At 41.4% G+C, this 72,089-nt stretch overlaps 3 protein-coding genes across 6 annotated transcripts in view; 2 read left to right on the top strand and 1 right to left on the bottom strand.

The window, feature by feature from the left end:
* Positions 1-4,446, top strand: part of LOC306940058 (extracellular sulfatase Sulf-2-like) — a 36,493-nt gene extending 32,047 nt beyond the window's left edge. For 2 of the 3 annotated variants that reach the window (XM_079524999.1, XM_079525000.1), the window contains 6 exons: positions 362-531; positions 1,178-1,320; positions 1,961-2,069; positions 2,402-2,450; positions 2,553-2,609; positions 4,061-4,446. In XM_079524999.1, coding sequence (XP_079381125.1) covers positions 362-531; positions 1,178-1,320; positions 1,961-2,069; positions 2,402-2,450; positions 2,553-2,609; positions 4,061-4,091 — 559 coding nt within the window. In that variant the 3' untranslated portion in view covers positions 4,092-4,446. Of the gene's footprint in view, positions 1-361; positions 532-1,177; positions 1,321-1,960; positions 2,070-2,401; positions 2,451-2,552; positions 2,610-4,060 lie in introns of those variants that run through there. The other variant, XR_013791968.1, reaches the window with a different exon arrangement.
* A 37,960-nt stretch (positions 4,447-42,406) lies between these two features.
* LOC306936126 (replication factor C subunit 2-like) lies at positions 42,407-47,645 on the bottom strand. The gene is made up of 6 exons (XM_079519587.1): positions 47,344-47,645; positions 45,494-45,599; positions 45,209-45,310; positions 44,528-44,786; positions 43,521-43,781; positions 42,407-42,922 (listed from the first exon to the last, which is right to left on the bottom strand). Exons 1-6 carry the CDS (start codon positions 47,510-47,512, stop codon positions 42,809-42,811), a joined length of 1,011 nt encoding a protein of 336 aa, XP_079375713.1. The 5' UTR covers positions 47,513-47,645; the 3' UTR covers positions 42,407-42,808.
* Positions 47,646-47,779: 134 nt separating this feature from the next.
* On the top strand, positions 47,780-68,354 carry usp11 (ubiquitin specific peptidase 11). Of its 2 annotated transcripts, XM_079519564.1 has the most exons (21): positions 47,780-48,464; positions 51,688-51,797; positions 53,165-53,295; positions 54,310-54,427; positions 54,509-54,654; positions 55,084-55,145; positions 55,773-55,872; positions 57,624-57,797; positions 58,282-58,440; positions 58,939-59,163; positions 59,846-59,929; positions 60,157-60,251; positions 60,404-60,589; positions 60,875-60,984; positions 61,855-62,661; positions 63,027-63,097; positions 63,403-63,515; positions 64,066-64,215; positions 64,627-64,742; positions 65,420-65,508; positions 66,118-68,354. In XM_079519564.1, the coding sequence occupies exons 1-21, from the start codon at positions 48,358-48,360 to the stop codon at positions 66,283-66,285; spliced, it is 3,321 nt and encodes a 1,106-aa protein (XP_079375690.1). In that variant the 5' UTR covers positions 47,780-48,357; the 3' UTR covers positions 66,286-68,354. The 2 variants fall into 2 exon arrangements, with proteins under 2 accessions (XP_079375690.1, XP_079375691.1); XM_079519565.1 differs by lacking the exons at positions 47,780-48,464; positions 51,688-51,797; positions 53,165-53,295 and adding an exon at positions 53,457-53,493.
* The last annotated feature ends 3,735 nt before the right edge of the window (positions 68,355-72,089 follow it).

The raw sequence follows: 72,089 nt of genomic DNA, 5'->3' as shown, positions 1-72,089 counted from the left end.
TTGGCTGCCAATCTACAAGCTCACAAGATTGTAAATCAGCTATTTTTGGCACTCCGCTAAGTATAAATTAGACATTGCAACGGCGTTGCAAGCAACACGTTGAACAGACAGTCAGTCAGTGTCCTTGACACATATTAGCAAACACTTAACTTGTTTAACTCCCACCGTCCCACGCGGGACAGCAGTGTCGTAAATCATTCCAATGAATATCAAACATACGTATTACGTAATAACTGCTAGCACTACAGGATAATCTCGCTTAGGTTAATCGCTCCCGATCAGTCTGGGGCGAGGAATCACCGCGATTATCCTGTTGTATGAGCACAGCTTAACTCAACTAATGGAGTGTGTGCGCGTGCAGGAAGGGGGACGTCCGGGACAAGAAGTTGTGGCTGCTGAAGGAGCAGAAGAAGCGTAAGAAGGTGAGGAAGCTGATTAAGAGGATGAAGAACAACGACACCTGCAGCATGCCGGGACTCACCTGCTTCACACACGACAACCAGCACTGGAACACCCCCCCCTACTGGACATGTATGTTATATAATACTATCATTTACAGCTCTCCCTCCTGTTTTTGGTTATGATGATCCAAACAAGGTTACAAGCCTAGACTGTAAGACAATATGGACAAAGGGAGCTGTCACGTGACCCATTTGTGTGTACAGACCCGGTTTGAATCCACTTTGACCAGTCATTTTAGCCCTGCCTAAAACTTAAACTAGGATAGTAGCCTGATTATCAGACTCTTGAGAGCCTACTCAGTGGAGTGGGCTATGGGTCTATGGGCTGGAAACCAGGCTACTAGGATAGAACACTTAAACCCTACCTCACTGACCAGTATTGATACTGTGAGAGAGTACATTAACACATTCAGACCGTAGGACGTGTACAAACGTCATATCTAATCCAACCGTTGGTTCCAGTGGACGTGTGCAGACGTCATAGCGCTTTTTTTAATTGATATCAAACAAAAAATAAGTGTGTGTGTGTGTGTGTGTGTGTGTGTGTGTGTGTGTGTGTGTGTGTGTGTGTGTGTGTGTGTGTGTGTGTGTGTGTGTGTGTGTGTGTGTGTGTGTGTGTGTGTGTGTGTGTGTGTGTGTGTGTGTGTGTGTGTGTGTGTGTGTGTGTGTGTGTGTGTGTGTGTGTGTGTGTGTGTGTGTGTGTCTCTCTCTCTCAGTGGGTTCATTCTGTGCGTGCACCAGTGCCAACAACAACACATACTGGTGCCTGAGGACCATCAACGACACGCACAACTTCCTGTTCTGTGAGTTCGCTACAGGCTTCCTGGAATACTTTGACCTGAACTCTGACCCGTATCAGGTAGGTACACGCACGCACACACATTGTAACAATATTTTGCTAGATTTTCTCACTTTAGCTCTTTCACTCATTCTTTTTTATTTATCTTGCTTTCTCTGTCAACGTTCAATATGTACTGTATCTATTTATATTGTATATTGTCTATATTGCCAACTAGAGGTTAATACGCAATCAACGATCTGAAAAATAAATACATCTTTTTGTTCTTTGCAAAACATTTTGAGGAAAGTCTGTTAATAATTTCACAATGTTGTGTATATTGTTATATTTTTTTCTTCTCTGTTTAAATGGCTAGAAATCTTTCTAAACGCATGTTATTTTTAATGTACCCTCCCTTCATGGGGAAGACCCTCCCTTCGTGGGGTACAAAACGGGGTCGCAGCCTATACATGGCTCCTATAATCTTAGGCTTTTATAACGTTTTCCGTATTTCTTAAGAAGCCCAAAGTGTGCCACACATAATGTGTGTTCGGTGGTGCATTTTAAATGATGACAAAACAGCAGAGAAACAAGAAGTGAGTTTTGTTTGATGGAAGCACAAGAGAAACACAGATTGTGCGATTTATTTTCATTCTCACGGAACTTGTGTGTGTGTGTGTGTGTGTGTGTGTGTGTGTGGTGTGCGCGTGCGTGTGCGCAGCTGTTGAATGCGGTCAGCTCTTTGGATCGTTTGGTTTTAAATCAGCTTCATGTTCAGCTGATGGAGCTGAGAGGCTGCAGAGGACAGAGGCAGTGTAACAACCACATAGGTGACACACACACACACACACACATGTATATATAAACCACATTAACCCTGGTGTCCCTACATCCTACTTGATTTACCTACAGTAGTCAACTAGTCATGCGACAAATTGCGAGAATAGGCAATCTACAAGCTCACAATGCTTTGCATACAGATGCATTGTGAGTTTGTCGATCTGCTATTCCCCCTATTTCAAGTATGTATTCATATTAAAAAAGAATTTTGTTCGCCTATAATAACATGCCCCACATTCTGAAGCCTGGTTTAAAGTGGTTAAATGAGGTGTAAGTGATATTTTTAGTTTGTTCAGTAACAGGGGTCTGAATACATTTTCAGGTCGGGATACTCCAGGAGGACAGAAACAAGACAGCTATGAAGACTACAGGTACACACACACACACACACACACACACACACACACACACACACACACACACACACACACACACACACACACACAGTGTGTAACAGTTTGTTTGTGTATCAGGCTGTCTGAAAAGAGGAAGTGGCTGCGAGCGAAGAAGACTTCATCATCTAGAAACCTGTGAGTCATCCTTCCTCGTGTGTGTGTGTGTGTGTGTGTGTGTGTGTGTGTGTGTGTGTGTGTGTGTGTGTGTGTGTGTGTGTGTGTGTGTGTGTGTGTGCGTGTGCGTGTGCGTGTGTTCTTTCTCCTGTCTCTTTGTCTGAGTTCACTTCCAGATACTTAATTCATTGCAGATCTATATGTCATTAAGACATGCTTGAAGTTTAGTTAACTGGTTGGTTTATTCTGGCTTCACTGAATAATTTCCTGATCATACCAGAAACACATACTATAGGAAGGTGTTTGTTTCCATTTCAAATCCGCTGCTGAGCCAATCAAATGAAGCTGAGAAGATGAGAAACTGACCCGAACAGGAAATGTTTATACCGCCTTCTGGAATTGAGAGATTATGAAGTTATACAGTCCTGAAGGAAGCATACAGTAGTTTATAGATGATTAGTATTGGTCCAAGCACAGGACCTTGTGGGACCCCGTGTGCACACAGGGAGGATTCATAATGAATGTGTACGAACTGAAACATATCTGATAAATTGATCTAGTTGGTAGCCAAGGATTAAACTTCATGAAAACTGAGATAATTCAGATAGAAATGGGTACCTTCAAGGAGGAGCAATATAATACCAAGCAGAATTGACTAACTATCTCCATGTTTGAAAGACTAAGAACATTTCAAATGAGTTATGATTAAGTTTAGGTCTAGTATATTGTGTATTTATCTTTGTTTATGTGCATTTTCTTAATACCTTCAGTTGTGATGTGTACAGAGATGCACCATAAATAAATATAACTGAAGTGAATGAGTAACGGGAGAGGATGCATTTAGTCTAAGATCTCCCCAGACATGTTTCAGTAAGACATAATATGATTAGACGTTGTTTTATAATACAGCATTAGGATGACAGAGGTGTAATGTTTTTAACGACCACACTTAATGATCCTATTGTTTTACTATTGCAGTGGTGGTGTTAATTTCTAATAGGTTTGTATATAATCTCTTCCATTTTACTTTTGATTCAGTTGATTTAACAACTTAATACTTGCTTGACTGGAGTCGTCCATGGCTCTATATTAGAACGCCTCCTGTTTTCCATCTATACTAACTATCTTTGACGAAAATAGCTGGTCTACAATCTTGTATATCTGGTATTTTCGCTGATGGTCGCCCTCAGAATCGGGACGAGGGGGTTGTTGGTGGAGGGGGAAGGTGTTGGGCTGTTCATTTTAACCTTTATGCCTGTCTGTTGGATCGGCTACCTGTTTGTCTCATATGCATTGGAATACCTGTCTATAACGCACGCACGCACGCACGCACCATCCAGTAAAGACTGGTGTACATTTTTAACTGTTAGTGTTAATCGTGTGTGTGTGTCTGTGTGTGTGTGTGTGTGTGTGTGTGTGTGTGTGTGTGTGTGTGTGTGTGTGTCCGTGTCCGTGTCCGTGTCCGTGTCCAGAGGTCAGATCTGGGATGGCTGGGAAGGTTAGATCGCCTGACTCCGCCCCAGACTGTGACGCTAAAGGCAACCATCGCCAGGGCGCTCACACCCCCATGTCTTCAGGAAGCCAACCAGATTTGTCTTTGTTTTGTGACATCATTAGCTCCACCCACCCTGCTGCTCAGGGACATGACTCCTCCTCCTATCATCATTATACCACGCCCCCTCTGAGGAGGAAGACCACGATGATGATTATGATGAAGACACAGCCTCCTCTCCACTCCACTCTCCATCTGACTCCACTCTACGCCACCTCACTCCACTCTACTCCACCTCACTCCACTCTACTCCACCTCACTCCACTCTACTCCACCTCACTCCACTCTACTCCACCTCACTCCACTCTACTCCACCTCACTCCACTCTACTCCACCTCACTCCACTCCACTCTACTCCACCTCACTCCACTCTACTCCACCTGACTCCACTCTACGCCACCTCACTCCACTCCACTCCCCCTCACTCCACTCTACTCCACCTCACTCCACTCTACTCCACCTCACTCCACTCTACTCCACCTCACTCCACTCTACGCCACCTCACTCCACTCTACTCCACCTCACTCCACTCTACTCCACCTCACTCCACTCTACTCCACCTCACTCCACTCTACTCCACCTCACTCCACTCTACTCCACCTCACTCCACTCTACGCCACCTCACTCCACTCTACTCCACCTCACTCCACTCCACTCCCCCTCACTCCACTCTAATCCACCTCACTCCACTCTACGCCACCTCACTCCACTCTACTCCACCTCACTCCACTCTACTCCACCTCACTCCACTCTACTCCACCTCACTCCACTCTACTCCACCTCACTCCACTCTACTCCACCTCACTCCACTCTACTCCACCTCACTCCACTCTATTCCACCTCACTCCACTCTACTCCACCTCACTCCACTCTACTCCACCTCACTCCACTCTACTCCACCTCACTCCACTCTACTCCACCTCACTCTACTCCACTCCATCTCACTCCACTCTACTCCACCTCACTCCATTCTACTCCACCTCACTCCACTCTACTCCACTCCACCTCACTCCACTCTACTCCACCTCACTCCACTCTCCTCCACCTCACTCCACTCTACTCCACCTCACTCCACTCTACTCCACCTCACTCTACTCTACTCCACCTCACTCCACTCTACTCCACCTCACTCCACTCTACTCCACCTCACTCTACTCTACTCCACTCCATCTCACTCCACTCTACTCTACTCCACCTCACTCCACTCTACTCCACCTCACTCTACTCCACTCCACCTCACTCTACTCTACTCCACTCCATCTCACTCCACTCTACTCCACCTCACTCTACTCTACTCCACTCCATCTCACTCCACTCTACTCCACCTCACTCCATTCTACTCCACCTCACTCCACTCTACTCCACTCCACCTCACTCCACTCCACCTCACTCCACTCCACCTTGCTCATCTCTACTCCACCTCACTCCACTCCACCTCGCTCCTCTCTACTCCTCTCCTCGTTTCTCTTCTCTCCTCATCTCTCCTCTCCACTACCAGAGGCCATACTGTTTAAAGTTAGTGTGTTTCTAATCTTTGTAAAAGTTCTTATTGTTACTAAAGAGGAACAGACATTGTGACATCACTTCCTCCGTTGCTGTGATGTAATTGTTGTTTCTCAAACTAACTGTGAACGGCTCCTTTACTGACAATGATACTACAGTGTTTATGTATGACAACAACACTGTTACTATGACAACCATGCTGAAGGTTACAGTGCAATGGTGACCAGCGCTCTGGTAAGAGGACACGCTCTTCATGGACATATTTTGTCAGTGGACCTCAACTCTAACACTAACCTTTTTACATTCAAGGACCCCCAGCAGTTTGATATGGATTAAACCAGTGGTTCTCAAACTATTCAGGCAGTGACCCTTAAAACAATCATATCTGAACCGGGGACCCCCCACCCTGACAAGCACTTGGAATTGTAGGAGTTGAGGCATTCAATTTCGTTTGACACAGATCAATATTGTTAGAATAGCCACGGGAGGCGTTGTTAGTTTGTTGATTACTTTTGATGTAGTAATGGTCTTATTATTATTTAGATATTAAAAAGGTCTTAAAGACCCTTAAATTGTCACTTTAGAAATGTGCAGATACTCTGTATACACTTGTACTTTTATTGTTGTATGTATGTTTGTTTACTGTTGAGTGAGAAAACAATGTTGCACATTAAGCAAATGATTTGGGGACCCTGGAGGTCCAGAGCCCCAGTTTGAGAACCACTAGTTCTCAAACATTTTCATGTGAAGGACCCCAAATGAATATGCATTTGGCCGTGCGAGCTTGTAGAACGGCTATTTTTTTAATAACCAATGTATATGTGGTTGAACTGATTTTCATGCTATAGGCTATACATTTTTGCTGGGGACCTACTGGAACCCCCTCAATGACCTCTGGGTGTCCCCGGGCCAAACTTTGAGAACCACTGTTCTAGGGATTGTACATGTTACTAAAGCAACTAAACCAGGGTTTATTTCTTTTTTTCTATTCTTTTTTTTTCAAGACAGGGCAAAATGACATCTATAATACTTTGTTTTACCACAAGATCTACAACCTCACAAAGCGTGTCGTGAGCTTGTAGATCTATTGGAGCTTATTTTGTCATTAAACAAATTGAAAGATTTTGACTCATTTGGGCAAAATGTGAAAATGCCCACAGCGGGCCACATCAGGGTTGATGTGGTTTAGATACATTTTTAATTAGATTGTTAAAATAGTGATATAATCAAACAGACAGTGTACATTTTATAAAAGGTAAATGCATGTATGTAATTAATTCTGTTCAGAAGCAGGAATAAAACATATACTCCACCCGACATAGAAATGAATGACCAGAGAACCCCTCCCCCCACCCATCGCCCCTAGTAAATGCAACACTGAACTAAAGCATTCATCCTGTTTGTTTCATATGAACCACTAAAAGCACCATTGTTCTGTATTGTTGCAGGACTCATCACTAGCATGCTGCTACACCACACCACACTGGCTTAGAGTCCATTCACAAGCTTTATAGACAGACAGACAGAGTTGCTTTCCATGGTGCTTAAGGGCAGATTCACACTGAGTCTGTTTGATTCAAACTGTTCCCAAATACGACTGCCTGGTCCCCACTGCTCATGAGTCACATTGGCCTTGATTCTTCTGCACCCATGTACACTTTCATTCAACTGTATTCAATGCTTTCACATTGCATCGATCCGTGTCCGAGTACACTTCAATCGGTCCCGAGACTACACAGCAGTCGCACTACAACATCTGCCAAGTGGTCCCGAGTGTGCACTCGGGACCATAGTGTGAATCTGCCCTAAGACAGTCGCCAGGAGTTACAACAATACAAAGCAGCTTTGCCTTTTTTAAATGTTTTTGTAACTGACTAATTTACTAGTCTAAAATGAAGGAAACGCAGCACATTTTCATCTAAGGCATCAAGATCATCAAGAAAAAAAGATGATATAAGTATTTTTAAATTATTAATATATTTAAATGAATGTTATTTTAAATGTGGTGAAGAAAGGCAAGCTGTCATCTTCACTTATGCTTGCATAATGCATGGACGCAAGCGCATTTAAAATACAAATGTTGCTATTTTGAAAATTATATTTGCCATTCTAAACAACTTTTAAATACCTCAATGGTTTTCCTGATGAGGTTGGATGCTATAGCCTACCGTAGATCACATGTTGGGCTGGGATCACAGCAGTGGGGGGCAGTAAACACAGAACAATCCAGTTTCTGCATTAAACTCGGCATCTCCCTTTCATGTTCAAATCATTTGTTGAATTCTTTGCACTTAACTGTCATACCTGTCATAATCTCCCACATCACACGTTTCACAACACTGACAGACAGATCACACACCAAAGATGACAGACAGGAGACCTCACCTCTGAGCTCAAATGGTTAAACCAGTAAACACAACTAAATATGACGGACATCAAATGAAACAAATTCAAAATTTCGGATTCTTAACTGCTATTCTTATACAGGATATAAGATTACATTTTGGGCCCTTTTAGCTGAGGGCCCCCAGGGTAGCCAATGCATAAAGTCTGCAGCACGTACACTACATTATTATGAAGCCCAACTTTTTTCGGCTTCGGTGAGGGCTTACCGAACCGAACAAAGTTCTTAAAGGGCAAAACATTTTATACTTGCTACAGAGTTCTGAACGGTAGACTCGGCCTACTCAGTAGTCTGCCTAGCCACACTGAACGGTAGACTCGGCCTACTCAGTAGTCTGCCTAGCCACACTGAACGGTAGACTCGGCCTACTCAGTAGTCTGCCTAGCCACACTGAACGGTAGACTCGGCCTACTCAGTAGTCTGCCTAGCCACACTGAACGGTAGACTCGGCCTACTCAGTAGTCTGCCTAGCCACACTGAACGGTAGACTCGGCCTACTCAGTAGTCTGCCTAGCCACACTGAACGGTAGACTCGGCCTACTCAGTAGTCTGCCTAGCCACACTGAACGGTAGACTCAGCCTACTCAGTAGTCTGCCTAGCATACCCTCTATTCGAGCAATCCGCAGGATTGCTCGAATAGAGGGTATGCGCAATTGCGCATGCATAAAGAGAATGGCAAAGTGAGTTTAACGTTGTTAAATGCAATCAGATAGGACTTTTCTGTTTGGATGTAATGAATTGCATTTTATTTTAAATGAATTGCATTTTATTTTAAATTAATTGCATTTTATTTTAAATTAATTGCATTTTATTTTAAATTAATTGCATTTTATTTTAAATTAATTGCATTTTATTTTAAATGAATTGCATTTTTATAGCGCTTTTCCAAGTGCTCAAAGCGCTTTACAATGGTTCATTCATTATACATTGGGGACATGTATGGGCTGTCAAGGACAGAAAGTAGTTTTTTGCCACTCCGTAGGAGTTCCTGCATAACTTCCTGGTATGAGGATGATGTCACACGCATACCCTCTATGTACAGCACTGAAGTGTTTTTTACCACCTAGGTCTCCACTTGTTTTCTTCATCACCCTCCGACGTGCTTTGGCACATTAGTCACAGAGTTTTTATTTTCCATTTCTTGCGACATGTTGAGTTTATGGTCACTCAGAGAGGTGTTTGTACCTCCTATCCTCCTCAAGCAACCTCTCCTCAAAACTATCTATCTAGAAAATATATCTAGAGCAGTGGGTCTCAACCTGGGGGGCCGGGGCCCATGTGGGCCGTGTGTATATTGCAAGTGGGCCCCCAACTGATTTGCAAAACACTACGATTTTAATGATAACATTTATATTATTATTATTATTCTTTTGTAATATCAAAGAACCCCTTAAACCCCCAGAGTTATCAAACCCATAATGGTCCATTTGGAACCTCCTAAATTAAGGGATCCCAAGGGTCTTTTTGAGACTTTGAGAAAAAACATTGGTTGCTTTTTAACAATAATTATATGGAAATCATTTAAAATGAGAAAAGTTCTCCATGACTGTTCAGCAGGAGTTGAAGAATCATGGCCATCATAAGTGGAGGAAGTTGCTAGTTGTACAATGTTACATATGTAAAACATGTTGTTAAACATGTACATAGTACATGTTTCATTGTATCTGTACTTACTGTACTTAAATATCGGCCTATAAATGTACATTGTAAATGTCTAGCATTCACAAACAATTATACTTGCAATGCTCTGGAACCCTTTGTATACTGTTAACTGTGAAATTAAATGTATATTGATGATACAGTAAGTGTTCCTGCATTTATTTATATGGAGTTTGGGAGAGTTTATTATAGTGAGCTGTAAAGAAGTTACCAGTAACTGAAGTGTCTAAAGCCCAAACCACATGATTTGCCATGCAACTCCTTGACCATGATGTAAGGAGTTTCATTGTTGTGGTTTGTTTTGTTGCAAGGAAGTGTGTATGTGTGCGCGTGCAGGTTTCAGTTTTGTTCTTCCTTGTTGCTAAAGCATTGTACAACCAGCGCCACACAGAGACATGGGGACACTTTGATAACTCAGTATTTTTCCATTTAACTATACATTATGTAGTTATTTTTTTACATAGGCTAGTTCATCAAGACAGGAGAGGCATATACAAGCCTCCAAGATGTCTACAGATATTTATGCCACAGTGAGACAGAGAGATGGAGACACAGGAGAGAGGAGGGGCAGTGAGGACAGTGGACAGTTGGAGGGGGACAGGGAGGAGATGGTGGTGGACATCTACGAGAGCGTGGACCATTATAGAAGCAGTGATGTCGCTGGCCCACAGGAGGACATGAGGGACAATGCAGGATGTCTCACTCGGGGTGAGTTTGACAACACTGAATCGTCGAGGCGAGTTCTCTGTTTCAAAGGAAGTTTGAGAGAATTGTACAAAAACAAGCTTTCTTTCCTGCAGCAAGAAAATGAGATTTTATTCAGATTTACTGTAATTACAACATTAAGCCTAAGTGTACGTATCCTTCAGTATCATTCCTTTATGAATAAAATTGTCGCTGATAAGCTTGTAGGCTCTTAGTCTTGTTTTGTTTTATCTCTCGTGGCTGTATAGTTATATTTGCGTCATGCACAGCTATGTTAGCTGTGCATTCCATTGCAGAACAGTGCTCTAAAACAGCAAGAAGGCCTTTCAGAGCGGTTGCTGTGTGTCTGTGGATGCTTTGTGTTATCCTGCTGGGTGGGATCATAGTCCTGGCCGTGTACTGTGAGTATTCCACCATTTCACAAAACTTCACTCACTCTGGCATTCTGTTGCCTGAATCTGTAGAAAACCACAAAGGTCAGCACAGCATTAACCCAAACCTTGATGCCACTTAATTCTGTTTTCTTCTCAAAGACATTTTTTCCACACAGATACTTAATTTCATCATTTGTGTTTAATCATGACTATTTTTGTGCTTTGCGGATCATTCAGCTAATAACCAGTTAAAGAACAACTACGAAAACAAAACCCAGCTAGAGAACACACTGACCATGGAGAGAGACCAGCTGGAGGCCAGTTATAAGAACATGACCATGGAGAAAGACCAGCTGGAGGCCAGATATAAGTACATGACCATGGAGAGAGACCAGCTGGAGGCCAGTTATAAGAACATGACCCTAGAAAGAGACCAGCTAAAAGCTGTAAACCAGTTACATAAAGAGACGACAGGTGAGAGTTTAGACTTTTTGAGGGAATATAGACGACGTACCATCAGTACCGTTTAGAGAGTTGTGACAACTCTGTTCACTTGATGGGGTCAGTCCAATGGTGTCTCTTCTACATTCTATTGGCGAAGAGCATGGCAAAGAGTGAAAAGTCCTGGACCAGAATGCACTGGACTCAGGCAACTGAGTCCAATTTTAGATCGTTTTTAGTAATAGTGCAACATAAACATTACAGAGACTATAGTTGTTACTGTACAATACTTTAAAACAGTTGTCATGTTGCACACATGCCTACAATTACTGATATTTACGCCGCCCTCATTGAAAACAATGTAGGCCTACAGGCTGCATGAACAGCACTCGAGTTCTGTTTTCTGCCCCCTCAATGACGCCACTGTCCTAGTCTACACCACTCTGGTTGTCATAATACTAGTAGTCCAGACTATGACATCAGTGATAGTTCTGTAATATAAGTAGACGTCACACACTTCAATCAATCAGCAAACCGAGTGAAGAACACACGCACACACGCGCGCACGCACGCACAAAGACACGGATTCTAGGAATTATATGCCCGAAGACATGCCCTAACCGAGGGCAAAACACAGAAATCACACCCGTGTGAAGTGAGGGGCGCTCTTATCATTGTACATCATCATACATCATCTCATTCCGGCCAATCAGAATTTGCGTCCTCAATATTTGTGTCACGCAATGTTTGTGTTTACACTAACACTCAAAGTTGTACATTCATTGTCAATGGTATTTAATGTTTGTGTTAGGACAAATTTTGTGTTTACACACACACACCAAATGCTGGACATAGGAGGCCCCTCAAAAAGATGCGATATGATATTCTTTGTAATAGGAACAAAAAAATATCACACTTGTGTGAAGTTGGGGGGGAAGTATTTATATCAGCCAGATGACGTCTTATGTTGTAATTTATTGCCCTAAAGCAGTGGCGCCGTCCCATGTTCATTTTAATGCGACAGTGCCCCCCCCCCCCCCCCCCCCTCATCCCCTCCCCAACACCCTTTGATGTCTATAGTCATGCCGTGTTCCAGTGGATCATGGAAGAAGTTTGGATGCAGCTTTTATTGCAGAACTACTGGAAGGACAACCTGGCAGGAAAGCAGAGACCAATGTCTGAAGATAGGAGCAGATCTGGTGGTCATTGACAATACTGAAGAACAGGTTAGTGCGTGCACATTCCCAATTGTCCTGCAGATGCATGTGATATATTTCCATGATTATAGCAAAATCCTGAATGTAGATACAATTAATTAATCATTGTTCAATCATTGACAAATCAGCAGGAATTAATTGGAGGATGGAGCCATGGATATACAGGATCATGGATTGGTTTGAAAAAGACTAGCGGCATATGGACGTGGGTGGATGGAACACCACTGACAACACAGTGAGACATTTTACATGTGTTTCTATTCTATAATAATTCTATCAAAATCACTGTATGAGAGTGACTGAGTGGATGTGGTTAAACTTACAGCATGTTGTTTACTCTGCAGGTACTGGGCCAGGGGACAGCCTGGTAACTATCTTAACTGGGACTGTGCATACTACAAGTATGGAGGATGGCATAATAAATTATGTTCTTTATCAGATATATATACAACCAACGCAATCTGTGAGAAGTGAAATGTAACTTCATTGATTTAACTCCAGCTTAGTGTTCTGCTTTTAATTTAATTAAACCTAGCAACTAATGTAAATCGCTCTGGATTAAGACCGTCTGCTAAATGCCTAAATTGTAACTAGTAAACTCTTGTACCCTTAATCAAATTAACATAATATCCACATGTGTGAGCAGAACAGACAGATTCTAAAGTGACCTGTGCCGGTGTCCCTGATGTTGTTTATCACACATGATTCTTTTTCTAGCAGTCTATTGTTTGTCAGTGGCCATGTAGCCACTTCCATGTGTCATCATCTCAAATACTATTGAAAATGAGATTAGATTTGAACTGGGTTATCTAGGTGTGAACAGGAAACGAGACAAAAGCCATGTGTATAATAATTGTGTACAATACCACAGTGTCACCAGTATTAACTTTATTAAGTGCCTTCTTAACTGTTAATGCTTATTACAAGGATGTTGGAATAAAGTGTTGCCTACAGGACTATACCACTACCAGGGCGCATGACTCTGACAATGATATTGATCATGTTCTAAAAAATGGTTAACCTTGGAATATGTGAGGGAGAGAGAGTGCTGTAAAATGTTTTGTACAGATCCAGCAACTTTTTTCACTGTCTGTAAGAGCCTGGCGTTGCATCTAATACTTGCAATGTTGGATTAACTGTGACATGGTTTATCGAAATCTAGTTCCACTTAACACAGCATATAATACACATAATATAAGAATACATAATATACATATATACATAATATAATATATAATACATAATATAATACATGTGTCCTTGTTTGTCTTTTTCATCTCATTACATAATGTATGTCAGACAGTCGTGTCTTTAACCAGAATAAAATATCCTGGGAGCTGCAAAACAGTGTGTGGACTGCATTATTTTTCCCTGTAGGCCTACGTATCATTTTGTTCAGCATTCTAATTTTATTTATTTTTTGTGCGTACTTCCGTTTTGGATTCTATTTCAGACAGACTATGATGGCCATCTTTTAATGCAAGTGTACAGTATAATACAGTATATTTAGATTAATTCATGTCAGTTCATCCTCATCGATTTAGTCCCTATTACTACACTATTTAGGTTTATTTTTCTGTGTGCGTGTGTTCATATGTCTGTGTACCCCCTCCAACTGTATACTTTCCCCATTTTCAACAGTTTTTATTCCATTTTGAGTTTGACACTTTTGACAGCTCCTTTGATGTGTGTGTGTGTGTGTGTGTGTGTGTGTGTGTGTGTGTGTGTGTGTGTGTGTGTGTGTGTGTGTGAGAGAGAGACTACAAAGGAGTCATGCACTGCACACTATGCACTGTAGTGTTTTTTTGTTTTGTTTCCTGTCTCTCTCTAGGCACATATAGCCCCTTACAGCTTACTGCTTTAGTGAGTGTGAATCATCACTCATCTCATCAGGATGTGGTGGTTAACTTGTCTTTCAACATGGTGTCTCTATTTTTTGCCATGTCAAAAAAAACAAAGAAAGAAAGAAAAGGTTGTTTGTGGGTTTCTGTGTTCTTCCTTATTGCTAAAGCATTTGTACATTGTACACATTTTTACAACTCTGTAAAGTAATATTTTGATATAGCTATAATGCAAGATACAAGAGGGGGACTCCTTCCTGGGGCCTTTTATGGTGGTTGTTTGGTGTCATAATCACTGCAATACTGCCATCTACTGGATTGTGATATGTTCACAGTGCAACTAGGCCGAACAAGGGCCCGGCCCCTCTCATTCAGCCTGACACACTATACCAGTGGGGTCCGGTGAACCCCAGGGGTCTCCAGCCAAATTAGTTAATATAGCTAGTCTAGAACCCTTCTCCTTTTGTTGTTGGTGTATGAATGAGCATTCCTTTTGTCATCTTGATATAAGCCAGTTTAAATCTAGTCTCATTTCCAATAGTGTTTCAGATGATGCCACATGTTAAGTGGCTACACAGCCATAAGGCCACGGACAATAGACTGTTAGAAAAAGAAGCATGTGCGATAAACATCAGGAACACTGGCACAGGTCACTTTAGAATCTGTCTGCTCTGCTCACAAATGCAGATATTATTTGTGTATACTGTAGGTATGATTAATTTACAATTTATGTTGAAAATCTAGGAGTGAAGGCTGAGTCAACCATGTTTCTTCCCATCTGAAAACGTCAGGTGCTTTCCTATTAGTAACACTTCCAAAAGAGTGAGTTGAAAATATTGGCAGTGTTGGGCAATATTACTCAGTCAAGAGAGTAATGTTACTTATTACATATTACTCCTTTAAAAAGTAATAATATATTATATATATATATATTAATTGGAATCAAGACTAATATATTACATATTATATAGCCTAATATTACTTTTGCCCCCCCCCCCCAACCCGCAAAAAAGGATGTACAACACAATCCCTTTAGTCAGCTTATTTTAGAACTGAATCCAATCCAATTGTTTTGATATTAAGAAGTCACAAATCAGCCAAAAAGGCTATAAAATAAAGCGGCAAGCAGCAATCTGTTTTCAAATGGCAGCCAACAAAACAACAACATATGTGCTATTTTTACAAAGTAATATGGTATAATATTACTGTTTTGGCAGAGTAATACCTTACTCTTTACTGGATAAAGTAATGTTACAGTAATATATTACTCGCAAGTAGATAAAAACACCACAAAAAGCTTTGGTGGACATACTGTCATAAGAACTTCAGAGAGCGCCTTCAGGCACCTTAAGCACCGACTAGGACAATGGTAAAAACTGCTCTTCTCCTCTTTTGTCAATGATATTGTGCACATTTCCCTTTTTTGTATTACAATTTCTAATGAATGATGCTACAATGTCAGAGTAGTCAAACAAAAAATACATCTTAAGGCCTTTTCAGACGGGCAGCGACTGACACGTCTGAAAGGACCCTTACTCTTTACACAAGCAGTGACAATAAAGAACCTAGAAGACATACAACATGCTACTTAAAGTATAATGACATTTTGAATTTTTTGCCTTATATTGGTTGATAATGGTACCCCAACTTTCAGCAGCTGTCACAAAGTTTCCCAAGGGAGTTGTGTTGGAACAAATTATTCTGTGATAGTAGACACCTTTATGAACACATCTGTGAAGAAGCTAGTGGTAAGCATTTTTTTTGCAGATTTTCCACAACTTAAGCTAACTTTACTAGTTCAGTTGTATGTGTCCTTCTCTGACCACAAACAGTTTTCACATCCTGTTTCAGAAGTAAAGACAACAGGAAAGAGACAAAGCAGAGAATACTTTTGCATGTCCGTGCACAGGGGTGTGTGTGTGTGTGTGTGTGTGTGTGTGTGTGTGTGTGTGTGTGTGTGTGTGTGTGTGTGTGTGTGTGTGTGTGTGTGTGTGTGTGTGTGTGTGTGTGTGTGTGTGTGTGTGTGTGTGTGTGTGTGTGTGTTTTTTGATTGCTTGAGAAATGTATTAACAGTTTGCAGAATTACAGTACATTTCAAGCACAAACTCAATACAAAGGCTGTTAACTGTGAGTGGACGACCCAATTAAGCATTACACTTGTTTACAACAGGGTCCACCAACCATGTTCAATTCATCAAAACGTGTGTGTGTGTGTGTGTGTGTGTGTGTGTGTGTGTGTGTGTGTGTGTGTGTGTGTGTGTGTGTGTGTGTGTGTGTGTGTGTGTGTGTGTGTGTGTGTGTGTGTGTGTGTGTGTGTGGGGGTGTGTGGTGGGGTAGAGTATTAAAGTCAGACTTGATCAGACAGCAACTCAGAGTGCAGTGAAGGCCAATGTAGGACAACACAGATATTGAACAATGTGAGTATACAAATTTAAAAATGCAGTATTTATACATAGTACATCATATAATAGTTATAAACATTTATAAGCAATGACAAAAAAATAGTTTGTTTACATTTGTGAATTATTTTTCAACCATTTATAACATTATGGTAATATAAAACGAAGCCTGGGTGATTTTCACCCGGACAATTATGTTTTTGTGATTTTCATAATGTTGCTGATGTCTGAGGTGGTCTTTCAGTACCTTCATGCTCATGGTAGGTTTGTCCATACCATTCACCACAATGGTCTTTATTGTTGTTGTTGTTGTTATTGTTGTTGTTTTTTTTCCTTCACTGGACCATTTTCACATGTCCCAGGAATGGGTAAACAAAGGAGAATATTTTTAAAAGAATACCCCAATTTTCCACCGATGTTGGTCTTCTTCTCAGGGAGAAGAAGACCACCTAGGTCGAAACGTTGGATTCTTGTCAATAAATATACAGCATCGTGGCTACGAGTGTGCAGCCTTTTTCTCATTTTTACTCATTTACTGCCTTAGGCCAGCACCTCACCAACACTGGTGTGCGCCCTTTCCTGTTTTGTCTACATATTACAGGATAGTACCTCAAGTTGCCATTGCTGTACTTTTTTATGGAATATATTACATTGGGTAAAATATACCCAGGTTTAGTGATGTTTAGTGATGATCATAGGGTTATATAAACATGTATCAGCTATTAAGTAGTATTAAGTATTCATAAGCCATTTGTATACATTTGTAAATGATTATTAAATTATTTGTAACTAAAGTTAAAAATCTTTCAGAACGATGAGGGCACCGGAAGAGAATGTCACATTCATTTTTCCATAGACGTTTCAGAAAGTATTTATTTAAAGACCTTTAAAGCCAACTCGGCTCCTGACAATTTGTTTGTGTTTTTCAACACTGTGTAGACCTACACATTTTTTCTTCTTTCTAAGTACTGTATTTGTTTGGCCTATAATTATTGTCATGATCTGTCTCCCAACGGTCTACATGTTCACAAACTTGTGCTATAAGTGGACTGCAATTGGGAGGATTGTAAAGGACAAATGCAATAAAAAATAAGCTTATCAGCTATCAGAGACTTTGGGCAGTATTATGCGTGTCTTAAGTACCAGGTCTTATTACATAACTTAAGACCTAGAGGCGTGGTCAATGCTGTTTGGCCACTCAGAATAGCCAAATGGCATTGATCACGCCTCCAGGTCTTAAGTTAAGTAATAAGACCTGGTACTTAAGACACGCATAATACTGCCCAATATGTCTACTCTGGAAAGCAAAGCAAAGCAAAGTTACTATATTTACCCAGGGTAACTGGACTAAGCATCAGATACTTGTTTACAGCCAGGCCCTGCTCATAGAACATTTCATGGTAGTGGTTCAATGCCTTGCTCAAGGGCACTTCAGCGGTGGTAATTTTAACGTGCCGGTCCGGGGATACGAACTGGCGACCTTCCGGTATCAAGACCGCTCCGCAAACCATTCGGCCACCGCTGAAGAGGATGTTTATATCCTTGAGAGTAGTAAAACATTTTCTGGTCTGTTACTTTCTGTGATATGTTAATTGATCAATGTGTTTTTAGTTTTTGGGTAGTTTTGGGGGAAAAGTAGTTTCATGAGGGGTTACTAGGAAGTACTTGATATAAACAAAAAATGTTGCTATGGACCAGAGCTACTTGCAGCCCTATACCTCACTTTCATGTTACTAATCTGCTGTACATTTTAAACTGAACATATACTTTGTTTACTGTCCTCCAATGATTAGCATACTTTTACTGATTAATGTCCATTGTCCATAAAAATTTTTTGTCCTTTTGTCCTTATTTTGTTTTAATATCATTATGCTGTTCTTTTCCATGTTTGTGGTGATCCAGTCGGATCAAAGAGGGCTCAGTAGGATGGAGGAGTCAGGGAGGAGAGGCAGGAGGAGGAAGGAGGTGAACGTTGTGATGTCAGACAGTCTCCCAGAAGACCAAGGCACTGCTGGCGCACAGGAGGCTACAGGAGATCAAGGTACACATGAACATTTTTGGACCAATAACAATCAAAAGAAACATTATGATTTGGAACCGGTTCCTTCTTATGTTTCTTTTCTTCTCTCATGATCTTCCACACACAGGCCTGGGGCCTGTGTGTTTTCACCACTGTCACTGTTTGTGTCCATGTGTGGCCGTCTGTGTAGAGCTAATAGCCTATCGCAGGGGTTCTCAATGTTCTTGGCTGGGGACCCCCGGAAATGCTTTGGCCATGTCTCGCGACCCCCGCCCTGGCCCCCCTCCCCACCCCCAATACAAACTGACTGCAAACAACCATAACATTAGAGAAAATATATCATCAAATTAATGCTGAAACTAGATATAATCATTAAGGAAAGTGTATGCATGTACTATGTGTACTGTGTCAACTCTTCATTTCCATTTTCAAGCCATTCAGTTGCAAAAAAAAGGGGTTGAGAACCCCTGGCCTATTGGACACCACTGAATCGATCGGCCATACAATTTGTGTGCGAGGCCACGTTACATTCTGGCCTATACTGTTGACTTGAACTGTCGTATAATCAAAATGTTCCCATGGATTGCTTGGATCATGGTGCAACTCACAGCTTTGGCCATGCCAATCTCCAATATTACAAATATATATGTTACAGTACAAGCGAGAAACCAGTACAAGTGAGAAAAACTGGTGCACCAAATCACTTATAATTACATCATATTCACTGTTTTCTTTGAAAGTAAACATTGAAGCTGATCAATATGAACGTTGAACTGTATTGTTCTGTATCGTATACAACTGTATCCTCCAGTTGCCCAGAGAGAACAGAGAATCCAGAGAAAACTCACCATCGAGAGAGACATCGTCAGAGGGTGTGCAGTGATTCTTACTATGCTGTGTGTTCTAATAGCAATGAGAACCACAGAGATGGCCCTGCAATGTGAGTACCACTATTTGACAAAGGTCACTTCCTCACTTTTTATAGCTTATAAACCAACCCCTATTTGCACAGTTAAAGTTTACATTATACATTATACTCAGTATATTTTTAATGTCGAGGTGTGTATGAATGGAACCAAAATAACCCTTATGGGCCCATATTCCCAATTGTACACACTCAAAGTTAAGACATGAGGATTGTACACTACCATTTAGCTGGGGGTCCCCTGGAACTTTTCCACACAGATACTTAATTTCATAATTTGTGTTTATCATGACTATTTTTGTGCTTTGCAGATCATTCAGCTAATAACCAGTTAAAGAACAAAAACAAAAACCAGCTAGAGAACACACTGACCATGGAGAGAGACCAGCTGGAGGCCAGTTATAAGAACATGACCATGGAGAGAGACCAGCTGGAGGCCAGATATAAGAACATGACCATGGAGAAAGACCAGCTGGAGGCCAGATATAAGAACATGACGCTAGAAAGAGACCAGCTAAAAGCTGTAAACCAGTTTAATAAAGAGACGACAGGTGAGAGTTTATACTTTTTGAGGGAATATAGACGACAGTACCATCAGTACCGTTTAGAGAGTTGTGACAACTCTGTTCACTTGATGGGGTCAGTCCAATGGTGTCTCTTCTACATAGACTTCTATTGGCGAAGAGCATGGCGAAGAGTGAAAAGTCCTGGACCAGAATGCACTGGACTCAGGCAACAGCCCAGCTTTAATGATCTTAAATCCCTTTATTTTAGATCGTTTTTAGTAATAGTGCAAACATTACAGAGACTATAGTTGTTACTGTACAATACTTTAAAACAGTTGTCATGTTGCACACATGCCTAAAATTACTGATATTTACGCCGCCCTCATTGAAAACAATGTAGGCCTACACTCCTCCAGGGCTGCATGAACAGCGCTCGAGTTCTGTTTTCTGCCCCCTCAATGACGCCACTGTCCTAGTCTACACCACTCTGGTTGTCATAATACTAGTAGTCCAGACTATGACATCAGTGATAGTTCTGTAATATAAGTAGACGTCACACACTTTGTCACACAATCAATCAGCAAACCGAGTGAAGAACACGCACGCACGCACGCACAAAGACACGGATTCTAGGAATTATATGCCCGAAGACATGCCCTAACCGAGGGCAAAACACATAGTATGTGCTACACTGAGAGAACTATTCTAGTAAAAAACATTAAAAGTCCATAGCCTATCTGACGTCACATACAAAAGTCAGATAGATGTTGGAGGGGCTAGTGCCCTCCAAGATGTACAGTATTTATATTGGTCATATGACGATATACATCGCCATTTACTGCCCTAAACAAACATTAAACTCCATAGATTTGGCTGGCAAACAATTTACGTCTTAAGTGCTCTAAACAAACATTCAAAATCCCATAGACTTGGCTGCCATATGACAATCTTCAAAAGCCATGTATTGGAGGGGCTAGCACCTCTCAAACATTGACATACTGCACATGAAATGTGCTATTTCATAACTCATGATGCTACTAATAAGAAATCACACCCGTGTGAAGTGAGGGGCGCTCTTATCATCATACATCATCTCATTCCGGCCAATCAGAATTTGCGTCCTCAATATTTGTGTCACGCAATGTTTGTGTTTACACTAAAACTCAAAATTGTACATTCATTGTCAATGGTATTTAATGTTTGTGTTAGGACAAATGTTGTGTTTACACACACACACCAAATGCTGGACATAGGAGGCCCCTCAAAAAGATGCGATATGATATTCTTTGTAATAGGAACAAAAAATATCACACTTGTGTGAAGTTGGGGGGAAGTATTTATATCAGCCAGATGACGTCTTATGTTGTCATTTATTGCCCTAAAGCAGTGGTGTCGTCCCATGTTCATTTTAATGTGACAGTGCCCCCCCCCCCTCCCCCACACCCTTTGATGTCTATAGTCATGCCGTGTTCCAGTGGATCATGGAAGAAGTTTGGATGCAGCTTTTATTGCAAAACTACTGCAAGGACAACCTGGCAGGAAAGCAGAGACCAATGTCTGAAGATAGGAGCAGATCTGGTGGTCGTTGACAATACTGAAGAACAGGTTAGTGCGTGCACATGCCCAATTGTCCTGCAGATGCATGTGATATATTTCCATGATTATAGCAAAATCCTGAATGTAGATACAATTAATTAATCATTGTTCAATCATTGACAAATCATCAGGAATTCATTGCAGGATTGACCCATGTATATACAAGATCATGGATTGGTTTGAAAAGGACTGGCGGCATATGGACGTGGGTGGATGGAACACCACTGACGACAACAACACAGTGGTCTTACATGTGTTTCTATTCTATAATAATTCTATCAAAATCACTGTATGAGAGTGACTGAGTGGATGTGGTTAAACTTACAGCATGTTGTTTACTCTGCAGGTACATGGGCCAGGGGACAGACTGGTAACTATCTTAACTGGGACTGTGCATACTACAAGCATGGAGGATGGCATAATAAATTATGTTCTGAATCAGATATTAAAATAATAAGCAACACAATCTGTGAGAAGTGAAATTTAACTTCATTGATTTAACTCCAGCTTAGTGTTCTGCTTTTAATTTAATTAAACCTAGCAACTAATGTAAATAGCTCTGGATTAAGAGCGTCTGCTAAATGCCTAAATTGTAACTAGTAAACTCTTGTACCCTTAATCAAATTAACATAATATCCACATGTGTGAGCAGAGCAGACAGATTCTAAAGTGACCTGTGCCGGTGTCCCTGATGTTGTTTATCACACATGATTCTTTTTCTAGCAGTCTATTGTTTGTCAGTGGCCATGTAGCCACTTCCATGTGTCATCATCTCAAATACTATTGAAAATTAGATTAGATTTGAACTGGCTTATCTAGGTGTGAACAGGAAACGAGACAAAAGCCATGTGTGTATAATAATTGTGTACAATACCACAGTGTCGCCAGTATTAACTTTATTAAGTGCCTTCTTCTTCTTTTTTTGTAAACTTTATTTTTACATTTCTTCACATGACAATACACATGTATGCAAGAAAACACACAACTGATTGTTGGCCACTGGAAAACATCTAGTACTGAGCTGGTTCAAGCCAAAGTGCTTTCGGAACTGTAACCATATTCTGAGTGTAAGTGCCTTCTTAACTGTTAATGCTTATTACAAGGATGTTGGAATAAAGTGTTGCCTACAGGACTATACCACTACCAGGGCGCATGACTCTGACAATGATATTGATCATGTTCTAAAAAATGGTTAACCTTGGAATATGTGAGGGAGAGAGAGTGCTGTAAAATGTTTTGTACAGATCCAGCAACTTTTTTCACTTTAGTGTTGTCGTATATTTTGGAACCACATTTCATTAATATCGCTTAATAATGTTAAACTATAGACAGACTAAATTCACATCTAAAATTAAGTAAGCCTGATAATACTATGGTCTCACCTACAGGACCAAAAGGCTAGACATTCAGGCCCCATTCTTCACAGCTGGCACCTATGCTAAATAGCTAGGCCTACTTTGATCTAGGAGCATTCAGACCAGAGGTCTCCTGTTGTGCCTCCTAGCCCTGTCCTTCCTGGTGACCATTACCTTATTTAGACATGACCATTTGGTATAGGGGGGTAGGGTAACCTGGGACCACCTTTGCATTTCCTGTTGTTGTCTCTGAATTGTATAAGGTCTACTGAAAATGTTGTAACAGTTAGTTCAGTGGCTCACACGCCGTGAGGCGGGTGGGCCAGTCCCATGGCTGTGAATGATGTCTTGTACTCTCTGAAAATAAAATGGAACTCCGAAACCTTCATTCATCTGTCTGCCTCCGCGTTTATCCTGAGTACTTTTTGCCTAAGTATTAGAAGTTTGCTCGTGAGCTTTACAGAGAGGAAAAGCAGTCTCTCTTTGGAGTTTTTATACTTCAGTGTCTGTAAGAGCCTGGCGTTGCATCTAATACTTGCAATGTTGGATTAACTGTGACATGGTTTATCGAAATCTAGTTCCACTTAACACAGCATATAATACACATAATATAAGATAATATAAGATAATACATAATATACATATATACATAATATAATATATAATACAAAATATAATACATGTGTCCTTGTTTGTCCTTTTCATCTCATTGCATAATGTATGTCAGACAGTCGTGTCTTAAACCAGAATAAAATATCCTGGGAGCTGCAAAACAGTGTGTGGACTGCATTCTTTTTCCCTATACGTATCATTTTGTTCAGCATTCTAATTTTATTTATTTTTTGTGCGTACTTCCGTTTTGGATTCTATTTCAGACAGACTATGATGGCCATCTTTTAATGCAAGGAAGTGTGTATGTGTGCGCGTGCAGCTTTCGGTTTTGTTCTTCCTTGTTGCTAAAGCATTGTACAACCAGCCACACAGACATGGGCACACTTTGATAACTCAGTATTTTTCCATTTAACTAGAAATTATGTAGTTATTTTTGACAGTTCATTAAGACAGGAGAGGCATATACAAGCCTCCAAGATGTCTACAGATATTTATGCCACGGTGAGACAGAGAGATGGAGACACAGGAGAGAGGAGGCGGGGCAGTGAGGACAGTGGACAGTTGGAGGGGGACAGGGAGGAGATGGTGGTGGACATCTACGAGAGCGTGGACCATTATAGAAGCAGTGATGTCGCTGGCCCACAGGAGGACATGAGGGACAATGCAGGATGTCTCACTCGGGGTGAGTTTGACAACACTGAATCGTCGAGGCGAGTTCTCTGTTTCAAAGGAAGTTTGAGAGAATTGTACAAAAACAAGCTTTCTTTCCTGCAGCAAGAAAATGTGATTTTATTCAGATTTACTGTAATTACAACATTAAGCCTAACAAACAAGTGTACGTATCCTTCAGTATCATTCCTTTATGAATAGAATTGTCGCTGATAAACTTGTAGGCTCTTAGTCTTGTTTTGTTTTATCTCTCGTGGCTGTATAGTTATATTTGCGTCATGCACAGCTATGTTAGCGGTGCATTCCATTGCAGAACAGTGCTCTAAAACAGCAAGAAGGCCTTTCAGAGTGGTTGCTGTGTGTCTGTGGATGCTTTGTGTTATCCTGCTGGGTGGGATCATAGTCCTGGCCGTGTACTGTGAGTATTCCATCATTTCACAAAACTTCCACTTCACTCACTCTGGCATTCTGTTGCCTGAATCTGTAGAAAACCACAGCATTAAACCAAACCTTGGTGCCACTTAATTATGTTTTCTTCTCAAAGACATTTTTTCCACACAGATACTTAATTTCATCATTTGTGTTTAATCATGACTATTTTTGTGCTTTGCAGATCATTCAGCTAATAACCAGTTAAAGAACAACTACAAAAACAAAACCCAGCTAGAGAACACACTGACCATGGAGAGAGACCAGCTGGAGGCCCGATTTAAGAACATGACCATGGAGAAAGACCAGCTGGAGGCCAGATATAAGAACATGACCATGGAGAGAGACCAGCTGGAGGCCAGATATAATAACATGACCATGGACAGAGACCAGCTGGAGGCCAGTTATAAGTACATTACCATGGAAAGAGACCAGCTAAAAGCTAAAGAGACGACAGGTGAGAGTTTAGACTTTTTGAGGGAATATAGACGACAGTACCATCAGTACCGTTTAGAGAGTTGTGACAACTCTGTTCACTTAATTGATGGGGTCAGTCCAATGGTGTCTCTTCTACATAGACTTCTATTGGCGAAGAGCATGGCGAAGAGTGAAAAGTCCTGGACCAGAATGCACTGGACTCAGGCAACAGCCCAGCTTTAATGATCTTAAATCCCTTTATTTTAGATCGTTTTTTAGTAATAGTGCAAACATTACAGAGACTATAGTTGTTACTGTACAATACTTTAAAACAGTTGTCATGTTGCACACATGCCTAAAATTACTGATATTTACGCCACCCTCATTGAAAACAATGTAGGCCTACACTCCTGCAGGGCTGCATGAACAGTGCTCGAGTTGTGTTTTCTGCCCCCTCAATGACGCCACTGTCCTAGTCTACACCACTCTGGTTGTCATAATACTAGTAGTCCAGACTATGACATCAGTGATAGTTCTGTAATATAAGTAGACGTCACACACTTCGTCACACAATCAATCAGCAAACCGAGTGAAGAACACGCACGCACGCACAGAGACACGGATTCTAGGAATTATATGCCCGAAGACATGCCCTAACCGAGGGCAAAACACATAGTATGTGCTACACTGAGATAACTATTCTAGTAAAAAACATTAAAAGTCCATAGCCTATCACATGACGTCACATACAAAAGTCAGATAGATGTTGGAGGGGCTAGTGCCCCTCCAAGATGTACAGTATTTATATTGGTCATATGACGATAATATCAGGCACGTGCAGAGGGTGGGGGCTAGGGGGGCTAGAGCACCTGCCCTTTTGCAGAAAGTGCCCTTTCTCAATGGAAAGGGCAAAACAAAGTTTTATTTTTTATTTTTTTAATTGCCACATAAGGACATGTGTGTGTGTGTGTGTGTGTGTGTGGGGGGGGGGGGGGGTTCGTATTGGGGGCCCAATACGAGCTTATGTGGAGGCCAATAAGGGCTTGTGGGGGGCCAATAAGGGCTTATGTGGGGGGGCAATAAGGGCTTGTGTGGGGGGAAAACAAGGGCTTGTGTGGGGGACCAATAAGGGCTTATGTGGGGGGCAAATACGGGCTTGTGTGGGGGGCCAATAAGTGCCATTGGCCCTTCAAAACGAACATTTGACAAGTAATGATAAATGCCACGATCATGAATTATCTTTTAATCAGTCAGTTTTAGTTTCAGACTAATGACAACATATTTCTTATTTTACTGTCCAATGACATGAAATGGCACAAGGGAAGGACTCCACAAAAAGACCACCCCCAAAAATCGGCGCGCGCTACGAGCGCCCACACATGTGCCCTTTTTTGGAGTTTGAGCCCCTGCCCCCCTAGTGCTCTCTGCACGGCCCTGGACGATATAGATCGTCATTTACTGCCCTAAACAAACATTAAACTCCAGATTTGGCTGGCAAACAATTTACGTCTTAAGTGTTCTAAACAAACATTAAAAATCCCATAGACTTGGCTGCCATATGACAAATCTTCAAAGGCTATGTATTGGAGGGGCTAGCACCTCTCAAACATTGACATACTGTACATGAAATGTGCTATTTCATAACTCATGATGCTACTAATATGATGAAAAGAAATCACACCCGTGTGAAGTGAGGGGCGCTCTTATCATCGTACATCATCTCATTCCGGCCAATCAGAATTTGCATCCTCAATATTTGTGTCACGCAATGTTTGTGTTTACACTAAAACTCACAATTGTACATTCATTATCAATGGCATTTAATGTTTGTGTTAGGACAAATTTTGTGTTTACACACACACCAAATGCTGGACATAGGAGGCCCCTCAAAAAGCTGCGATATGATATTCTTTGTAATGGGAACAAAAAATATCACTAAAAGCAAATTGCCCTAAAGCAGTGGCGCCGTCCCATGTTCATTTTAATGTGACAATGCCCCCCCCCCCCCCTCCCCCACACCCTTTGATGTCTATAGTCATGCCGTGTTCCAGTGGATCATGGAAGAAGTTTGGATGCAGCTTTTATTGCAGAATTACTGGAAAGACAAACTGGCAGGAAAGCAGAGACCAATGTCTGAAGATCGGAGCAGAGCTGGTGGTCATTGACAATACTGAAGAACAGGTTAGTGCGTGCACATGCACATGCACATGCCCAATATTGTCCTGCAGATGCATGTGATATATTTCCATGATTATAGCAAAATCCTGAATGTAGATACAATTAATTAATCATTGTTCAATCATTGACAAATCATCAGGAATTCATTGGAGGATTGGCCAGTAGATATACAAGATCATGGATTGGTTTGAAAAGGACTGGCGGCATATGGACGTGGTTGGATGGAACACCACTGACAACAACACAGTGAGACATTTTACATGCGTTTCTATTCTATAATAATTCTATCAAAATCACTGTATGAGAGTGACTGAGTGGATGTGGTTAAACTTACAGCATGTTGTTTACTCTGCAGGTACTGGGCCAGGGGACAGCCTGATAACTATCTTAACTGGGACTGTGCATACTACAAGCATGGAGGATGGCATAATAGATTATGTTCTGAATCAGATATTAAAATAATAAGCAACGCAATCTGTGAGAAGTGAAATTTAACTTCATTGATTTAACTCCAGCTTAGTGTTCTGCTTTTAATTTAATTTAATTAAACCTAGCAACTAATGTAAATCGCTCTGGATTAAGAGCGTCTGCTAAATGCCTAAATTGTAACTAGTAAACTCTTGTACCCTTAATCATATTAACACAAACCACCAACTATGTCTATACGCTGCTACACATGGTTCTTAAGGTCATATGGACAAAGTTAACGTTTAAAGACAGGCAACTTGTCTAACTATACAAGTTAGAAACACTGGTTGACTCGCAGCCTTTCACTTCTATATTGTCAACATACTGTAAATTGTAAAGTAGACATGCCTCCTCCTTGTATACACACATAATATCCACATGTGTGAGCAGAGCAGACAGATTGTAAAGTGACCTGTGCCGGTGTCCCTGATGTTGTTTATCACACATGATTCTTTTTCTAGCAGTCTATTGTTTGTCAGTAGCCATGTAGCCACTTCCATGTGTCATCATCTCAAATACTATTGAAAATTAGATTAGATTTGAACTGGCTTATCTAGGTGTGAACAGGAAACGAGACAAAAGCCATGTGTGTATAATAATTGTGTACAATACCACAGTGTCGCCTGTATTAACTTTATTAAGTGCCTTCTTTTTTTTTTTTTGTAAACTTTATTTTTACATTTCTTCACATGACAATACACATGTATGCAAGAAAACACACAACTGATTGTTGGCCACTGGAAAAAATCTAGTACTGAGCTGGTTCAAGCCAAAGTGCTTTCGGAACTGTAACCATATTCTGAGTGTAAGTGCCTTCTTAACTGTTAATGCTTATTACAAGGATGTTGGAATAAAGTGTTGCCTATACAGCTACTATACCACTACCAGGGCGCATGACTCTGACAATGATCATTGTCAGAGATCATGTTCTAAAAAATGGTTAACCTTGGAATATGTGAGGGAGAGCGAGTGCTGTAAAATGTTTTGTACAGATCCAGCAACTTTTTTCACTTTAGTGTCTGTAAGAGACTGGCGTTGCATCTAATACTTGCAATGTTGGATTAACTGTGACATGGTTTATCGAAATCTAGTTCCACTTAACACATACACACAGCATATAATACAAGATAATACATAATATACATAATATAATATATAATACATAATATAATACATGTGTCCTTGTTTGTCCTTTTCCCTGCACTCATTGCATAATGTATGCAATAATGTATGCAACGCTATAGACAGACTGTCTATAGTGTCTTTAACCAGAATAAAATATCCTGGGAGCTGCAAAACAGTGTGTGGACTGCATTATTTTTCCCTGTACGTATCATTTTGTTCAGCATTCTAATTTTATTTATTTTTTGTGCGTACTTCCGTTTTGGATTCTATTTCAGACAGACTATGATGGCCATCTTTTAATGCAAGTATATGCACTGGCTTCAACATACAGTATATTTAGATTAATTCATGTCAGTTCATCCTCATCGATTTAGTCCCTATTACTACACTATTTAGGTTTATTTTTCTGTGTGCGTGTGTTCATATGTCTGTGTACCCCCTCCAACTGTATACTACAGTTTTTATTCCATTTTGAGTTTGACACTTTTGACAGCTCCTTTGATGTGTGTGTGTGTGTGTGTGAGAGAGAGAGAGACTACAAAGGAGTCATGCACTGCACACTATGCACTGTAGTGTTTTTTGTTTTGTTTTTTTATAGTTTCCTGTCTCTCTCTAGGCACATACAGCCCCTTACAGCTTACTGCTTTAGTGAGTGTGAATCATCACTCATCTCATCAGGATGTGGTGGTTAACTTGTCTTTCAACATGGTGTCTATTTTTTTTGCCATGAAAAAAAAACAAAGAAAGAAAGAAAAGGTTGTTTGTGGGTTTCTGTGTTGTTCTTCCTTATTGCTAAAGCATTTGTACATTGTACACATTTTTACAACTCTGTAAAGTAATATTTTGATATAGCTAATGCAAGATACAAGAGGGAGACTCCTTCCTGGGGCCTTTTATGGTGGTTGTTTGGTGTCATAATCATTGCAATACTGCCATCGACTGGATTGTGATATGTTCACAGTGCAACTAGGCCGAACAAGGGCCCGGCCCGTCTCATTCAGCCTGACACACTATATCAGTGGGGTCCGGTGACCACCAGGGGTCTCCAGCCAAATTATTTAAAATAGCGTCACTTTTAACCACTAGTCTAGAACCCTTCTCCTTTTGTTGTTGGTGTATGAATGAGCATTCCTTTTGTCATCTTGATATAAGCCAGTTTAAATCTAGTCTAATTTCCAACAGTGTTTCAGATGATGCCACATGTAAAGTGGCTACGCAGCCATAAGGCCACTGACAATAGACTGTTAGAAAAAGAAGCATGTGCGATAAACATCAGGAACACTGGCACAGGTCACTTTAGAATCTGTCTGCTCTGCTCACAAATGCAGATATTATTTGTGTATAGGTATGATTCATTTACAATTTGTTGAAAATCTAGGAGTGAAGGCTGAGTCAACCATGTTTCTTCCCATCTGAAAACGTCAGGTGCTTTCCTATTAGTAACACTTCCAAAAGACTGAGTTGAAAATATTGGCAGTGTTGGGCAATATTACTCAGTCAAGAGAGTAATGTTACTTATTACATATTACTCCTTTAAAAAGTATTATATATATTACTTGGAATCAAGACTAATATATTACATATTATATAGCCTAATATTACTTTTTACAACCCACAAAAAAGGATGTACAACACAATCCGTTTAGTCAGCTTCTTTTAGAACTGAATCCAATCCAATTGTTTTGATATTAAGAAGTCACAAATCAGCCAAAAAGGCTATAAAATAAAGCGGCAAGCAGCAATCTGTTTTCAAATGGCAGCCAACAAAACAACAACATATGTGCTATTTTTACAAAGTAATATGGTATAATATTACTGTTTTGGCAGAGTAATACCTTACTCTTTACTGGATAAAGTAATGTTACAGTAATATATTACTAGTAACTCATTCCTGCCCAACACTGTTCGCAAGTAGATAAAAACACCACAAAAAGCTTTGGTGGACATACTGCCATAAGAACTTCAGAGAGCGCCTTCAGGCACCTTAAAGGGATAGTTCAGATTTTTTGAACTTAAGTTGTATGAAATACTTGCCATTAATATAGTGGTTGCAACTGTATTAATTGATTGCCCGAGTCCTGTGGTGGGAGTTCTGCTCTGGTTTTGGTGAAATATCAAGTAGTTCCGGTCATTTTGTGGGGGGCACTGGGGGCCACGCAGTAAAAGTAAATGAATCCACAAAACTAACGTAATTTGTATTGTTGACCTATTTCTAAAATATTAGTGCAACTTCCGTTCTTTTTTTACCCCTCTATCACACAGAACTATGTTTTTTGTGTCCATATCACTACGCCCAAAAAATAGTTCCATGTGATAGAGGGGTCAAAGTTGAACGAAAGTCGCGCTAATATTTTAGAAATGGGTCAACAATACCCATTTGTGGATTAATTTACTTTTACTGCGTGGCCCCAGTGCCCCCCACAAAATGACCGGAACTACTTAATATTGACCAAAACCAGAGCAGAACTCCCACCATGGGACTCGGGCAATCAATTAATACAGTTGCAACCACTATATTAATGGCAAGTATTTCATACAACTTAAGTTTAAAAAATCTGAACTATCCCTTTAAGCACCGACTAGGACAATGGTAAAAACTGCTCTTCTCCTCTTGTCAATGATATTGTGCACATTTCCCTTTTTTGTATGTAGTCAAACAAAAAATACATCTTAAGGCCTTTTCAGACGGACAGCGACTGACACGCCTAGTAATTAATTTTCAATGAGAGGTGTGTTTATTTTGGACGTGCAGAGAAGTTGAGAGCTGACAACGCAAGCGTATTTACGTGGGCGCAGTCCTGTGAAATTGTCACACGCGTGCTCGTTTCATTCACATGCCCACTGCTGACTAGAGCTGGATTGTGGTGAGCATATGTTTTTACGCTACGCGTCCCATCCTGGTCCCATCCCGCGCCCCTCATGAGCAGACTTGTCGCATCAACGCCTGCGTCACACGCTCCGTCTCTCATGTACCTTTACACAAGCAGTGACAATAAAGAACCTAGAAGACATACAACAGTGTTATTGAAAACACATTTAATAGCAGAATGTTAAGGCTGAACGTGTATCTATTTACAGAAATGTCATTGGTTGTAGCAGAACGTACAGAGGTCTCAGCTTTATGGTCTTAAGTGGAAGACCTATAGGGGGAGGGGGGGTTCCACCCAGCTAAATGATAGTTTGGAACCAAATGGACCCTTGCGGATCTGTAACTCCAAATTGGGGTCCATGGGACCACAGGACCACAGGATCTACTGAATGTGAAGGTAGCCTACTGGGGGAAGACTTATACTGTGTGTATAGGCTCAATATGTCAGTTTGTCACATTCAGTAGATCCCGTGATCTTTTGTGGCCAGATGTAATTTCTTGGGGTCTAGTAGGACTATAGTAAATAATAAAAAAAGAAATCGCCATAACATTTTGTAAAAAAATACATATTTAGCCCCATGCTTAAAGTTGTCCTTTAAGTTATGTAACCTTGATGACTTTAATACTGGGGCAAGCCTTGAAGGAATCAAGCATGTCTGGTCTGGCTACTTTCAAGTCTTCATGCGCACAACTGAAGCTGAGGATATCCTGGTCGTGGACACCATGTCAACTGATGACCTGTCACCCTCTTGGGGTTCCTAGCAAGATGTCCCTGAGGGCTTAGCAGTCACTACTTATTGAAATGACCAGTTGCCCTCTGAAAGATCTGAGGCACATATACAGTATATGGCCCTACAAAGAAGAAGAATAGTGCTGTAGAAGCACACATGAAAACAGTCCTATTTCCCAACCACAACGGTTCATGTGCAGAGTCAGCACAGCTGGTTGAGAGCATGAGCAGCAGGCCGAAATTGGGGAATTTTACCTTTCTTTTCTCAATGTGCTATGAAACTACGTCCCCTCTGATAGACAAGAATTCATCAATGTACATTTCATGTTCAATAAGAATCAGATCCCTGTGCCATTGGGTGAATAATGCACTTCACATCACAAAGGTCACTGTAGGCCTTGTGGACATAGGAGGAGAGAGCAAGGTCATACTCAAAATGCTGTCCAACCAGAAGAGGACTACTATATGACTTTGGTTATGTTGATCAGCAACCAGAATAATACCACTGAATGTTTTCGCTTGCCAACAAAGGCCAAAGATTATAGTGGAATGTGGTGTTTTGTTTCTCCTCGTGACATCACACCATCATATACAGTATGGCCGTCAGTGCCTCACGTCTCATGACACATCACACCACCATATATGGCCATCAGTCCATCACGCCTTGATGACACAATCCATATATGGCCGTCTCCATATATGAAGATCACGACACTGCCCTCATCAAACCCTGGATAGCCATACATGGAGAAGACTGGATCATCACCTAGATCTGCATAGATGGAGCTTCAAAACTGGAGCTGACCTGTTCTGACATTCCATATGTTGATCCTTCCCCACCCGTCCTTCCTCTTCGATGTCTCCCTTTTGACTGGGCCCTCATCAAACCCTGTATATTCAATACACTGCCCCCGCTGCCACCATTAGATCTCCACATATGGAGCTGACCTGTTCTGACATTCCATATGTTGATCTGACCTCATCAAACCCTGTACACTCAAGATACGCTCCATATATGGCCAGACCTCACCAAACCCTGTAGACTCAAGACACTGCCCCCGCTGCCACCCTTAGATCTCCATATATGGAGCTGACTCGTTCAGATCTGACCTAATGAAACCCTGTACACTCAAGACATGCTCCATATATGGCCAGTACAGAATGTATTCCATGTTGATCTGACCCCCCATTCCCATCAATCTGAAATTCATAGTCATTTGGGCTCCTAACTGATATGGATGACATCTCTTATTCTTATAGGTATGCTGATTTTAGACTGGATGTGTGTGTGGGGTGGGGGGGGGCACCAGCACAAATGGCTGTGCTGGAACTTATGGCCTGCAAGTGTGTACGGACCTGCAAGCTTTCAGATTGCTCCTGCCTTGCCAACAAATTAAAGTGCACAGAAATGAGCAAGCTACAAACCTGAAGTGAAACTGATTGATTATGTGATGATAATGATGAAGATGATGAATACTAAAAAATCACACCCGTGTGAACTGAGTGGTGTAAGGTTTTATATAGCATGATCAGCTGTGGTCTGACGTAATGTCTGACGTAATGAAATAAGGTAAGGTATTATGTAGCCTGATCAGCTCTGATCTGACGTAATGAAATCACACCCGGATGTGATTTCACAACTGGCTTTTTCTGTGCAGAGAAAATGACCATGGTTGCTACGGTCATCCAGTTCACCCGGGTGTGATTTAATTACGTCAGAAATTATTTTGAACATAGCAACCATGCTCATTTTTTTCTGCACACAAAAGCCAGTTGTAGGAGTGGTTTACACCACTCAAAAATTGATATTGATATGACAGTGATGATTATGATGATGTTCATTGGTTAAAGTGAGTGAAAGACAGATAATTCTTAATTTTTCCCTCTGTATGACATGTTTTATTCAAAAAACAGTTAGGCGATTTGTCATTCTGTGAATCTATAGTGTCTTTGAAGGCTGATAACTGCAACTAAGCTACCACTTGGGAACTGCTATCATGTATCATATCAATATTATCTAGGGATATAGACCTTTTAAAAAAAACATGATAGCATTTGCCACCTTGAATGTCCCTCACTAGTGCAAATTCTGTTCTGGGCCTATGGACTATATATTGGTTGATAATGGTACCCCAACTTTCAGCAGCTGTCACAAAGTTTCCCAAGGGAGTTGGGTTGGAACAATCTTTTCTATGATAGTAGACACCTTTATGAACACATCTGTGAAGAAGCTAGTGGTAAGCATTTTTTTTGCAGATTTTCCACAACTTAAGCTAACTTTACCTAACTACTAGTTCAGTTGTATGTGTCCTTCTCTGACCACAAACAGTTTTCACATCCTGTTCTACAGAAGTAAAGACAACAGGAAAGAGACAAAGCAGAGAATGCTTTTGCATGTCGGTGCACAGGGGACCATTTTCATGGTGTGTGTGTGTGTGTGTGTGTGTGTGTGTGTGTGTGTGTGTGTGTGTGTGGTGGGTGGGTGGGTGTGTGGGGGGGGGGGTTAGAGTATTAAAGTCAGACTTGATCAGACAGCAACTCAGAGTGCAGTGAAGGCCAATGTAGGACAACACAGATATTGAACAATGTGAGTATACAAATTTAAAAATGTAGTATTTATACATAGTACATCATATAATAGTTATAAACATTTATAAGCAAAGACAAACAAATAGTTTGTTTACATTTGTGAATTATTTTTCAATCATTTATAACTATATGGTAATATAAAACGAAGCCTGGGTGATTTTCACCCGGACAATTATGTTTTTGTGATTTTCATAATGTTGCTGATGTCTGAGGTGGTCTTTCAGTACCTTCATGCTCATGGTAGGTTTGTCCATACCATACACCACAATGGGCTTTATTGTTGTTGTTGTTATTGTTGTTTTTTCCCCTTCACTGGACCATTTTCACATGTCCCAGGAATGAGTGACCAAAGGAGAATATTTTTTTAAAAGAATACCCCAATTTTCCACCGATGTTGTTGTTTTAAACTGAACATATACTTTGTTTACTGTCCTCCAATGATTAGCATACTTTTACTGATTAATGTCCATTGTCCATAAAACATTTTTGTCCTTGTTTTATTTTGTTTTAATATAATTATGCTGTTCTTTTCCATGTTTGTGGTGATCCAGTCGGATCAAAGAGGGCTCAGTAGGATGGAGGAGTCAGGGAGGAGAGGCAGGAGGAGGAAGGAGGTGAACGTTGTGATGTCAGACAGTCTCCCAGAAGACCAAGGCACTGCTGGCGCACAGGAGGCTACAGGAGATCAAGGTACACATGAACATTTTTGGACCAATAACAATCAAAAGAAACATTATGATTTGGAACCGGTTCCTTCTTATGTTTCTTTTCTTCTCTCATGATCCCCCAGGCCTGTGTGTTTTCACCACTGTCGCTGTTTGTGTCCATGTGTGGCCGTCTGTGTAGAGCTAATAGCCTATTGCAGGGGTTCTCAATGTTCTTGGCTGGGGACCCCCGGAAATGCTTTGGCCATGTCTTGCGACCCCCGCCCTGGCCCCCCTCCCCACCCCCAATACAAACTGACTGCAAACAACCATAACATTAGAGAAAATATATCATCAAATTAATGCTGAAACTAGATATAATCATTAAGGAAAGTTTATGCATGTACTATGTGTACTACCGTATGTCAACTCTTCATTTCCATTTTCAAGCCATTCAGTTGCAAAAAAAAAAGAAATTGGGGACCCCCAAAAATTATTTGGCGACCCCCCCTAGGGGTCGCGACCCACGGGTTGAGAACCCCTGGCCTATTGGACACCGCTGAATCGATCGGCCATACAATTTGTGTGCGAGTCCACGTTACATTCTGGCCTATACTGTTGACTTGAACTGTCGTATAATCAAAATGTTCCCCTGGATTGCTTGGATCATGGTGCAACTCACAGCTTTGGCCATGCCAATCTCCAATATTATAAATATATATGTTACAGTACAAGCGAGAAACCAGTACAAGTGAGAAAAACTGGTGCACCAAATCACTTATAATTACATCATATTCACTGTTTTCTTTGAAAGTAAACATTGAAGCTGATCAATATGAACGTTGAACTGTATTGTTCTGTATCGTATACAACTGTATCCTCCAGTTGCCCAGAGAGAACAGAGAATCCAGAGAAAACTCACCATCGAGAGAGACATCGTCAGAGGGTGTGCAGTGATTCTTACTATGCTGTGTGTTCTAATAGCAATGAGAACCACAGAGATGGCCCTGCAATGTGAGTACCACTATTTGACAAAGGTCACTTCCTCACTTTTTATAGCTTATAAACCAACCCCTATTTGCACAGTTAAAGTTTACATTATACATTATACTCAGTGATTCTCAACCTTTTTAATGTCGAGGTGTGTATGAATGGAACCAAAATAACCCTTATGGGCCCATATTCCCAATTGTACACACTCAAAATTAAGACATGAGGATTGTACACTACCATTTAGCTGGGGGTCCCCTGGAACTTTTCCACACAGATACTTAATTTCATAATTTGTGTTTATCATGACTATTTTTGTGCTTTGCAGATCATTCAGCTAATAACCAGTTAAAGAACAAAAACAAAAACCAGCTAGAGAACACACTGACCATGGAGAGAGACCAGCTGGAGGCCAGTTATAAGAACATGACCATGGAGAGAGACCAGCTGGAGGCCAGATATAAGAACATGACCATGGAGAGAGACCAGCTGGAGGCCAGATTTAAGAACATGACGCTAGAAAGAGACCAGCTAAAAGCGACAGGTGAGAGTTTAGACTTTTTGAGGGACAGTACCATCAGTACCGTTTAGAGAGTTGTGACAACTCTGTTCACTTGATGGGGTCAGTCCAATGGTGTCTCTTCTACATAGACTTCTATTGGCGAAGAGCATGGCAAAGAGTGAAAAGTCCTGGACCAGAATGCACTGGACTCAGGCAACAGCCCAGCTTTAATGATCTTAAATCCCTTTATTTTAGATCGTTTTTTAGTAATAGTGCAACATAAACATTACAGAGACTATAGTTGTTACTGTACACTACTTTAAAACAGTTGTCATGTTGCACACATGCCTAAAATTACTGATATTTACGCCACCCTCATTGAAAACAATGTAGGCCTACACTCCTGCAGGGCTGCATGAACAGCGCTCGAGTTCTGTTTTCTGCCCCCTCAATGACGCCACTGTCCTAGTCTACACCACGCTGGTTGTCATAATACTAGTAGTCCAGACTATGACATCAGTGATAGTTCTGTAATATAAGTAGACCTCACACACTTCAATCAATCAGCAAACCGAGTGAAGAACGCACGCACGCACGCACGCACGCACGCACGCACGCACGCACAAAGACACGGATTCTAGGAATTATATGCCCGAAGACATGCCCTAACCGAGGGCAAAACACATAGTATGTGCTACACTGAGAGAACTATTCTAGTAAAAAACATTAAAAGTCCATAGCCTATCACATGACGTCACATACAAAAGTCAGATAGATGTTGGAGGGGCTAGTGCCCTCCAAGATGTACAGTATTTATATTGGTCATATGATGATATACATCGTCATTTACTGCCCTAAACAAACATTAAACTCCATAGATTTGGCTGGCAAACAATTTACGTCTTAAGTGCTCTAAACAAACATTAAAAATCCCATAGACTTGGCTGCCATATGACAATCTTCAAAAGCTATGTATTGGAGGGGCTAGCACCTCTCAAACATTGACATACTTACTGTACATGAAATGTGCTATTTCATAACTCATGATGCTACTAATATGATGAAAAGAAATCACACCCGTGTGAAGTGAGGGGCGCTCTTATCATCGTACATCATCATACATCATCTCATTCCGGCCAATCAGAATTTGCGTCCTCAATATTTGTGTCACGCAGTGTTTGTGTTTACAATAACACTCAAAGTTGTACATTCATTGTCAATGGCATTTAATGTTTGTGTTAGGACAAATTTTGTGTTTACACACACACACCAAATGCTGGACATAGGAGGCCCCTCAAAAAGATGCGATATGATATTCTTTGTAATAGGAACAAAAAATATCACACTTGTGTGAAGTGGGGGGGAAGTATTTATATCAGCCAGATGACGTCTTATGTTGTCATTTATTGCCCTAAAGCAGTGGCGCTGTCCCATGTTCATTTTAATGCGACAGTGCCCCCCTCCCCCACACCCTTTGATGTCTATAGTCATGCAGTGTTCCAGTGGATCATGGAAGAAGTTTGGAAGCAGCTTTTATTGCAGAACTACTGGAAGGACAACCTGGCAGGAAAGCAGAAACCAATGTCTGAAGATAGGAGCAGATCTGGTGGTCGTTGACAATACTGAAGAACAGGTTCGTGCGTACACATGCCCAATTGTCCTGCAGATGCATGTGATATATTTCCATGATTATAGCAAAATCCTGAATGTAGATACAATTAATTAATCATTGTTCAATCATTGACAAATCATCAGGAATTCATTGGAGGATGGTCCCATGGATATACAGGATCATGGATTGGTTTGAAAAAGACTGGCGGCATATGGACGTGGGTGGATGGAACACCACTGACAACACAGTGAGACATTTTACATGTGTTTCTATTCTATAATAATTCTATCAAAATCACTGTATGAGAGTGACTGAGTGGATGTGGTTAAACTTACAGCATGTTGTTTACTCTGCAGGTACTGGGCCATTGGACAGCCTCGTAACCATCTTAACTGGGACTGTGCATACTACAAGTATGGAGGATGGCATGCTAAATTATGTTCTGAATCAGATATTATATTAAGAAGCAACACAATCTGTGAGAAGTGAAATGTAACTTAATTGACTTAACTCCAGCTTAGTGTTCTGCTTTTAATTTAATTAAACCTAGCAACTAATGTAAATCGCTCTGGATTAAGAGCGTCTGCTAAATGCCTAAATTGTAACTAGTAAACTCTTGTACCCTTAATCAAATTAACATAATATCCACATGTGTGAGCAGAGCAGACAGATTCTAAAGTGACCTGTGCCGGTGTCCCTGATGTTGTTTATCACACATGATTCTTTTTCTAGCAGTCTATTGTTTGTCAGTGGCCATGTAGCCACTTCCATGTGTCATCATCTCAAATACTATTGAAAATGAGATTAGATTTGAACTGGCTTATCTAGGTGTGAACAGGAAACGAGACAAAAGCCATGTGTGTATAATAATTGTGTACAATACCACAGTGTCACCAGTATTAACTTTATTAAGTGCCTTCTTAACTGTTAATGCTTATTACAATACATGTGTCCTTGTTTGTCCTTTTCCCTGCACTCATTGCATAATGTATGTCAGACAGACTGTCTATAGCGTCTTTAACCAGAATAAAATATCCTGGGAGCTGCAAAACAGTGTGTGGACTGCATTATTTTTCCCTGTACGTATTTTTTGTGCGTACTTCCGTTTTGGATTCTATTTCAGACAGACTATGATGGCCATCTTTTAATGCAAGTATATGCACTGGCTTCAACATACAGTATATTTAGATTAATTCATGTCAGTTCATCCTCATCGATTTAGTCCCTATTACTACACTATTTAGGTTTATTGTTCTGTGTGCGTGTGTCCATATGTCTGTGTACCCCCTCCAACTGTATACTTTCCCCATTTTCAACAGTTTTTATTCCATTTTGAGTTTGACACTTTTGACAGCTCCTTTGATGTGTGTGTGTGTGTGAGAGAGAGACTACAAAGGAGTCATGCACTGCACACTATGCACTGTAGTGTTTTTTTTTGTTTCCTGTCTCTCTCTAGGCACATATAGCCCCATACAGCTTACTGCTTTAGTGAGTGTGAATCATCACTCATCTCATCAGGATGTGGTGGTTAACTTGTCTTTCAACATGGTGTCTATTTTTTTGCCATGGAAAAAAAAACAAAGAAAGAAAGAAAAGTTTGTTTGTGGGTTTCTGTGTTCTTCCTTATTGCTAAAGCATTTGTACATTGTACACATTTTTACAACTCTGTAAAGTAATATTTTGATATAGCTAATGCAAGATACAAGAGGGAGACTCCTTCCTGGGGCCTTTTATGGTGGTTGTTTGGTGTCATAATCATTGCAATACTGCCATCTACTGGATTGTGATATGTTCACAGTGCAACTAGGCCGAACAAGGGCCCGGCCCCTCTCATTCAGCCTGACACACTATATCAGTGGGGTCCGGTGACGCCATGGGGTCTCCAGCCAAATTAGTTAATATAGCGTCACAATCAGTTTTAACCACTAGTCTAGAACCCTTCTCCTTTTGTTGTTGGTGTATGAATGAGCATTCCTTTTGTCATCTTGATATAAACCAGTTTAAATCTAGTCTCATTTCCAATAGTGTTTCAGATGATGCCACATGTTAAGTGGCTACACAGGACAATAGACTGTTAGAAAAAGAAGCATGTGCGATAAACATCAGGAACACTGGCACAGGTCACTTTAGAATCTGTCTGCTCTGCTCACAAATGCAGATATTTGTGTATACTGTAGGTATGATTAATTTACAATTTATGTTGAAAATCTAGGAGTGAAGGCTGAGTCAACCAGTGTTTCTTCCCATCTGAAAACGTCAGGCGCTTTCCTATTGAAAATATTGGCAGTGTTGGGCAATATTACTCAGTCAAGAGAGTAATGTTACTTATTACATATTACTCCTTTAAAAAGTAATAATATATTATATATATATTAATTGGAATCAAGACTAATATATTACATATTATATAGCCCAATATTACTTTTGCGCCCCCCAACCCGCAAAAAAGGGATGTACAACACAATCCGTTTAGTCAGCTTCTTTTAGAACTGAATCCAATCCAATTGTTTTGATATTAAGAAGTCACAAATCAGCCAAAAAGGCTATAAAATAAAGCGGCAAGCAGCAATCTGTTTTCAAATGGCAGCCAACAAAACAACAACATGTGCTATTTTTACAAAGTAATATGGTATAATATTACTGTTTTGGCAGAGTAATACCTTACTCTTTACTGGATAAAGTAATGTTACAGTAATATATTACTAGTAACTCATTCCTGCCCAACACTGTTCGCAAGTAGATAAAAACACCACAAAAAGCTTTGGTGGACATACTGCCATAAGAACTTCAGAGAGCGCCTTCAGGCACCTTAAGCACCGACTAGGACAATGGTAAAAACTGCTCTTCTCCTCTTGTCAATGATATTGTGCACATTTCCCTTTTTTGTATTACAATTTCTAATGAATGATGCTACAATGTCAGAGTAGTCAAACAAAAAATACATTTTAAGGCCTTTTCAGACGGACAGCGACTGACACGCCTAGTAATTCATTTTCAATGAGAGGCGTGTTTATTTTGGACGTGCGGAGAAGTTGAGAGCTGACAACGCAAGCGTATTTACGTGGGCGCAGTCCTGTGAAATTGTCAGACGCGTGCTCGTTTCATTCACATGCCCACGGCTGACTAGAGCTGGATTGTGGTGAGCATGTTTTTACGCTATGCGTCCCATCCCACGCCCCTCATGAGCAGACTTGTCGCATCAACGCCTGCGTCACACGCTCCGTCTGAAAGGACCCTTAGGCGCGATTCATACTCGGAGCCGAATAAGAGTCGGTTCGGCTTTGTAGAGCCTACAATGTGCGTCATTTGAGGGTCGGGGGGGAGGGTACCGTCCTAAAGTTGGCTCTTCGGTGCTACTGAAAATTTCTGACGAGCCGAAATCATTTCGGCACTACAGCGGTAAAATAGGAGTATGAATCGGCCCTTACTCTCATGTACCTTTACACAAGCAGTGACAATAAAGAACCTAGAAGACATACAACAGTGTTATTGAAAATACATTTAATAGCAGAATGTTAAGGCTGAACGTGTATCTATTTACAGAAATGTCATTGGTTGTAGCAGAACTTCCAGAGGTCTCAGCTTTATGGTCTTAAGTGGAAGACCTATAGGGGGGGGGGGGGGGGTTCCACCCAGCTAAATGATAGTTTGGAACCAAATGGACCCTTGCGGATCTGTAACTCTAAAAGTGTGAAACCAAATTGGGGTCCTTTTGGTTCCCTTTTTACACTCACAAGAGTCAAATTAACATTTTAGAATTTTACAGCATGGCTTGGCATCCCACAGATAGAAAGTTGTGGGGTTCCATGAAATTCTAAAGGTTGAGAATCACTGATGTAGTCAGTAGAGAGGTGGTGTATAAGGCAGGTGCAGTAATAGGTGGTGTTTCTAGCTCGCAGCAGCAGGGGGCGTAGTTTTACTGCAGAGCCTCCCCAGCAGACCTGCCATCTGCAGCAGAGAGTTAACGCCCTCACACACCTTCATGTGGGTGTAGCCGATCTCCTGCACACACAAACACGTTATAGATAATATGGCATTATTGTGAGTTTCTTCATATAAAGATACATACAGTATATCGGACGGAACAAATGATCCATCTCTTTGCTATTGTGCTTGCATATTGTAATACCCTGTTTTTGTGTTTGTTTGTTTTGTGTTTCTCTCTTTTTTGTGTTTTGTATTGATTGTACAGTAAGGACCCTCTCGAAAATGACATACTATATCTCAATGGGGTATTCCTAAATAAAGAATTTCAAACAACAACATACTCATGTAGCTGACCTACAAGCTCATAAAGGGTCACCTTGCAGCACGTTGCGAGCTTACAGATCAGATATGTTCGTGCAAGTCTAAAATAAGGTTTTATTGTTTAGTCAGACAAATCAATTTAAGTGATTATTTAAAAAATAAACAATTATAATTTTTCTGTGTCATTTGTTGATATGAAAACAAACCCGCTTCTTGATTCTTTGATTAATAATCAGTAGAATAATTGCTAATAAAGTGATGGATGGTCAAACTAAATGTAATGCCTCAACTCCAAGTTTTTATAGTGTAGTTTGTTGATTAGTTTTGATGCAGTAATGGAGGGTTCAGGTACCTTGATGAACTCCAGCTTCAGGTACTCAGGCATCTGGAAGGTCTTGCAGACCCTGAAGATGTTCCCTATGATGTCCTCCGGGGAGTAGCCCAGCCTCCACAGCTGCTCCATGATCTTGTAGGCCTCGTCAATGTTGGCCTCCACACAGTGTCCCAGCATGCTTTTCACCAGCAGGGGGTGTGGCTCGTCACACACCTTGAACACGTTCTCGCTGTTGATGTAACCGAAGCCGGCGTGTGTGGACTGCAGGTTGTTGAGGGCCTGAAGAGACAGAGAATACATTTTTTTTATATCATTCATGATCTGAGAGAAATAAGTTTTGTTTTTTAAAAAGTCCATTATCCTGAATCTGATTTCAATTTGATGTGAGAACGGTGCTTTCATTAAACTTATTTTTTTATCAATTTTTTTGCATTTTCAGAATATCTTGGTATAGAAGGGTGACTTATAATTGATTAACTTTCACTTCATTTTGTCTTTTTGAGGGGCGCTAGCCCCTCCTATATTCAGTTATTAGTGTCCTACACAGACATTAAATTTCCATTGACAATGAATGGAGAATTTTACGTCATAGTGTCTGAGCAAATCGGCATACTGTCTATTGTACGCCATGGTGATGTACGATGATAAGAGCGCCCCTTACTTCACATGGGTGTGATTTTTATATTCTATGGGCAGGTATGTATTGTATATGTTGATTATGCTCTGTTTATATTTAGGTTATATTATTAGTTGCTACACTGGAATGTTTTGTGTTTTACTGATGTGTCTCATAATCACATGTGGGATGGCTCAAGCAATTGTCTTGACACCTGTCTCCCTGCGTGGTGAAGATGATGTCTGCCTATCTGCCTGTCTGTCCTACCTGCATCATGTCTCCCTGCACAGTGAAGCTGATCTCTGTCCTATCTGCCTGTCTGTCATCATCTCTCCCTGTGCGATGAAGATTATGTCTGTCCTACCTGTCTCATGTCTCCCAGTGCGGTGAAGATGGCAGTCTGTCCTACCTGTCTCATGTCTCCCTGTGCAGTGAAGATGATGGCCTCCAAGCCATCGTTGGACACGCTGAGTTTCTCCATCTCCACTACCTCCTGCAGTCTGGCCAGGATCTGCTCGTCTCTCAGCTTGGAGTAGCGCAGCACGGCGCAGCGAGACTGAATGGGCTCGATGATCTTATCGGAGGCGTTGCAGGCCAGAGCAAAACGGGTCGTCTTGGAGTAGATCTCCATGATTCTACGAAGAGCCTGCTGGGCACCGTCTGTCATACTGGACAGAGAGAGAGAGAGAGTAAAGAAGAGAGATCAGAAAGAAGGATACCGGTAAGATTTAAGAGACACATACTGTACCAGTTAAAAGGTGGATAACTAGATAAAGAGTGGGGTTGTGAACAATTTTATTCCTGACAAAAGTCCTATTTTCTAAATGTGTTTAACTTTTAAGGAAAAGATAAGTAGTAAATTGAGCCCAAAATTTTGCCTACCTGGCTCTCTCCAACGGGAGAGACGTAAAACATACACATCAGCCATTATACACTAGTAGAGACATCTGTGTTATATTGCAATTAAAACTGTTTTCATGTTTTTGTCACCGTTAGCTCCATTAACAGAGGAACAGCTAACACTGTACAGCTTATAGACAGCGGTTTAATGTCTAACCAGTATTAGACAGACAGAGTAGACATATCTCACCTGTCTGCCTCATCCAGTATAATGATCTTGTGTCGTCCTGCAGGCAGGGTGACTTTCTGCTGGGCGAACATCTTAATTTTATTCCTCACCACATCGATCCCTCTGGAGACAACAATACAACACATCACCGCTTGAGCTTTCTTGTTTTATCCTTTTGACAGATACATGTTGTCATGTTGAATATGCATATATTACATAATTCATAGATTTGAATTCATACATGTATTTAATGATGCATACCTATCATTTGAAGCTTTCATGTATTTCATATAACCCGGCCATTACCTCTCATTTGAAGCATTCAACTCCAACACGGCATCTTTCATTGAAGCTCCAAGCAGAGCTCTTGCTAAACACAGGATGCTGGTGGTTTTACCGGTTCCAGGAGGACCTGACATCACAACAAACACACATACAGTAACATACATTAATAGTGTACCGGTATGTATCATGGTTTAATTAATACAATCAGTGTATGGGAGACTGGGAGTGTTGTGACCCTGTTATGTGGGGACTTTTCTGTGTTATGAATGGGGCTGTCAATGGAGGGTATTGCAAGTTGCAACTTAGATCGAGCTATAAATATTCTTCGGATCAATAGTAATCTCAGCAAGGCAGATGGCTTCTTGGTTAGAGTGGGTGACAATATTATCACACGAAAAGATGAAATTACCTGATAAAATGGCCACCAATGTAATCAAAAAAGTAAATCAAAGAACAAGATTCCTTTACAGGATCTCCTCACTGGTCAACAAAAACACCTTGAAGACCTTAACAGGAGCCCTCGTACAAGGTTTCTTCGACTATGCATGCACCTCTTGGTACCACAGCACCTCAAATGCCGTTAAAACAAGGCTCCAGACTTCCCAAAACAAACTGGTCAGGCTCCTACTTGGCCTCACCCCCCGAACCCACCTCACCCCTGCCCACTTTGACAGGCTGGAATGGCTTAGGGTCGACGACAGAGTACAGCATTAATTAGCCGCAATTTGCAACTCTAGATTTTTTTATAATGGGATGAATCTAGAGTTGCAATACCCTCCATTGACTCCCCACTCATCATTTTGCGTTTGCGATCTGCTTGTCTTAAACGACGTTAAACTCACCAACATTGCAGCTGTAGTCCAAGCTTGAATTATTCTCTTTCAATCTGCAAAGCTTGTTTTTCATAAAAATCCCCCGTAGACATGTTATGAGCTACTTTCTGTCAAGAAATTCTGTGCAAGTGATTATTTTTTCAAGTGCTGGAGTTTGGAAGCGCTCGTCGTAAGTCACTGAACGTCCCTGCATGCATCTGTTTCGCATTTGCACATAATGCAGGAGGCAGCAGCGCGACCCCTTAATAAAAACGAGCGCTTCCAAACTCCAACATTTCTTCTTCTTGACAGAAAGTAGCTCATAACATGTCTACGGGGGATTTTTATGAAAAACAAGCTTTGCAGATTGAAAGAGAATAATTCAAGCTTGGACTACAGCTGCAATGTTGGTGAGTTTAACGTCGTTTAAGACAAGCAGATCGCAAACGCAAAATGATGAGTGGGGAGTCAATGGAGGGTATTGCAACTCTAGATTCATCCCATTATAAAAAAATCTAGAGTTGCAAATTGCGGCTAACGGCCGGGCTCCACCGGGCGCGTCAGCGTCGCGTCTCCGTCACCGTCAGGGAATGTTCCCTTTTTAATCAATGAAGGGTGGCTCCACTGCCCGCGTTGACGGAGACGCGACGCGTGCATTAAAATTGAACCGGTGCGTTTTTTGACGCGACGCAGACGCAACGCAACGCGTCCGGTGGAGCCCTGGCGTAAGCATTAATGTGTCTGGTCCACAAGATTCGATACACCACCAAGATACCCATGTACCTGTCTAAATACTTCCTTAATGCTAACGAAGTCCACACCCACAACACCAGAGGGAGTGCAACAAACCATGTACAACCCAGATTCGGCACAAACAAGGGACTAAATTATTTTCGCTCCTATGCCACCAAAATGTGTAACGCCCTACCAACAGTCATTAAGACATGCGAATCCCTTTACTCCTTCAAAACCGCTCTCAAAGGGCACCTACGGACGGCTGCAATTCGAAACTGGCCCCCGTAAAAATCGGAATTGTATTAACATTACATATGTATTGACCTGCTATAATGATGTTAGGCACGTTGCCCTCGCGGGAGAACACCTCCAGCCGGCTGACAGTCTCCTGGTTCCCCACCACTTCGTTCAGTTTGACCGGTCTGTACTTCTCCACCCAGGGCAGCTCGTAGCTCTTCACCGCCGTCTCTGCTTCCTTCATCTCCACCTCCATGCTTTTATTTATTAATGTTTTAATGTGAATATGATGAGTGGAGTTTGTTTTGTTGTTGTCCGAAAGACAGCCCGCGAACTATGCTGAAATTTCCCTCCGTCTTTCGACCCAAACAGGAAGTTCCCTTAACAAGCTGTCGTGTGATTGGTTCAAGCCAAGATCACGTCCACCGATTGGGTGGGAAGAATCATGACGTAATGATGATGATGATGATGATTATTATTATTATTATTATTATTTAACAGGGATGGAACTCAAAAGCGAATTTTATTGGTATCAAATTAAAATGAAATCCATCCATTGGTTTGGTTTTCATGAAGCCATGGGGTGGGTTTTACAGGCACAGCATTAAATGAATTATGTTAATTTAATAAAAGCTGAATGACTAATTTGCTTCCTTTACCCACCATCATACTCACTTGTATTGATCAGTGTAGGATTTGTTCCGTTGGCCTTGTTTGTTGCTCTGCGGGAAATGAATGTGTGCTAAATGTGCCAAAATAAATAGCAATAAACATGGGAGGAAGTTGTCATCAGACGACTCACTCGCCTTTTGGCACGCAAAGAGAACAGATCTACAAGCTATCAACGCGTCGCGGTAGCGACGCGTTGTACTAGTACTAGTGTTGTAGATCTGTTCTTTTAGCCCAAACGCGACACCGTCGTACTAACGCCATATAAACCCGAGGCCACCATCACTTCCTACTTCCGCAAACACACACAACACAGCCTCTTTATCGCTGTGGATCAATGCGGCCGTTGACGCCTGTCAGCAGCGCTTCCCCGCTCACACATCCTTATATTTGTGACATTTATGACTTGTTATTGTCCTTATTGTTATTGTTATGACCGCCGCGGCCTCCACCGCCACGGAGCCGCCGGGGCTTCACACCCAGCGGAGGGAGATTGAGTGTTTACTCCGCGACTGCGAGCTGCGAGCCGGAGACACTTGGTGAGTTCCGAGTTGACAGCGCTAGGTGTAGCGGCGCTGCGCCCGCATCTGTAACCTATCGAATAGTGTGACTTGTGATGTCTTGTCTTGTGTGTTTACTGTGTTATACATTGTTAATGTCATATCTGCATGGCATTTTGAACGCCATCTTCGTGAGGAATCCCAAGCTCCATTAAACTGCGCTTCGCCAAAATTGGCGATCTGTGAACTCAACTCACCCGATTCGACGAGTCACCAATGTTGGTGTGACATCTGCTAGCGTCAAGCTTGTTTTGGCACAAGGCTAGCGTTTACTATAACGTGCAGCGCTGTTTTGTCATGTTTAAGATAGTTGGGGTACTAATAAATAAAACAGGTGTATACAACTTCTCCTATTTATGACGGAGAACATCTAACCACAGAGGAAGCAGCATGCACTGATGCACATGTAAGTTATGTACTTGACTGACAACATTGTTTTTAGCAAACATCTTGGTCTATGGAGATGGTAACAGTATCATGTTGGTGTAATTGTCACTATAGTCTGTTAATTCAACGTCCTAAAGGAAGTATTTCGTTGTAATTAATGCTATTCATCCTTTATTCTCTTAGTCTTATAAGGCTGTGTAAGTGAAACTGAACACATGCTCATGTACAAGTTCATGTACATAAGAGCAGTGAGTGAATGGCCAGGTTAATGTGTTGGTCAATACATCATTGTGTTCAGAGAATGCAGGTTCAGCAGGTTTGCTGATTCTCAGGAAGACGACGGGTTTAACCTTTTTGAACCCCAGCATCCATATTCTGGGGGAACATTACCCCCCCAAAAAATAGCAGATCTACAAGCTCACAATGGGATGCATAGGGCTGTCACGATTACACATTAAGTTGACGATCATTAATTGTCACACAAATTATTGTGATTAAGAATTTTAATTGTGTTTTACTGTTTTTGGCATTGGAAATTGGAATATTATGAATAGAAATTACAATTGTCTGTTCGTAATAAAAGTGTACAGGGCAGATATGACGATACCAAAAATTACTGGCTTTTTAAAAATAAAATGTATACTAATAGCATAAATGGCTGATCTACAAGCTTAATTACTATTGCTATTTCAGCTTTTTTTATGCATGAATATTTTTCAACATGCACACGATTATTGGCCATGCGTTGTGACCTTGTAGATCGGCTATGTTTTGTCGAAGAGATTTTGTGTAGACTGAAAAAAGAAGTCCAAGTAGTAAGTAAAACCAACCCCGGTCCAGTTTACCAAGTCTAGATGGTCTAGTCAGTGGTTAAGTTGTGAGCACACATTCCATTGCGAATCAGTAGTAATTAACTTGGATGAGTAGTACAGCATCTCTGCCCTGTGGGAGAATGAGTGAGCATTGTATCTCAATGAATCACAGGGAATGTCACGTGCAAATTTAATACACCACGCTGCCATAAATATAGTAGGCTGGGATCAATTTGAAAAGCCGTTTTCTGATCCGGTCTAGAGCGGATATGGATCTGCCTTCCTGGGCTCCTCCAAAATTACTCTACCTTCAAATGTGTAATTTTAGGAATCTGACAAGTTTCTTCAGTTATTCTAGCTTGGAATACTTAGTTTTGGTATGTCCATGTTTTATTCTAGCTCTAAGTGAGTGACTGGGGAGACCCGGATATTGGTATGTCCATGTTTTATTCTAGCTCTAAGTGAGTGACTGGGGAGCCCCGGATATTGTAACTGCATTTGGTGCCACCCAACCAGATGTATAACTCGCCGCATCACACTTGTCAGTACTCAGTTCGGAAAGAAAACCAGTCTTTCCACCGTATGGAAAGCATGGTGTTGCAGGGTTAACCATACACTATGTAGATGAGTCATGATGTATACAGTAGTAGCTTTACAAGAAATCTCTAAGAAGGGAATACCAGCACTCATGGACATGCAATTTAGTTTAAGGCACTTTTTATTCTTTTATAATTCGCACAGTATGCTGCAGAGCATATGGCACAATGTACGCGTTTCGGCGTAAAGCCTTTGTCAGCGATCAAATATAAAACGAGTGTAGGAGCAATATTGGTACCCATTGGCAAAACAAAGGAAAAACAGCACAAGATACTGGTGTAGGAGAGACAGGCAGTAGAAATTTCCAGAGGGCAGCTGAGAGGGGGACAGTGTAGGAGAGACGGACAGTAGGACATTTGAGAGGTAGATAGTGTAGGGGAGACAGACGGTACGCAGCTGAGAGGGAGACAGTAGTAGGACAGCTGAGAGGGAGACGGTGTAGGAGAGACAGACAGTAGGACAGCTGAGAGGGAGACAGTGTAGGAGAGACAGACAGTAGGACAGCTGAGAGAGAGACAGACAGTAGGACAGCTGAGAGGGATACAGTGTAGGCTGGAGTGTGAGCTCAGTCAAACATATTCATGGAATTGTTTGTTTCAGCTTCTAGAAATCCCAACATGATGACACATCATTCAGAGCCAGCGGTTTCACTTTTGATTTCTGATCTCGATGAAATAGACATGAAAAATTAAAGTGGAATTTATTTTTTTATATAAAGCAGGACCTGTCTTTGAAATGTTTTTTTTAAATAACTGTCACACACACACACAAATGAAGGGAAACAATAAATATTGTTTTAAAATACATTTTCTTGCAAATTTATTTTTTCTATTGATTTATTTTGATATGTTGACATTGACATCTAAACAAAAATATTGCTGCTTCTTGCTGTGAGAATGCAGTATGATTTTCATGTTGTATTGTATATCTTGCCTATTGTAAAGCAGTAAGCTCATAATGAGTACTTCAAAATACTGGACAGGGCTATATATAACTTTCATACACTGAAACTGGGGAAATTATGAAGTCCATCACTCTGTTTGATAAAATGTAAAACTAATTTAAACATACGTTTTAACTTAATAAACCTACATCAGCAAATCTCAACAGAAGACCTTTCCCTCAAAGGAGATTTTGTGTCGAAAGAAATGTTCATGGCGCACACAAATATTTCACTGATGGTACAATTTTGCTGTAAATTCTCCATCCGGCCACTCTACCTGCCACTTGACTCTACCCCTGATCCACTGCTGCCCCTAAAAGTTAAATGACAGGCCACTATATGTACTGGGACTTTATATAATGTCCTGAACTTAAAATGTGGTCTGCTGGCTCTCTGCCTTTACATAAAAAACGGTTGGGTTTAACGTTTCTGTCTTTTTCTTTCCTCTATGTGCGTGTGTCAGGTACATCATAGAACATCGGTGGTATGAACAGTGGAAGGAGTTTGTTGAAACAGGAGACCAGAACTCCTCATCGTTCCCAGGACAGATCGACAACACAGATCTGTTTGAAGGTCAGTCTCATTATCAATATTTGTAGTATTAGTAGAAGTGAGGTTGGGATTCGGACTGTGAGAGCTGGTATGTGAAGTTCTCGTCTGCTATACAATTACGATACTGGTAACTTTTTAATTTCAAGGACTACCAGCAGTCAGAGTTGCAAACTTGCAAGGGTCCATGGGTATAACAGTGTCATATATGGCAGATGCCAATTTTGGCAGGCAGCACAAAACCTTGCCAGCCTTTTTGGGCATCCGAAGTTGTTTAAACCATCTAACAGCCAGTCTGTGGGTATGTCAGTGGCGTATCCTGGGATTACGTTTTGGGCAGGCAAGATATGTGTTAATTGTCGTCTCCCCGCGCACAATCGTAGCACTAAAGGTTTTCAAAGAGATATACGTGCCAGACGAGTAGGATACAAAGGCTGAAAGGCATGCATTTACATTCCAATGGGTGATTGTGGGTCACGTACTACCGCAACGGCCAATCAGCTGTCCATTAATAGTTCTCAGGTCTTGTTTTTGTCCTTTTTTTTTTGTCATTGTATGGATTTTGGCCAGGCCAGAAATGGATTTGGACAGGCGGACGCCTGCCCTCGCCTTATTGTAGATACGCCTCTGGGGTATCTCCTAAGTTGCGCCCCCGATCCAGTTATTACACTGGCCCGGGCACATTCTGGAGAAACATAGAAGAAAGAGAAAACCCTAGGACAATACGAAGAAGACTAGACTAGGACAACAAGAACTCACACTCGCACTGTCAGTCAGTCATAACAGGAAAATAGAAAGTGTACACACACACACACACACACACACACATAGGCTGCACCTATAGCCCAGCTCTGAGATGGTATGTATGTAGAAGTGGTTGGTATTTAATGACATTGGTCATAAAGGACACACACACACACACACACACACACACAGTCACACACATGCAGAGCTGCACAACATCTTAACAATCTTAAACTTAAAACCTATAACGTTTTTGGGGAAGAAGACTCTACATTTATCTTTCAGAATAAGATAGGATAGACTTTTATTAATCCAGAGGGAAATTCAGTCGTCAGACCAGCCACTGTTTTTTCCAACATCTCAAGTTCAAGTCTATGTTCAAAAGAACTTGAGAGGGCATTTCAATTTTGGGAACCAATTTGAATGTCTGTCAACAACTAAGATGCAAATGAATACTGCATGTAAATGCAGGGGACAAATTTCACATGTGCAAATGTACAGTGAGAGACAAATACCTCAAAACAACTAAAGGGGAGTAAATTATTATTCAGATCATGCAACGTCTTTTTGTAGGGTGAGGGAACTTTGTTTAAATGATGGTGATAATGATGAAGCTGATAATGATGAAGTTGTCTCTGACTTCCCAGACCAGGACTCGTACCATCTGAAGGAGCGCCTGGTAGAGAATGAGGACTTCCTGCTGGTACCGGCTGAAGCCTGGCACAAACTGCTCACCTGGTATGGCATGGTGGAGGACCAGCCTGCTCTGGAGCGCAAGGTAAACTCTACTACTGCATGGGTCTGGTATGGCATGGTGGAGGACCAGCCTGCTCTGGAGCGCAAGGTAAACTCTACTACTGCATGGGTCTGGTATGGCATGGTGGAGGACCAGCCTGCTCTGGAGCGCAAGGTAAACTCTACTACTGCATGGGTCTGGTATGGCATGGTGGAGGACCAGCCTGCTCTGGAGCGCAAGGTAAACTCTACTACTGCATGGGTCTGGTATGGCATGGTGGAGGACCAGCCTGCTCTGGAGCACAAGGTAAACTCTACTACTGCATGGGTCTTCAACTATGCCAAATCTTTGTAGGATAGGAACTGTTTTTATCATTATATCTGGGTGTTGCACCCAGCTAATGACACGTGTTGTGAGCTCTGCGACAAGATTGGTTAGAGGGGGGGAAAGTTTACTAAGTATTGAGCATTTAAGTGGTTAAATGTCTGAAAATGAACATTAGCATGAATGGCACATACTGTAGAAAAGACAATGTGTAAACAAAGTTAAAAAATAATAATATTAACGAACGGTGCTCTACTCTACTGAATTGAACTTGATTAAAATAAACTACAGTGTTTTAGGAGTAGGGTTAGCTAGGGAGAAACAGGTGGTTGCTAGGTTGCTGGTAGGCAGATCTTTGGTATAGTAGGTAACTGTAAACGGAAATGGCATCTAGGAAGTAGTAGTAGACAATGATGTATAGGGTGTAGTCAGCGATGGATACTATAGATTGCTAAACATCAGCGCTGCTCCGCTCCCCACTAGCTCGGCTAGCGACTCAAGTCCAGTTCTGACGGAGTGCCTTTCTGGGTTGAGTTTGATCAGGCGAGCACATCCCTAGTAATGAACGTCCTCATTCCATTGTCAGTGGAGCATGTCGAGGCAAAAGTGTGACGCGACATAAGATGTTGCCCAACTTATCGCCATATGACCTGGGAGTGACTGTGTGTTTTACTGGGACCTTACCTTAAGTGTGTGTGTCTCTCCCTCTCTCTCTTCTCTCTCTCTCTGTAGGTGGTAGACCTGCCCAGTACGTTGAAGGTAGAGGTATATCCAGTGGAGGTCTTCCTCTGTCTCCATAGCAACATGGACAACGTTGTCACCGCACAGTTCAGCCGTGCCGACCGCATACGTAAGTGTATGTGTGTAAAGTCAGTGATGTCACTCAATTAAGTTTATTTGGGATAATCTAATGTTTGTGTGCGTGTGACAGACTCCATTCAGAAGGAGGTGTGTAAACAGTTTTCGGTGGCTGAGGGTTCCGAGTGTCGACTGTGGATGAAGAGCTCAGACACCTGCTGCGAGCGACTCCGAAACACACAAGTCACCGTCCTGGATGCCTGCCTCTGCTCTGGAATGGTCTGACCTCCTGGAGCTGATTTGATTTTACATGACGATTAATATTGGCACACAAATAAATTAAATCAATTTAAATTTGTTTTTGTTTATTGGAACATTAGAACATACGAATACAAATTACATTTCTGTTTGTATATTTATGTTACTTGTCTTCAAACTTCAAAGCCTAAAAGTCAAATACATTTTATAACTTTACAAAAAAATAGAAAAACATTAGTAGTGGAAATAGCCACTCTACAAGCTCACAACGTTATGTTGTGAGCTTCTAGATCTGCTATTTCCACTAGTTTTTGACAATGTTTGGAAATATATGAAAATGTTTCAACATGGCGATGACTATTATGTAAAACAATTGCGATTATCTCAAATAATTGCGACTAGGCAATCATGTAATAATGGTGTGTGTGTGTGTGTGTGTGTGTGTGTCAGACTGTCATCATGGAGATAAGGAATGCTGATGGTACCTGGCCCAGCTCCAGACCACAAATAATGTAAGGCGTGAGAGATTAAATGCATATCTTTTATATTTATTTTCTTGTCTCCGCCAGGCCGACGGCGCGGCTGAGACTATGTTTTGCCCCCTGCCCTTCCTTCTGTGATCAGATAATCTCGTACACAGTTGGCCTGATTGACATGAAACTGTGCACACTCACTCCCTGGAAGCCAAACAGAGTGGTCTGTTTGAACAACATTTCTCAAATTATGAACGTGCAATTGCCGTGAAACTTTGTACGCACTTTTCCCACTAAGCCTGTAATGTAGGCCAAGGAAGAAATGACACCCTTCTGCAGACTGGTCTTGCCCAGAGCGCTGGGTTTTGCTGAAACCAGAAAGTGGAAGAGCCAATCTGTGTCTATAATGACTAAATTCTGAACATTTCTGGCCCAGAATAACCTGATAATCTGACCTGGTGGAGACCTGTGCTCCAAGGAGCACTTTTTCTAGTTTTTTTTGAGTGGTGCAACCACTCCAAGGAACAGCAATGTCCCTATGTCCCAACCTATGTCCCGATGTTTAGAGTACCAATAGGGGGTGCTGTTGCACCACTCGCTTCAGACTGGTCTGATTTTTTATTATATATTTAATGTGTGTGTGTGTCTGTGTGTGCGCACACGCAGGAGGAACTCTGTAGAAGATCAGGACTCATACAAAGGACAACCAGGAGTGTGTGGACTCACCAATCTGGGAAACACATGCTTCATGAACTCTGCTCTGCAGGTACACGCACGCACGCACACACACAATTCATGAACTCTGTCTGCAGGTATATACACACAAACACACACACACACATACACACACACTGTCTGCAGGTAGAGGACGCACAGAAGATTCAAGCGTCATTGCCATCCTGAAAATAAGTGGGAAAACCTCTCAAAATTGTGTTGTGGATTTGGGAAGTACAAATGGACATGGGCAGAAGAGTTGGCAGCCTAGATGAATTTGCCGGCTTTGTACACTCACAAAAATAGGCGATCCACCATCTCACAACACGTCTTTTCAACTACGTAGGTTTTAAGGGGTTAAGAGGCTAGGGAGCCAGTACAGAAACACAGTTTTATAGCATGGGGGGGGGGGGGGGGGGGGGGGGTCTGGCAAGGGTAAGTGGAAACAGGTGTAGATGGAATGAGGTGAGCTGGACGGAATGTGGGAGTGACCAGAGGCCGCGTGGAGGACATAAAAAGACGTGTGAAACCAGAGAGGAGACATAAGAGATGGAATCGATTCGTAACAAATCTTCTACAGAAACATGTCATAGACATTGGAGAGGACCAAATGTCCAGGTAGTTTTTGCTTGGTCTGAGCGCTCACCTTTAATCCCAAAGTTCTGGGCTTTGATCTCCATTCCCGGGACAGCTAACTAATTGTATGAGTTTACTTGTTTTGATTTTACCAGAAGAACAATTACTGACAAAAATGAAGACCATTTTGTATTTGATACACGCAGAGATGGCAGTAGGACATACTGTTACTGTACGGAAGTCTCTGATGTCCCTGACTCCCTGCATGTGGGAGCATTAGGGCATAACTTGGCACGCTTACGTTTTCCTTAACAAACTGAAATGCATTGAAAATGGTAAATAAATAAGACTGGGTTCATAAAAGAGGCATACTGTTACAGTGGGGCGACATATTGGGTATTATAGAGGAGCTCTTGTCTCAGTGTTCAGATAAAAGTTCAACATTGAGCTCCTCATCCACGGTCATTTTTTTTTAGAGGTTTATGACGACAGGTAAGATACTCTGGAGATAAAGTGATTTCTGAATGTACTTTAGTGTTTAAAAGCTCCTCCCATGGCACACTTGATGGTGATGTAAGGAATGAGCGGGACTGTATTTAAAGAAGTCAAGCTTAACGTGTTTCCGCAAGGGCCTCTGGCTTTCATTCATCTTTTTGGCCTTTCACCACTTAAGACCAATTTCAACTCTGTCACTCGTCACCAATATCCTATATTAGAATTGCCTAGTGGGTGGGTGGATCGACGGTTAGTCTCACGTGGCCAGACTGTTGCCTCTCGCAATTTTCAAATGCTTCCGTCATACAGTCTGGAGAACAGAAGCTTTGATCATGAGTAAAATATAGCCTCCTCCCCTCTTCCGTTACGTCTTTACAGTCACGCAAATTTATCCTAATATAAATATAAATCATCTAAACATATGGCTTGCTGAAGTTGCTGCTTTGCGGAAATGGAAATAAAAAATATAATCGCTCCTATTGCCACCAAACTTGGCACAAACACTGTTCATGACAATAGTCACAACAGGGCGGCCACAGGCACACCGTTGTGGCAATCTACACCAAACTTGTTTTGGCACACATTCGGGGCACTACAGCTGCAATTTAAAGGCCGTAACTCACTGACTATTGCTCTGATCAGTGCAATATAGGAGCAGCTTGTAGTCATATCTACTTATACTAAAATCTTTGTCTCTCTACGTCTGTCTGTGTGTCTGCCTGTCTCTGTCAGTGTCTGAGTAACACTCCGCCTCTCACGGAGTACTTTGTGAGGAGTGAGTACGTGGAGGAGCTGAACTTCAGCAACCCTCTGGGCATGAAGGGAGAGATCGCTGAAGCCTACGCGGATGTCATCAAGCAGATGTGGTCTGGATGTCACTACTCTGTCGTACCACGCATCTTCAAGGTACCACAACGTATGTGTGTGTGTGTATGATATTGTTAAATAGAGGAATACTCTCCTACAGAAAGAAGAACGATCCAGATGTTAGCATTTCTAAGTCTGAGAGTTGAGGTTGACTTTAGTTCTTATTTCTTAACCTTTGTTGGACTCATTTGCTATATGGGATTTTGAATGGGGAAAACACTTCCATGACCCCAGGGGTTGGTACTCTATTGCAGATATATCTGTTAAATCAGGGACACAATGAAATGGTGCGTTTAAGTCTTTGGATTATCACAATCCATATCCAACCAGATTATCACACCATTCTTGTTCGTGCATGTGCGAGCGAAGAAGGGAAAGTGATTCCTTTAACTGCTTGAACCCCAGCATCTCTATTCTCAGGAACTTTTGCCAAAGAATCGTGCAATTACAGTTGCAGCTTAGGTCACTAAGTGGTTGAATATGAGGCAGTGTGAGGATCATATAAGCGTGTTTGTGTTTCCAGACCAAGGTGGGTCATTTTGCCTCCCAGTTCCTGGGCTATCAGCAGCACGACAGCCAGGAGCTGCTGTCCTTCCTGTTGGATGGCCTGCATGAGGACCTGAACCGCGTCAAAAACAAAGAGTACATCGAACTACGAGACGCAGACGGACGCCCCGACCAGGTGTGTGTACCATATTATCCGTCACAAATGTGATGAGGTCTTCACATTTGGGAAAAGTGGCTACTGGCTAGTAGCCGTTTTTAGCCCAAGGTGTGTTTTTCATGAAAACCCCTAGTTTGACCCGTCACATGCTACTTAAAGCAGAATGAAAATTCGTACATTTTGCCTGCATATAGGTTGTTAATGGCTTTCAGCAGTTGCCACAAGGTTTCCCAAGGGAGTTGGGTTGGAACAAATTGAGAGGTCATAGTATAGTAGACACCTTTTTATGAACACATTTGTGAAGAAAGCTATTGGTATTTGGTAAGCATTTATTTTGTAGATTGGTCACAAAGTTCCCTTACTGGCCTTAACTGCTAGTCTCATATGGCATTATCAATATACTGTTCAGCCCTATTTGGTATTGTTCATTTCTAGCACAAGTTAAACTCTTAATAATAAAGTTATGCAGTAGCATAGGTTGTTATTGTCAACTGATTTGATGTGCTTCCCAAACAGGAAGTGGCGGAGGAGGCGTGGCGAAACCACCGTCGCCGTAACGACAGTGTGATCGTGGACACGTTCCACGGCCTCTTCAAGTCCACCCTGGTCTGTCCTGAATGCCACAAGGTCTCTGTGACCTTTGACCCCTTCTGCTACCTGAGCGTCCCGCTGCCGGTCAGCAAGGAGCGGGTCATGGAGGTCTTCTTTGTCTCACTGGACCCCAACGCCAAACCTGTACAGGTACTGTTGTTGTTATTATATAACTGGACCCCAACGCCAAACCTGTACAGATACTGTTATTATATAACTGGACCCCAACGCCAAACCTGTACAGATACTGTTATTATATAACTGGACCCCAACGCCAAACCTGTACAGATACTGTTATTATATAACTGGACCCCAACGCCAAACATGTACAGATACTGTTATTATATAACTGGACCCCAACGCCAAACCTGTACAGGTACTGTTGTTGTTATATAACTGGACCCCAACGCCAAACCTGTACAGGTACTGTTGTTGTTATATAACTGGACCCCAACGCCAAACCTGTACAGATACTGTTGTGGTGGTGTTGTTACATCACTGTTGTCGGGCAGACCTCATCTCCATATATTCAAACTTTTTGCGTTTTAATGGCCTACTTGATCATACAAAAGCATGAAAATAATTGTTTTAAATGTATAAAACGCGGCGAGAAGCAGTATGAGCTTGTAGATCGGCGTACTCTTGCCATTTTTGAATTTGAATCCTGAAAAGTTACAATTTTGAACATTATGAGGTTTCCAATCCATCCGACAGAGACGATCTATACCTTCATCTTTATACCATCCAACATTAAGCCAATATTATTAGAGGAGCGTTTCTGAAGTATATATGAATATATATGAATAATGATGTTTATATTTTTCTGTCTCAGCATCGGGCGGTGGTTCCTAAAGCAGGGAAGGTATCAGACCTGTGTCTAGCCCTGTCGGAGATGACCAATGTACCAGCCAGTCAGGTGACTTTAGCATTTATTCATTTAATCATCATCATACTGTACAATACATATTAGTTTTATAGAATAGAATATTGGCTGTTGCAGCCCAGCAGATCTTTGTATCACAATCAACAGCATGAATTATGCAGAAATGTCAAATAATTTAGCAGACATACAACTCACATTACAAACAACACAACTAAGCCCTTCTACAAATGTAACCGTGTGTGTTTGTGTGTCTGTGTCAGATGGTGGTGGCTGATGTATTTAACCACAGGTTTTATAAGATCTACCACACTGACGAGGCTCTGAGCTGCATTCTGGACAGAGATGACATCTTTGTGTACGTACTGTAACAAAACCATAGGTGACCTTTACTTTGAGGGACCATTATGGACAATGGAGATGTTTGTTGTGTGAGTCTGTGTAGTGTCTAATTTAGGCCACATCGTATGACTCTGTCTGTCGTGTGTGTGTGTGTGTGTGTGTGTGTAGCTACCAGTTATCCACTATGGACAGTGGAGAGGCAGTGATGCTGGCGGTGTATCTAAGGGAGCGCTCGCACTGCAGAGACTTTGGCTGTGGGAGCAGCTCTCTGTTCGGACACCCACTACTCCTGGCCGTGGACAGGAACCAATGCAACACACACGACCTCTATGGGATATTCCTGCAGAGACTGGCGTAAGAGAACACACACAAACACACTTACAAAATACATTGTACATGAATTCATATTTTGAGATGGGGGGTCTCCATGGCCAAATACATATAATTTTGGTGGTCCTGGACATGAATACGTTTGAGCACCACTGATATAGCAACATTAGGTTAGGAAGACATTTTTAGAATCGGCCTCAGGTCTTTAATGCGTTAAGTACATGAATTTACTAATATAAACTAACACTAATATAAAAGCAGCATGAAGCTGTAATGAATGAATGAATTAATGTGTGACTAACCCTTCAGGCGCTACGTGCGACCTCCCGACCCCTCAGAGGAGGTAGAGGAAGGTGAGGAGGAGGACGATGATGGTGATGAAGAGCTGTACAAGACTCAAACCAACGGAGTCAGTGACGGTACGCTCCCAGATCAACGGACACAATGTTCCACTGACTATGCAATGGGAAAGTGCCATTTTGTTGTGGTCAGGGGGAAACCTCATATGTCCAAAACTGTTACTTTTCCAATTAAAAAATAGCAGATCTTCAAGCTCAAAACGCAACACGATGTGTCTCATTTTGAGCTTGTAGATCGGCTATTTTAGCTACTTTTGTGTGACAGTGACACTGTAGTATGTCAAAGTAGGGCATTCATTTACCAAAAACAAACCCATAAAAAGTTAAAATGTGGATACTATTGGAGGTGAGGTTGAGATGAGGTTTCTGCCCGACAGCAACATTGTTTTTATGTTTTAATAAAAATAAAAATAATCCACTAATAACCTTGCATCACCAGCCTTTACATGTTAATACCACAAGGTAGAAAGTAAAATTCCGGTATTCAAAATGTACTTGAATAAATGTACAAAAGTGTTGGCATCAAAATATACTTAAAGTACTAAAAGTAAAAGTACTCATTAGTTAAAATGCCCCATTTCACAAGATTTTAAAATGCTTAGAAATCTTTTGAAAATAGCGATCTACAAGATCACAATGTGTTGCATCACGACGCATTGTGTGCTCACACAATGCGTCGTGATGTACATTGTAGATATATAGTAGATATAAGTATATAAAGTGTTGACACTTTTTCGCTTGTAGAAGACCAGTTCCGCCCAACAAACGTACAATTTTTGGTTATGAGATGTAGTGGAGTAGAAGTAAAAGTATTGAAAATTGGAAATACCCCAGTAGTAAAAAATACCTCAGCATTGTAACTCATATATACTTTACACCACTGAGAATGATTCCCCATGATGCACCACAACCTGTCCTTTCATTCCTCAGAGGAGGAGCAAGACGATGGAGAGATTGCAGGCCCCTCCTCCCAGGGAGATGGACAGGCCACCAACCAACCAGGCCCCTCCTCCCAGGGAGATGGACAGGCCACCAACCAACCAGGCCCCTCCTCCCAGGGAGATGGACAGGCCACCAACCAACCAGGCCCCTCCTCCCAGGGAGATGGACAGGCCAACAACCAACCAGGCCCCTCCTCCCAGGGAGATGGACAGGCCAACAACCAACCAGGCCCCTCCTCCCAGGGAGATGGACAGGCCAACAACCAACCAGGCCCCTCCTCCCAGGGAGATGGACAGGCCAACAACCAACCAGGCCCCTCCTCCCAGGGAGATGGACAGGCCAACAACCAACCAGACAGCTCTGCTGTGACTAAACCCCGCCCCAATCTCAACCACACCCAGCCTTCACTGGACAGTGCAGAGGAAGCGACCACCAGCAGCGTATCCCAGAGTGACTCTGACCCTGCATCCCTCTGCGTTGTGAGCGCCGACGTTAATGCTAGCGGGAATGCTAATATCAGCGCCAACGCCTCCGCCAACAACGCTAACGCTATTGCCGCTGCAGCAGTACCGCTGTCGGACCACCAGGGGACAGCACAAGAACAACAACAAGAACCCTGTGAAATCACAGAAGAAGAAGAAGATAGTAAAGAGGAAGAGGCGTGTTCGCTTCAGTTTGACAGGAAATTGTGTCGTGGCAGGAAGAGGAAGTGCCTGTTCTCCATCCAGGCGGTCAACTCAAATGGAACGACGGAACGGGGGATGGGCGAGGGAGACCACGCCTTCTCCTTCAGCTGTGAGTTTGATTACTCTTTTATACTCTAGGAAGATGGCCCAACCCACGCTTTGCAACTAGGTTAAAAATGGTACAAACATGTCTTATGATTACCGTTAATAGATCTCGCGAGAGTGTGTTGTTGGGACAAAGAAAAAAAGACAGAATGATTGGGAAGATTGTGTGACTTGTGACAATCGGGTCTAATTTTGACTTCAGTGACCATTCTTCCGTTCACTTCTTCCATTGGAATAGACTCCATTTCTGGTCTCCTTAAGGGGACGCATGTGCATCCTAATGTAACTAATGTGCATATTACATAATAAAATACTAGCAGTTTATGTAGTGTATGCAACTCTGTCTCTCTGTCATGTGTCCTGCTCCAGCCCAGCCATACGTCGCCATTGACTGGACCCCCGACATGAAGAAGAAATACTACAATGAGAATGAGGCAGAGGTAATAAAGGGTGTGGGACGGCGTGCTTGTGTGTGTGCTAGTGAGCCATTTCCCTGTTGCTCCTGAACAGCAGTAACAGAAACATTTCAACTCTGTGTGTGTGTGTGTGTGTGTGTGTGTGTGTGTGTGTGTGTGTGTGTGTGTGTGTGTGTGTGTGTGTGTGTGTGTGTGTGTGTGTGTGTGTGTGTGTGTGTGTGTGTGTGTGTGTGTGTGTGTGTGTGTGTGTGTGTGTGTGTGTGTGTGTGTGTGTGTGTGTGTGTGTGTGTGTGTGTGTGTGTGTGTGTGTGTGTGTGTGTGTGTGTTAGAAATACGTGAAGCATCACAGCATGGATGTCCCTCACCAGCAGACCACGGTTGAACTTCAGCAGTGCATCGAATTGTTTACCACTGTAGAAACACTGGAGGAAGAAAACCCATGGTACAACACACACACACGCTCTGCTATTTTCAGAGTGTAACATGCGAGCACAACCAAACATAAAATGACTTGTCTTTTAGTTCTGCTGGATATTTTCTCCACTATTTGTTGACGAAGTTTATCAGTGAAAAAAGGTAGTCGACCAAAACATTTCGTCAGTTTTAGTCCACAAAAGGCAATCTATTGAGGCACTCATAAATGCCACAGAAAAGGTCGAAGCACAATTATATTTTATTTAAAAAAAAATCATTGTTATGTTGGTAGCCATGCACATAGCCCAGTTTATGTCGTTTTAATTTCTGAAACCTCCTTTTTGTTGCATCTATAACGGAACCAAAGGTAGGGTGGGATTGTGGGTTATCCCTGTAAAAAGCAGGAGAGAGATAAGGGACAGGACGTCTAAGTGGAAGAGTGTATCATGTTCTTTGTTAATTTTGTTTTAGTCCCTGTGGAAATAATTGCTGATTTATTGTGTGGGGTGCCCTCAATGTAAAATCAAAAATGATTAATAAAAACTTGGTCACAAAAAAAAAAAATGTGTGTGGTGCAGGTACTGTCCAGTGTGTAAGAAGCACCAATTGGCGACTAAGAAGCTGGACCTGTGGTCTCTGCCTGAGGTGCTGATCATCCACCTCAAGAGGTTCTCCTACACCAAGTTCTCCAGAGAGAAGCTAGACAGCATCGTCAACTTCCCACTCAGGTACACACATGCACGCACGCACAAACACCAGGGTTGACTGATATCGACATATTTAACCCATTAAAACCGGGAAAGCATCTGTGGCATTTTAGGTTTAACCACCATTATTTAAAACTTGGCTATTCAAAAATAGATCTATAAGCTAGATCTAATGTTTTTTAACTCAAATCTTTTCTTCTGGTGGTCCCTAGAACGAAATATTTTGAGTTTGGTGGTTGGCAGCCAAATACATACTGTATAATTTTGGGTGTCGTTGACATTAAAGCGTTTGAGCACCAACGATATAGCAACATACGTCAGGTCTTATAATGGATTAAACAGATTAAATTAAATTGAGATTTTTATCTGGGTATAATTTAATTTCCGATCTTTAGTCCAGATGTCTAATTGTGTGCATATCTGTTTGTTCAGAGACCTAGACTTCTCTGGTTTCCTCCTGAGGAAGAATCTGACCAATGGGGAGCCTCCCAGCCGCTATGACCTCATCGCTGTGTCCAATCACTACGGCGGACTCAGGGACGGACATTGTAAGACTTTTAAGATTGTAGTTACGTTTATCTCCTTAATTCATTAATGTATTCATTATTGGCTACTATATCTCTCTCCTCAAACCACAAACCTGCTTTGGCAACCTGTGAACAATGAAATCTTTCCCATTTGTTTCAACAATTTGGAAAATGTGACTGAATGCAGCAATCATCAAACATTTAGCATTTTTGATTCTTCCATATTTTTTTATGAAGGTAGAGAATCAGGGCTACACAAAGTATCTGTAGCTTAAATTGACCAAAGTGTTATAGAGTTTTGAGAAGGCTTTAAAACTAATTTGTCCAGGTCAAAATGTACTTTGTTCACTTCAATCATGTTCCAAGTTGAAATGATTCAACTTGGGCCACTATTTTGACAGGCATGCCAATGCCAGGGCTCTTACTATTTTTGTGAGCTTGTAGATCAGCTATGTTTTCCCGTTTGAGTACGGCAGTACCACTGGGTGACCTCGGGTGGCACTGTTGGGTGGCGTGGCCGTGTGAACTTCCTGATTGGGGCGCACACACCTATGGCACACACACACACACACACTTACTTTGGATTGCCCTGCATAATTACCGATACTAATAATAAATATCATAGGTCATACGTAATGTCTAATATACTTTATCGTCTCATGATCTGTTATTGTGTATGTGTGTGTGTGTGTGTGTAGACACCAGCTATGCGAGGAACAAGGACAATGGTCAGTGGTATTACTTTGATGACAGCAAGGTGACCTACGCCAGAGAGGACCAGATTGTGGTGAGAACACAATTTGTGCATATATATAATAATAATAATAATCTTTATGGTCCCGAAGGATATTCATCTTCACAGGTCTGTTCAACACCAACACCAAAAACAACACATAGTACAGAAAAACATAACACCAAGACAATACAAAAACATGAGGTCCCCACTGTGTAGAGAACCATCCTATCGGCGGGGCAGTTTGTTTAATGCAGCGATGGCTGAGGGGACAAAACTCCTACTGAAACGAACCTTTTTCCACAGCAAGGTTCTGTATCTTTGTCCTGTTGGCATGAGGTTGAAAAAGCGACACGGGATGATCAGTGTCACGTGATATTGAGAGTGCTAGCCGTGTGATGGCCTTATTGTTCTCACACACACGCACGCGCACACACACACATATCTTGAGATGCGGGGGTCGCCCGTCAAATACATATAATTTTGGAGATCCTTGACATGAAAAAGTTTTTGAACCACTGATCTAGCAACATACATTTTAATAGATTTAGAATGCATTTGTAGATTCGGCCTCAGGTTAAGTTAATAAGTTAATAAGTTGCCTTTCTACTCTCGTCTTGTCTTGTCTACTCTTCTCTTGTCCCTGTCTATCCCTCTCTCCAGACTAATGCAGCATATCTTCTTTTCTACCATCGACAAGACAAGATTAGGATGCCCAGTGTCCCCGCCCCCTCCTCGGCCACGCCCCCCACTAATGACACAACTTTCTGTCAGAGCAACAGCACAGAGCAGGGTGCTGCCGTTTACTCCGTCACCATGGAAACAGACTGAACCAATCAGCAGTTTTGTTTTATTTTCTGTTCACTTTGATTTGATTTTCTTCCTCGAGGACTGTTTTGATTTTTTTTTTTGCAACCTCCTTCAATCCAACTTAGGAGACTCTGGGGCAAGACCAAGGAAGCTTTGAGAAGGAAGAGAAGTGGTCACATGACACTTTCATGGGAGCCAAACTCACACCGGAAGTGCAATGAATACATGGCAGTGAATGGAGCCGGCTGGACAGCTCATAACAAACATAATTTATGAACAATTGAGACCTTTGTCATATAATCAGTTCAGGAATATAAAAGAAGACATATCACAGGTTGTTTTCTATTCACTTACTTTTCGATGTGCACAGAGTGCACAGTATATCATTTTATCTGAGGATCTAAACAGCAGCAGTTATCGTTTCTGGCTCCGAAGTATCGCGAGATTTGGCTGCCAGACAGGAAACGGTGGGAAGTCTTGCGATACTTGGTACGTTCAGAAAGGTACTTTTGTGCTCTTTAGATACCATACCTATATAAAAATTACACAGTGTACACATCGAAAAGCAACACAGCAGACAATTTCCAGAAGTGATTACTTTACAAAAGGTCTGTCATTCATAAATAATGTTCATGAGCTGGTCACTGAGCGCTCATTGACTCCAGTGCATTCTGCCAAACTTCCTGGTAGTTTGGCTCCCATGAAAGTGTCATGGCGCATCCCAGCCACGTGACCACTTCTCTTCCTTCTCAAAGCTTCCTTGGGCAAGACGAGGAAATGTGTGGATGAGGTCATCACATGAGATCACATGATGCCACCAAGCGGCGTCACATGATTACAATATTTGACTTTCAAAGAGTAAAACTCCTTCAGTTAAAATGTTAAGTCCTCAAGGGAAAACGAAACAAAATTCAGTCTTCCTCAAATAGGGTTGGGATCCTTTAGGATTTTAACAATTTCAGTTCCTTGACTATTCCCTCTCAACAGTCGGATTACCTTGAACAATTCATATACCTGTGTATATATTTATTACAAAAAAACATACATCATTTTGGCCTTCAATATTAGTTTTGATGAACACATTCAATCATACATACATTATTGCATATAATTGTACTGTGAGAACCAGTACAATTGAGGTAGTTCCAATTGGACCCTTACAGGTCTGTAACTATGGTTTAATTTGTACACTCGGTTATGACGGTCCTTAAAATGAAAAGATTTGAACACCACCCGTATTGTATAGCAGACGTAAAGTCCACATACCAGCGCTGACATTGTGACAAACTCACAGTTCCTCAATGTTGGTTCACCCCCCCCCCCCCCCGCCACATACATACAGTACATACACACTTTTGAGAACCACTGACTTATTAGTTCATACATTCACATGTTAATTCCCAATTAGTCACGCACTATACATTCATTAAATAATCAATCACAGATGAATCACACACTTGACATTCCTGTTCTGGAGAATGTTTTACCAAATGGGAGAATCTGTCGGAACCACCCGAGACCAGCCTGCAGTGGATTGTCAGTTTATTTACAAGGGAGCAAAACAAATCAAACTAACCGTTTAATGGGAGAAGAATTTGCTTTGTATATTTTGGGTTTCATGTCCTCAGCTATTTATTTTTGTTAATAAATAATTTGAGATGTTATACGCTACTATACCCACCACCCAACACGCACACATTCAGTCTCACGGCGCGCACACACACACACACACACACACACACACACAGAGAGTTTGGGTCTGCAGATCTTCCATTGATTACTATAAGCTTCTGTTTTTGTTCGATGATATTGATTATAATTGATTATATTGTTGATATATTTACGATCTATCGGTGCAGGACATTAAACAGAGATTTATTTTTCAGATTTAAAGATAAAGTTTGTATTACTATTCTGCCAGAAAAAGAGAAAGGTTCTATAAATCCTACAATGGCTAAATGCTGTTTTTGTTTAACATTTCTTTGTTTTGTTGGTGGTTTAGTGAACAGTAGAGTGATTTTCTTTTCCTGATTATTTTAAATTGGCTCTGTACAGTATTTTTCTATTGAAATAAATGTATTATAATAATTGTTATTCTCATTCTCTAGCTTATCTGGCTGGGGCGGGGTGTCTTGTCAAATATCAGATAAAATATTTTTATTGTACACTCTGGTCTTTTTGATATAAATAAATCACATTATTATATTTAAAATAGTGCCTGTACTGCTAAAAAACATTCTTTACTGACTTCTAAAGTTTGTTTTTATAAGTTTACCTACTTTTAGTCTCTCTTGTACTGCTTGTTTTCTATCCTACCAGGGCCTTTATTACTGCTGGTTTTCTATTCTACGAGGACCTCTAGTACTCATGGGTTTATATCCTACCAGGACCTCCTAGTACTGCTGATTTTATATCCTACCAGGACCTCTAGTACGTCTGGGTTTATATCCCAGGACCTCTAGTACTCCTGGATTTATATCCTACCAGGACCTCTAGTACTGCTGGTTTTCTATACTTACCAGGACCTCTAGTATATCCTACCAGGACCTGTATTACTGCTGGTTTTCTATCCTAACAGGACCTCTAGTACTGATGGTTTTATATTCTAAGAGGACCTCTAGTACTGCTGGTTAACCAAGACCTCAGTCTTGACATCAAAACAGTAGACTGTGCAAACAGAAAATGGCTTGGTGGTGTTGCATAAGCCAAATGCATGAAGATATTGTGGTTTGCCTGATTTCTACGGAAACTCTTAGTTTTACCCAAGCTTATTTTTCTAGCAGTCTACTGTCATGTGGCCTGTTTCCATGTTCATCTGAAACAGTTTAGTGGCTTATCAAGGAGACAAAACGAATGCTCACAGACACACACAAACATAACAAATTGAATGTCCACAGAGTTTTGGCAGTTGCATTTATTTATTTTTTAATAATGATCCATAGTCAGAAAATGTAAAAGTGCTACCAAAAAGTGTGTAAAATGGTTTGGTTAAAAAAACATCCTCAGTCTGACTCAATGTGTTGGGACAAGTTATCAGACGATCATTCATGTTATGTCTTATGTGCCAGATATAAGCTTTATCAAACAATATGTCACCACCAGAATACATCCATAATAACATCAGTGAACCACTACAAAAACACAGCAGGAACAATACATTATGGATGGTTCTTCACTGGATTAAAATAGGCAAAGTATTTACATATTCCGAACTCACATTCAGCTACTGGCCCAGGGTTTTGGGGGGGCCTTCTAATATAGCCTGTAACCAGTCAGCAAGATTGGGCAGAACTGGCACCAACAGAAATATATTTGGATTAATTTAATACAAATATAATAATACATATTTAAATGTGTTACAATATTTACAACTTATTTTATATTTTCAAAAATGTTCTACTTAAAAAAGGGTACATCAGTTGAGAACGGGCTAGGCCCCCAACTACATTATTGATAGTAACCATGCAAGTGGAGCCATAGGCCCTCATTTATCAATTGAGTGTAAATTCTGCCCCAAATTCGAGTGTAGGATTCGTAGTACACCCACGTCGGGTCGGCATTTATAAAGTGATCGCAGACACCTGATCCTTCCTAATTTCATTCCTAGCAGTGATAAATGTGACGGCTGAAATCAATCTGGCACGCCCTATGAAATCAAGCCTCGCCCTCGTTTTTGCGACATGAACAACTGCAATACGACCTGGAAACCATGGTTACAGGAAGAAAAAAAGTTTCACTCGCTTGCCTAAATTGCCTTGCTGCCCCTGCCCCCCTCCCATACACACAGTCACACACACAGACGCACGCACGCACACGCAACTTGTTGTATCTTAAATAAATAAACCTGCATGAATTAAATAAAGCTGTAGGACTACCCTGTCTGTTTCTCCTCTCGCTTCGCTTCCCTTGCTGCCCGCCTCACCCCCCCGCACGCACGAACGCACATATCGCAATTTGCAAGCAACTGTCACTGTGTTGTTAGTTGTAGGCCTATATTCAATTATTAAAGTCTTTATTCATTTAATATACAACAAGATATATTAGTGAACGAAAACCTGAACCTGTGAACCATGAATTATATAACAAATAGGCGCGCACACACGCTGCTGTTTTGCAAGGTGCATCTCCTGTCCTGTCTGTCTCTCTATCACTGTGGTCCGTCCGTGACCAATTGACCATGCAGTTTGCACGTTCAGTCTATTTAAATTGCCTCGCTGTCAACTGTCAATTATATGAATATTGCAGCCAAAACCGTAGCCTTATGTGGCACTGGACAGTGGTGGTGGTGGTGGTAGGCTGCAGGCTGGCTTAGCCTATACTATCTCCGATGTGTTCCCACTTGCGCTGGCACGGGACATTTGGCATTCGAGCGACGCGTCGGGTTTATTAAACGAGGAGGAGATTGCACATACTGTAACTCCAGAAAGACATCGGCCTGCTGTAGATTAGGCTACAGTAGGCTACCCATGTTGGGACTCTCCGCGCTGCAGCACTGCACTATACTCTCCAACGTCCCGTCATGGAAATATTTCAGAACAGACAGCCCAAATCCTCGCGCTCATCATGCAAAACACTGTTTAAATGGCTTACGCATCTACAGTAACTTGCAACATTGTTTTTAAATGCGCGATTTTAATTGCTTGCTTGTAAAGTTGGAAATCTCCTACTAATTTAATATGACACAGACACATCGTTGATGTATTCCTTTACTTTTTTTTTTACTTTTTTACATTTAGCCCATACCTATACAGTTTTATATAAACATTTTAGGAGTGAATACATATGTTTCGATGCCTGTGACAGCCTCTCAGCTGGTCAAACAATGCTGCTCCGCTGTTCTACGACAGAAAAACAGGTGAGGACAAAGCGTACGACAGCTCCCGAGCAGACGTGATTTTTGTCCTGGCTCAAGTTCAAATTCATGCTTTGGCGCAAATCGTAAATGCCGAAAATTGCGGTAATTTCGGCGTACACCCATATTTTGGCGTACGCACGGTTGATAAATGAGGGCCTATGTGTGTGGGCGGTGTGGGCCATGCTGACACGGTACCTACCACGACTGGGCGCGTTCGGAAATGCCGCACCCATCCGGAGCGGATTCAGGTGGACATTCAGTTATTATTCAGAATGTTTGGAAACAATTAGCTGATCATAGTAAACTAAGTGTCTGAAAAACTGATGTCCAACTTTATTTCAGTTTTGAGTTTTGTGTAAAGAAAACAAGGCTAACTACAAGTAAGACGCGCGAACGCGGGAAGCGAACGCAGCTCGTAAATTGCAAAAACAACAATTATAATAAATTACGTAATTTTTTAAGGTTTTTTTTAAGTTCTCTTTTTTTTGTGTTTTTTAAGATTTCTTTTTAAGTTCATTTTTTTTTAAGTTAAGTTTTTTTTAAGTTTTTCCTTTTAAAGTTTTTCCTTTTTAAGTTTTTTTTTTAAGTTAAGTTTTTTTTTAAGTTAAGTTTTTTTTAAGTTTTGTGTGTGTGTGTGTGTGCGTGCGTGCGAGTTTTTCCTTTTGCAGATTTTTTTTAAGTTAAGTTTTTTTTTAAGTTAAGTTTTTTTTAAGTTAAGTTTTGTGTGTGTGTGTGTGTGTGTGTGTGTGTGCGTGCGTGCGTGCGTGCGTGTGTGTGTGTGTGTGTGTGTGTGTGTGTGTGTGTGTGTGCGTGTGATACAGCTGCGCCCTCTGGTGGTGGGCGGGTGGTGTTACAGCGTGACAGACACACAGACATGATCTGCTGGGTCTCATAGTAAATGCTCACTGCATTCGCAATAAAGGATCAAGCAAGCTTGGCTATTTTCGGTGAAGATGTTTGGTGTTGACTG

The sequence above is a fragment of the Electrona antarctica genome (genome assembly GCF_951216825.1).
Source record: "Electrona antarctica genome assembly, chromosome: 2".
Lineage (NCBI taxonomy): Eukaryota > Metazoa > Chordata > Actinopteri > Myctophiformes > Myctophidae > Electrona > Electrona antarctica.
The sequence above is the reverse complement of the archived record's forward strand: the minus strand, read 5'-3'. Positions and strand labels throughout refer to the sequence as shown.

Coding starts and splice junctions, on each gene's coding strand:
- usp11 (XM_079519564.1), top strand. CDS start 48,358: ATGACCGCCGCGGCCTCCACCGCCACGGAGCCGCCGGGGCTTCACACC. Junction 55,873..57,623: donor TCATGAACTCTGCTCTGCAG/GTACACGCACGC, acceptor TGTCTCTGTCAG/TGTCTGAGTAACACTCCGCC. Junction 63,516..64,065: donor CTGGAGGAAGAAAACCCATG/GTACAACACACA, acceptor TGTGTGGTGCAG/GTACTGTCCAGTGTGTAAGA.
- LOC306936126 (XM_079519587.1), bottom strand. CDS start 47,512: ATGGAGGTGGAGATGAAGGAAGCAGAGACGGCGGTGAAGAGCTACGAG. Junction 44,787..45,208: donor ATACTGGATGAGGCAGACAG/GTGAGATATGTC, acceptor CTCTCTGTCCAG/TATGACAGACGGTGCCCAGC. Junction 42,923..43,520: donor TGAAGCTGGAGTTCATCAAG/GTACCTGAACCC, acceptor TTGTGTGTGCAG/GAGATCGGCTACACCCACAT.